The sequence below is a fragment of the Prosopis cineraria genome, unplaced genomic scaffold (genome assembly GCF_029017545.1).
Source record: "Prosopis cineraria cultivar Desert tree isolate PC_DT_omini unplaced genomic scaffold, ASM2901754v1 PC3, whole genome shotgun sequence".
NCBI lineage: Eukaryota > Viridiplantae > Streptophyta > Magnoliopsida > Fabales > Fabaceae > Prosopis > Prosopis cineraria.
The window spans coordinates 7,978,312-8,050,400 of record NW_026555334.1 but is presented as its reverse complement, the minus strand read 5'-3'; the positions used below and the strand labels follow the sequence as shown (position 1 = coordinate 8,050,400).

The window sequence follows — 72,089 nt, the reverse complement described above, 5'->3', positions numbered from 1 at the left end:
ATTGATCCTAATTATGTGGACCTCTGAACTTACATTTGTGAATTTGAAGAGCCAATGAAAGTATGACAAAGTAAGGTCATTTTCTCAACCTTGTCATCTTTGCAACTTGGTGCATATGATCCCATCTCCCACGCCGAAAATGAGAATGATTATTATATAAAAGTCAGTCTTCCTCGTTTATCTAGCGGCAAGGATAGGGCATGGGGGGACTGTTATTTATTTATTTATTTATTTTTTCTTGGGTATGCAGGGGGACCGTTAATTTGTTTTGGCATTTTATGGGCACTATGTATGGCCGTGATGACTTGCGAAGAAATTTACATTATTACCACCCCGTCTTTCACGCTATTAAAACTGTAAGAAAGCTATTAAAATTGAAAGAAATAAAATTAACAATCAATAAATATTTTGACTTGATATTTTACAAATAAAAATATTTTTTATTTTTGGAAGTTACTTTTACACCCTCCATCTAAAATTATAAGATATTTTGAAGGTATTTTATTGTTCCAAAATATGAAATAATCTCACAAAAATAAATTTTTATTAATGATGATTTTTCAATATTACTTTTCAAGTAGTTGGAAAACTGAAATGATTATAGTGTAATGATTAAATGTATAAATTTAAAGTTATATTTAAATGAAGGATATTTTTAAAAATTTTATAATTTTGTTTTGAAAAAATAAATTTGTAAAGTATTATTATTAAACTTTATTGATATGCATAATCTTATTTTAAGTTATCTTAACCCATGGGCTAGCCTGTTCTAGTTGTTGTTCGCTTTGACATTTGTTTTACAGGATTCTAAATTCAAATTGAACGTCCCAATATCCCATATCAATTCAATTTTTCAGGATCTATATAGAGACACCACTGTTGCTTCACTCATTTGGGGATCACTTAGTGTTAAGAAAATAACGAAGTAAAGATGGGACTGATAGTGGCACTACTGTTATGCTATGTTGCTATTACTAGCGCTTCTCCTGTCATGGTAGCTGAGGAGAAATGTGCCCTGCACCAGACCAACTGGTGGCATATCATCGACATATCCAACCCTCGTGAGTGAGATCAGTTTTCTTTGCAACGAGTTTGGAAGCATTCTTGAGATGGACACACATGAACATATGTCCTTTTCTGGAATTGGTTTGGTAGGTGTTATTCCAATTCAAATGAAAGTTCTTCAAAATCTCAATTAATTGCATTGACTTATAATAGACTTAATCATGAGTTATCTCCTACTCTTACTAAACTCATTGAATTAGAAAGGTTATATTTATTTAGAAACAACTTAAAACTTTTATAACTTTATAAAATATGGTTTGATATAAGTATCATTTCACCTCACATACGAGCTCTTTAAAATTTAATTTGTTTGGATTTATTTTATAACAATCACTACAAAAAAAAATAACTTTTGGCAGTTCAAAAGTCACCGCTAAAGGTTTTTAGCAGCAACTCTTCACCACCAAAGGGCTGGTATCTAAAGTCTTATTACTAATATTTTTTTACAGCGATAAAGTATACCTTTAGTGGTGACAATTATTGTTGCCAAAAGTTTTTTGGTGCTAAAAGTTTACCTTTTGTCGCCATTAAAAGTTTGCTTTTGGTTGTAATCATGTTTGTCGTCGTCAAAAACTATTAGGGATAAGGCTTTTGGTAGCGACCCTTTGGTGGTGAAAAGTCATTGCTAAAAACCTTTAGTCGTTGCCAAAAGTCAACTTTTTTAAAAAAAGTAAAAAAGCCATCTTATGTCACTTTAGCGCTTCCTTGTGCCACGTCATCTAACACATTATGCCACATCACCTGCCATGTCGCCTCATCATGTGTGCACCACATCATGCCATGTCACCTAACAACTTGTGCCATGTCACGCCACATTGCCACCACGTGCCATATCACATATTCACTGTGAATTGTGAAATATACCAAATTAAAATTTGAGCCCTTAACCTCCATCTTCCAAGCTTTAAGTCATCCTTTGTTGCCAATTGAGCTGAAATGCACCTGCAATTATTATATACGAAATTAAATACATATTATTTAACTACATATACATATATCAAATAATATATTATTAAAAATATATACATATATATTTTATTTTATTTTCATTTATTAATATGTTAAAATAATTTCTATGAGTGTGTATATATATTATATTTTTTAATAAAATATTATTTTTGTTAGGAAAATGAACTTAAAATGAAATAATTTTTAAATATTAAATAATTTTCTTATAAACATTTTTACCAATTTTTAAATTTTATTTTTATTTTTTAAATGAAAATAATTAAGTATATAATTTATCTATAAGTATGTATTATATTAGTTTATGTTAAATATCTTTTACATTTTTTTCCATACTTTTCTCAAAAATTATTAAGTAAATTATTAAACGTTCATCTTCTCCCAAGTTAAATGCTTCCCCTTCTTTTATCAAAAATAAATTTTATTTACAATTTTTCAATTAGCTTAAAAATATTTTAATAAAAAATTTATTTTACTCATATAATTTTTGTTGATAGTCATTTTGGACAATTATCCTTAGTAGATGCTAAACACAAAAAAATCCAAGTTAAAAATCTAAGTGGATATTTCATAATTAAAATAGAAGGAATTTTATCTTGACTCAATCTAAATTAGTTTAGACTTTCATTAAAGTCTTTTTAATAAAGTCAATCTAAAGTTAATAGAGAACACTTTCCAATAACTTTACAATTTACAATAAACAAACTTTAATAAGTTTATCACTACTGAAAAAATGCAAATTAGCGAGAGATCTTCTATTTCTCTTTAAAATACCGAATTAGTGAAGAAATTAGAGAGAGATAGTGATTTTGTAGCTTGACGTACTATCAACGAGGAAAATAGCGAGGGATTGTCAATCCCACTTTAAAATAAGAGAATTAGTAAGAAAAATAGCAAGGGACTGTCAATTCTTCTTTAAAATAAGATAATTAGCGAGAAAAATAGTGAGAGATTGCTAATACCTCCCTAAAATAAAATAATTAGTGAGGAAAATAGTGAGGGACTATCAATCCCTCTCTAAAATAAGACAATTAGTGAGAAAAATAATGAGGAACTGCCAATCTCTTTCTAAAATAAGATAATTAGTGAGGAATTTAGCGAGGGATTCTATCCCTAGCTAATTACTGTAAAAAAAAGTTAACTTTTAATAATGAATTTTAATTATATGTTTAATTATTTGTATTTAAAAATAAAAATTAAATTTAAAAATTAACTAAAATATTCATAATAAAATTATTTAATTTTTAATATATTCTTTATTTTAAGTTGATTTTTATTAATAAAATAACATTTTATTAAAAATATAATGTAAAGAATAATTTAAATAAAATATAAATATTTTTAACATATTAACAATTGAAAATAAAATTTAATATGTATATATGTGTGTATATAATATATTACTTGATATATTTATGTAGTTCAAGAATATATATTTAATTTATCATATAATAACTACAGGTACCTTTCAATTCAACTGGCAAAGAAGGAGAGCATAAGGCTTGAAATGTGTGAGATTAAGGGTTCAAGTTTTGAATTTGACATAAACATAATGAATATATAATATGGTAAGGAGCAAATAACATGACACAAGGTGGATAATGATATGTCATGAGTTGTCGCATATGCGGCGAGTAATGGGGCACAAGATGATAGGTGATGTGACGGTTGATGAGGCATGAAGTTGTTGGTGTTATGTTATAAGTTGATACACACATGGCAAATGATGTGATATTACTATTTTTAAATAAATGCATATTTAGCGAGAAATTAGTGAGAGATTAGTCCCTCGCTAAATTATCAAATTTTGAATAATATTAGCAAGGGATTAAATCCCTTGCTAAAATTAGTAGGGGATTAAATCCCTTGCTAATTAATAAGGGAAATACAATCCCTCGCTAAATTTAGCGTGCCTTTTTATAGTTACGAATTTAGCAAGGGACAAAATCCCTCGTTAAAACACAATTTAATTAGAGAAAATGGCATTTAGCGAGGGATTTGTTCCTCGTTAAATTCAATTTTTCTAATAGTGTATACATAATTTCATCTATAATTCAAAAAACTGTCAAGTATTCTTGACCTATTTTATTTATTGCTTATTTTAGATAACCATCAAATATGGAACATCTTATTTAGATAATCTTGTGATAGTGAAAAATAAAGCTCAACAAATGAAGTAGACACCATTTTTATACCAAGTCAAGTATCAAATGTTTAATTTGTTAAGTAGTCTGCAATGCCATTTGCATCTTACAATATCTATATAACTTTAACATTATAATGTTTATATATAACTTTAACATTCTAATATTATTTATTTCTCATTCTATATATAAATACCTTTAGTGGCAACAAATTTTGCCACTAAAAATATTTATAAAATATTTTTTAGTTTTTTAATTATTTTTTATAAAAATATTTTTGGTGGTGACAAATTGTAACCATGAAAAGCAATTACATAAATTATTTTTAATTTTTTAATTATTTTTTATAAAAATACTTTTCGCGATGACTGTTTGTCGCCACTTAAAGTAATAACATAAATTATTTTTTATTTTTAATTATTTTTTATGAAAATAATTTTGGTAATTTGATAAATTATTTTTTATTTTTTAATTATTTTTTTATGAAAATAATTTTGGTGGTGAAGATTTGTCGCCACTAAACATAATTACAAAAATTATTTTTAATTTTTTAGTTATTTTTTTATAAAAATACTTTTAAACACAAACCCTCAAAAAAATATTTTTTGGCCAACAACATAGACCCTCAATTTAAAGTCTTTCCTTTCTGCCCATAAAATTTATAACCTGACAGCGTAAGAGATTAAGAAAAAGTAAAATACAAAACTTACATCTTGCACTTTGCCGATGCATTTTGTTTTTAGGCATTAATTTTGTTTTATCATTCCCAGTTCTTTTAATTTGATCTGTATATAATAGTAGCTCTTAATTTGAAAGTGCACATAAGGACCATGATACGATATTGATGATGTTAATTTTATTGACATATACTCCATTTGTTAATTCTGTTAACTCCTTTGTTAATGTGTACTTAATCTCTTGCTTTTGTCAATTGCATTCTATTTAATCTAAATATACAATGAAGCATTTTTTTGGTTACCTTACATTTTATTTTTTATTATACCTAGCCAATTTATTTTTGTGCCATGTTTTTATTGTGTTAGCAAAAGAGTTATCGAGTTAATGTGGAATTAACTTCGTCAATGCCAGTTCATAACTGTTATATGTATTTTTAAAATTATAGAGATTAAAATTTTTAAACGAAATAATAAAATAAATATTGGAACTAAAAACGAAAAACAGTCAAAAGTACATAGATCTACAATTGTATTTCTTTTTATAAATAATAACCTTTGAAGTTTGGTCCTTGTAAATTAAAAAAAAAAGAGATTGTTTTAGGGGTATTTTTTTTAGTTTGTCACATTTTATTATATTATTCATTCATGTATTATTTTCGTTCTGTTGAATATGAAAGAATTGAATTTTTTTTCTATCTAATGCTAAAGTAGAAACATTTTTTTTAGGATTGAGATTTGTGAATAATGCAGTTTATTATTCACTTTTTTTTATATCGATAATAGATATTTCAATAAAAATTAATTAACAATCAACTGAGTGTTTTAAAGTATAGTAATTATGTGATTTAAGCAAAATTTAACAAATGTAAAAGAATAATAGTAATAATTAACATAATAAGAGAGTGCTATCCAAATGTGAGTAGATGTATATATCACACGTTATGTTTTATGGGCATTGCAGTGGATCATGACACCGACCAAGATTACTGTCATTGAAGTTAATTATTACTATCATTATACTTACAGTTGTTTTGACTTCCTTTAATTAATTTTTACAGCATGAAGATGATGATGAATGCAAAACATCTTTAAAGATGTCAACTTCTAATTTGCTATCAAATTAAAGGCACATAACACATGCTCATTATTATCAAATGCAGTGTCTTATCATATAATAACTTTAAAAATATTATTGACGAGGCCCACCAACAAAACAACGATTTTTTTGCCGCCTTTGATTTTTTTTTTTTTAACAATGTGGGAAAAACAAATTAGTATGATGCTTTTAATAGTTGTTTTCAAAATCCTGTTTTACAAGTTAGGTATTGAAAATTAAGAATACTAGTGGATGAAAATGTGTGCAGTAAGTGGTATAAATCTAGTTCCAGTGAACACGTCTGGGGAAGTCTTTAACTGGACATTGAATAGCATGCTTCAACTCTGCCCATGTCTCACGTTATTTCCCGTTGGACTTGTTCCACAACGACTTTGACTCACACGAACATGACTAGAGTGATTAATAAAGAGCCCAGAAACAAGCCTTGCATGATTATAAGTTAGCCTAGAAAAAGCCATACTTGCAAGGTGATAAGACACTGTCATTTGGGAATCACTTTGTGTTAAGAAAGTAAGCAGAGATGGGTGTGATAGTGGCTTTGCTATTATGCTACGCTTCTGTTACTAGTGCATCTGCTACCTTGATGAAAGCAGAGGAGAAACGTGCTCTGCTTCAAACCAAGTGGTGGAATACTAGTATTACTCCCTACAACGTCTCAGACCCATGTTACTGGTACGAGATATCTTGCAATGATTTTGGAAGCGTTACTCAGATATCTCCACTCCGAATCACTTCACAGCACCGTCGAATAGGAGATCTCAACTTGACAGCATTTTCTTATTTAGAAGAACTTGAACTTTCAAGAATGGGTTTGATAGGTACCATACCAATTCAAATTGAAACTCTTCAACATCTTAGACATTTGGGCTTGTCTCATAACAACCTTGCTGGTGAGTTATCTCATATTTATACCAAACTCGTTGAATTAGAAATATTGCATTTTTTTATAAACAAGCAAGAATCTTCTGCAACTTAATAAAATGTGATTTGATAGATACCATTCCAATTTAAATAGAGGCTCTTCAAAATCTCACTCATTTGAACTTGTCTAATAATCACCTTACTGGTGAGTTATTTTCTTTTCTTCCAAACTTATTTAATTACAATGTTTGTATTTTCCTAAAAACAACCCAAAACCTGTACAACTTAATAAAATGTGATTTAATAAGTACTATTTCAAATTGAATAAAAGCTCTTCCACATCTTAACTATCTAAACTTGTCTTATAACAATATTACAAGTAACTTGTCTCAACTATGGAAGTGTTGCTGAGATGTATCGACCTAGAATCACATCACAACATCCTTGGCTAGCAGATATCAACCTGGCTACATTTCCCGACCTACAAAATCTGATACTTTCTAGAATTTATAAAATTTTAAAAATGGTATAGTACTGAAGAAATGTTTTAAAAGATTAAAATATTTAGCACATGTTTAGTAAGGGGAAAAAACTTATAATATCGATCAAAGGCTTCTTTTTTGTGTTTTTTGTATAATGTTGTAATTCCTCTTGCTCTTACTTTTAATTTCAAAGTTTGAGTTTCATTCAAATTAATAACAGGACCATTTTCAAACAATATGATATAAACAAATAAAATATAATTATAAAAAACTTGACTCCATAGAAACTAACCACAATAATAAAGGGAAAAAAAAAACAAGCTTTTGGTTGTAATAGGAGAAACTCCTCCTGCCAAAGTTCCAAAGTGGTGGTAAACTCTTTCATTCAAAATAGTTATAATAGTGGCCAACCTTCCTACACCCATTTGATCACATGGTATTATAGCATATCCCTCTAAAAATATAAATTTAGATTCAATAACTGTACTTAGTATGGTCATTGAGTGTCTATATCATTTGAGCCATTGAAATCCATATCAATAGTTCAGATAAACTCACTCATTCATTAATTTTAAATGAAGTATCAATTTAAAACTATTAATTTAAATTTTAATGATTTAGATGATACAGACATTTAGTACAATCATCAAATTCAAATTCACATCCAACTTGGATATTTTTGTTTCGGCTAGTGAGGTTAAGGAGTAGGAAGTATTTTGGCTTAGGAGGACTTGGATGCCTTGATTGAGAGATTTTTCGGAGCTGTCACTGCTGTGTGATTGGTGGGCACATTTTGTGATCCTCAGTGCTATTAGTTCAAAGACAGAAAACTTGAACTTAGACCCTTAATTTAAAGTCTTTCCCTTTCGCTAGTAAAATTTATAATCTGTCAGTGTAAGAGATCATAAAACAGAAAAATATAAAAGTACCTCTTGTACTTTTATTCTGCATTTTGTTTTAGTATCTAAGTTTATTTTATTATTCTCATTCTTTTAGTTTGATCCATATTTAATAATAGCTCTTATTTTAAAAATACACAAAAGGACCATAATATTATATTGATGAAGTTAATTTTATTGACATGTATTTAATTCTGTTAACACCTTTGTTAACATATACTTAATCTCTTGCTTTCGTCCATCACATTGTATTTAATCTAAATGTACAATGAAGCTTTTTTTGGCCCTCTTGCCTTTTATTTTTAATTATACCTAGTAAATTTATTTTTGTGCTGACATATTTTTATCGTTTTAGCGAAGGAGTTATAGAGTTATAGTGAAATTAACTCCATCAATGCTAGCTCATAACAGTTATATGCATTTTTAAAATCATAGAGATTAAAAGTTTTAGATGGATCAAACTAAAGGGACTAAAAATAATAAAATACATATAGGGACTAAAAATCCATATGTGGGTCATTGTATATATCACTCATTTGTTATAAACTCATGATTATTATTCAATTTACGTTATGTTTATGGGCATTGCTGGGGAGCAAGACACCTACGAAGATCACTGACATTGAAGTTAATTATTATTATGGTCACACTTGTTTTACTTTTTATAATTAATTTTTACAGAGCATTAAGAGAAGAAGATGATGATGATGACAAAACATCTTTAAAGATGTCAACTAAAAAGTTACTTGGATAAAAAAGGTCACTATATGATATAAAAAAATTAAAGCAAATGTAAACTTATATGATATTTGGTTATTTGCCATCAAATTAAAGGCACAGAACACACAGGCTGACCATTGTCAAACGCAGTGTCTTATCGTATAATAACTTCAAAGAAATTATTATTGACGAGGCCCATCAACAAAAGGATGATCTTTTCCCTTCTTTGATTTTTAAAAATAAGGAGGGAAAAAACAAATTAGTATGATTCTTTTAATAGTTGTTTTAAAAATTAGATTTAGCAAGTTAGGTATTGACAATTAACGCTAATGGTCAAAGAAAGTGTCTGTATAGCACAAATCCAATTCCAGGAACATGTCTGGAAAAGTCTTTAATAGGGCATAGACCATAATAGCACACTTCAACTCTGCCCATCTCTCACGTTATTTCCTATTAGACTTGCTCCAACGACTTTGACGCTCATGAACCAGAGTGCTTAATAAAGAGCCCAGAAACAAGCCTTGCAAGGTTCTAAGTTATTCAATTTGGGGATCACTTAATGTTGAGAAAGTAAGTAAAGATGGGTGTGATAGTGGCTTAACATGTCTGGACAAGTCTCTAGTAGGACAAAGACCATAACAGTGAAAATGATATACCTTTAAATCCTGGTTTGAATCTTCAGAGGCATGAAATTATATTTAATGCCTGAATAAATTTTCGGTCATTAATCTATGGCCATGACTTCATTAACAAGAAATTACTACCTCATCTTTCACAGTATACTAATAACTACTTTTAGTTTATTCAAAATATTTTAACTAAACAGTGTTTTTATTATTAGAAATGTTTTAATCCTTCAAATTATGTCCTCAGTGCAGACTTTTGGTTGTTTTTAAGCAGTTTTTAAAGACTTTTATGGAATATAGTAAACATTTTGGTCAACGTCTAAATACGTGTGTCAAATTTTTTGATCAACTAAATATGTGTGTCAAATTAAATGACTTAATTTTTTGAATTAGAAACAGGGCAATGCCCAACTTATTTTATTCAACTAGAAATTAGAAACTTTAAATTTTATAATTTAAACACAATTGAGAAATAATTTGAAAAGTTGGTGGTCGGTGATGCACATGTTCGTCAACGTCAAAGTCATTGGAGCCAGTCCAAAGGTAAATAGAGGACATAATCATTGAGAAAGAACTTATTGAGGTATTAATGAAAATTACCCAGCTCTCAATGAAGTGTCACTATTATAAACTAGTACTATTCCATTCTACTGAAGTCTGAACGTGTCTGGACAAGTCTGCCGTAGGACATGGACCCTAATGATAGACCTTTGAATCTTTAGAGGCAGGTAATTTATTAATGCCTCAACAATTTCGTGGTCATTAACCTATGGTCGTGACTTGCGATGAAATTACCCCATTCTTGGTCATCTATGCTCCAACTGTCCACCGACTTTGATGCTGACCGGAGTGATTACAAAAAAGAGCGCATCGAGTAAACAATACTTGCAAGGTGACAATTAAGCTGTTGTTATTTGGGAATCACTTTGTGTTGAGAAAGTAAGTAGAGATCAGTGTGATGTTGGCTTTACTATTATGCTATGCTTCTATTACTAGTGCGTCTGCTATCTCAATGTAAGTGGAGGAGAAACTCGCTCTCAAGTAGCAGATCTCAACTTGATTGCATTTTCTTATCTAGAAAATCTTGTCCTCTTTGGAATGAATTTGACAAGTACCATAACAATTCAAATTGGAGCTCTTCAACATAGTTATTTAAGGTTGTATTATAACAACCTCACTAGTGAGTTATCTCCTACTCATACCAAACACATTAAATTAGAAATGTATTTTTCAAGAAACAAGCAAGAATCTTCTGCAACTTAATAACATGTTATTTGATAGGTACAATTCCAACTCAAATAGAAACTATTCAAAATCTAGCTTATTTGGACTTGTCAAATAACCACCTTATTGGTGGTCATCTCCTAAGCTTACCAAATGCATTAATTAGAAATATACTTTTCTAGAAACAACCTAGAATCTCTACAACTTGATAAAATGTGAATTAACAGGTACAATTCCATCTCAAATAGGAGCTCTTCAATATCTCGACTATTTGGACTTTTCTCATAACAACTTCATTGGTGAGTTATTTCCTACTCATACCAAACACATTGAATTAGAAATGTTGTATTTTTCAAGAAACAGGCAAGAATCTTCTACAACTTAATAACATGTTATTTGATAGGTACCATTCCAGCTCAAATAGAAGCTCTTGAAAATCTAGCTTCTTTGGACTTGTCTAATAACTACCTTACTGGTGAGTTATCTCCTAATCTTACCAAACACATTAATTAGAAAGATATTTTTCCAAAAACAACCTAGAATTTCCACAACTTGATAAAATGTGAATTAACAAGTACAATTCCATCTCAAATAGAAACTCTTCAATATCTCTACTATTTGGATTTTTCTCATAACAACCTCACTGGTGAGTTATCTCCTACTCATACCAAACACATTGAATTAGAAATGTTGTATTTTTCAAGAAACAAGCAAGAATCTTCTGCAACTTAATTACATGTTATTTGATAGGTACAATTCCAACTCAAATAGAAGCTCTTCAAAATTTAGCTTATTTGGACTTGTCTAATAACCACCTTACTGGTGAGTTATCTCCTAATCTTACCAAACACATTAATTAGAAAGATATTTTTCTACAAACAACCTAGAATCTCTATAATGTGATAAATGTGAATTAACAGGTACAATTTCATCTCAAATAGGAGCTATTCAATTTCTCAACCATTTGGACTTTTCTCATAACAACTTCATTGGTGAGTTATCTCCTACTCATACCAAACACATTGAATTAGAAAAGTTGTATTTTTCAAGAAACAGGCAAGAATCTTCTACAACTTAATAACATGGTATTTGATAGGTACCATTCCAGCTCAAATAGAAGCTCTTCAAAATCTAGCTTATTTGGACTTGTCTAATAACTATCTTACTGGTGAGTTATCTCCTAATCTTACCAAACACATTAATTAGAAAGATATTTTTCCAAAAACAACCTAGAATCTTTACATCTTAATAAAATGTGAATTAACAGGTGCAATTCCATCTCAATTAGGAGCTCTTCAATATCTCCATCATTTGGATTTTTCTCATAACAACCTCACTGGTGAGTTATCTCCTACTCATACCAAACACATTGAATTAGAAATGTTGTATTTTTCAAGAAACAAGCAAGAATCTTCTGCAACTTAATTACATGTTATTTGATAGGTACAATTCCAACTCAAATAGAAGCTCTTCAAAATTTAGCTTATTTGGACTTGTCTAATAACCACCTTACTGGTGAGTTATCTCCTAAGCTTACCAAACACATTAATTAGAAAGATATTTTTCTAGAAATAACCTAGAATCTCTACAACTTGATAAAATGTGAATTAACAGGTACAATTTTATCTCAAATAGGAGCTCTTCAATATCTCAATCATTTGGACTTTTCTCATAACAACCTCACTGGTGAGTTATCTCCTACTCATACCAAACATGTTGAATTAGAAAGGTTGTATTTTTCAAGAAACAAGCAAGAATCTTCTGCAACATAATTAAATAATAGAAATAATTAACATAATAAGAGAGTGCTATCCATATGTGCACATCACACACGTTATGTTTATGGGCATTGCTGGGGAGCATGACACCGACCAAGATCAATGACATTGAAATTAATTATTATTATTATTATTATTATTATTATTATTATAGTCACAGTTGTTTTACTGTTTTTAATGAATTTTTACAGCATGATGATGACGAAGAAACATCTTTAAATTAAAGATGTCAACTAAAAGGTTACTTGGACAAAAAAGTAACTATATCATATAAAAAAAGTAAAACAAAATGTAAACTTATAATTTGCTATCAAATCAAAGGCACAGAAAACATGCTCATTCTTGTCAAATGCAGTGTCTTATTATATAATAACGTTAAAGATATTATTATTGACGAAGCCCATTAGCAAAACAATGATCTTTTCCCATATTTGATTTTTAAAAACAATGAGGGAAAAACTAATATAGTGTCATGCTTTTAATAATTGTTTTCAAAATCCTGTTTTACAAGCATTGAAGTTAACGCTAAGGTCAATGAAAGTGTGTGTAGTATAATTCCAGTTCCAGTAAACACGTCTAGAAAAGTCTTTAAAAGGACATAGACCCATACAACAGTAACTTAATTCAACTCTGCCCATCTCTCACGTTATTTCCCATTGGACTTGCTCCAACGACTTTGACTCTCACGAACATGGCCAGAGTGATTAATAAAGAGCGCAGTTCATAAGCAATACTTGCAAGGTGATTAGGTATTGTCATTTGGGGATCACTTAGTCTTGTGTTGAGAAAGTAAGTAAAGATGGGTGCGATAGTGGCATTACTATTATGCTACGCTTCTATTACTAGTGCATCTGCTACCTTGATGAAAGCAGAGGAGAAACTTGCTCTGCTTCAAACCAAGTGGTGGATTATTGCTAGTACTACTCCCTACAACATCTTAGACCCTTGTGATTGGGAAGAGATATCTTGCAACAAGTTTGGAAGTGTTACTTCGACATCTCCACCCGAAATCAATTCACAGCACCCTTGACTAGCAGATCTCAACTCGACAACATTTTCTTATCTAGAAAAACTTAAGCTTTCCGGAATGGGTTTGACAAGTATCATATCAATTCAAATTGGAGCTCTTCAACATCTTTATTATTTGAACTTGTCTCATAATAACGTTACTGATGAGATACCTTCTACTCATATCAAACTCATTGAATTAGAAATGTTACATTTTTTTAGAAACAACATAAAACCTCTGCAACTTGATAAAATGTGAATTAACAGGTACAATTCCATCTCAAATAGGAGCTCTTCATAATCTCTATTATTTGGACTTTTCTTATAACAGCCTCACTGGTGAGTTATTTACTATTCATACCAAACTAATAAAATTATAAAGATTGTATTTGATGACAAATAAAATGGAACATTCATGACAACTCAATTCAATGAGTTTGACAGGTAGCATTTCAACTCAAGTGGAAGCTCTTGGCAATCTCTACGATCTACACTTGTCTTTTACCAATATTACAAGTGAGTTATTATCCATGCTTGCTTGTAAAACTCAAAAAAAAAAAAGGATTACTAAAATATTTAGCATAATTTTAATATGAAAAAAACTTATAATATTGATCAAAGTCTTGTTACCTTAAATTTTAATTTCAAAATTTGAGTTTCCTTCGAGTAAAGAATAGTCATTCTCAAACTTTATGATGTGAACAAATGAAATATAATTATTAAAAACTTGACGCCTTATAAAATAACCATAATAACAAAGAAAAAACATAAAAAAGTTGTTCGTTGTAATAGGAGAAACTCCTTCAGCGAAAGTTTCGAAGTGGTGAAAAGCTTTTGTCATTTAAATAGCTGTAATAGTGGCTAACCTTCCAACACTTACCGTTTCATCATTTCAATTAACTACATAACCTTGTTCACCAAATAATACTATTGCCGCAGCAAATGAGAAATATGCATTACATCAGAGCAAATGGTGGAACATCAGTGATAGTGGCTCCAACTACCCTTGTGATTGGGATGGCAAATATTGCGATCTCTTCGGAAGAGTTATTAGGATTAACAAACCAAGAATCCATTCACAGCAATCTCGGAGGCTAACAGATCTCAACTTCACTGCATTTTAAAATCTAACATATTTGAATCTTAATGGAATGGGGCTCACAGGTACTTCTCCATCTCAGTCTTCATTTATCACATGAATTTGGGCTTGCATATCCTACAATAATCTCACTTACCATAGATTTGCTCAATTTGAATAGAAATGATCTAGCTGATTGAAACCATTCATTCAGCTTTGGGTTTTAACTATGATAGTAGTTCTCAAAATCTTATATTTGTGCACAAATATATTCATTGCAGGTTATATCCCTTCTTCAATTTTTAAATTCTCTTCAAATTTAGAAGAGTTTAATGTTTCTCAAAATCAAATAAGTGGTAGCATGCAAAAAGAGCTTGGATTAAATTCTCTTTCTCGTCTAAATATCTCCCACAATAAACTAAGTGGAAACGTGCCTTACCTTAATACCCGTTTCTATTTTTAGGGTGATTTTAGTCACAATAAAATCAATGGAAAATTACCATCCGACATATGCAGTTTTCCATCAAAATGTAGCATTGATTTGAGCTACAGTAATATCTCTGGTATTATACAAAGAGAACTTGGTAAGTTGAGTTACACCAACTTATCATACAATATTTTGAGTGGCAATGTTCCCAAAGAAGTTTATATCATACCTTATCATAAAGACGGAAGACGCTTAAATATTGACAAAGATCATTAATAACATTGTGATCTCTTTATTCTTTGATTTTTCAATACAATAAGGAAAAAACTAAAATATCTATTACTGTCATTTTTAAAATCCTATTTCACAGATTAAATAAGCGAAAGGCTAAAAATAAATTTGATGATTTTCTTCGGAGAAGAATCACGTCCTTGAGAAACTAGTTACCATATTCTTCATCTTTTGATATATTTTCCCCTCAACTTTTTTCTTCCTTCATTTGAAGGCTTTCATCATTTCGATGTCCAATTCTGTTGGAAGTCATTGCGTTGTCTTTAGGGCAAGTGTTTGATTATAAGATCCTTGTTACTTCATTGAAGTTTTCGGATAGCATGCTGTGACATTTTAAATCTATACACTAAGCAAAACTTTAGTAAATGATTGAGATGATTTCATTGTTTCTAATATTAATTGGACCTCTTAACTTATCATGTGAATTTTAAGAGCCAATAAAAATACGACAAAATAACCATTTTCTCAAGCTTAGCACCTTTGCAACTTGTGCATATGATCCCGTCTCCCACGTCGAAGATGAGAATGACTATTATATAGGAGTCAGTCTTCCTCATTTATCTAGCGGCAAAGATAGGGCATAGAGGGACCGTAAATTTGTTTTGGCATTTTATGGGGTATTATGTATGGCCGTGATGACTCGCGAAGAAATTATGTTATTACTACCCCATCTTTCATGTTATTAAAATTGTATGAAAGCTATTAAAATGACAGAAATAAAATTAAAAAAATCAATAAATATTCTAACTAGATATTTTACAAATAAAAATATTTTTCATTTTTAGAAGTTAGTTTTACATGCTCTGTTTCAAATTATAAATAACTTTGAAGGTATATTTTTATTCAAAAATACAAGATAATTTGACAAAAATAAGAATTTATTAATAATAATTTTTCAATATTACGTTTCAAGTAGTTAAAGAATTGAAATGATTAAATGTGTAGATTCAAAATTATATTTAAATGAAAGGCATTTTTGAATGTTTACACTTTTATTTTGAAAAAATAAATTTGCAAAGTATTATCATTAAACTTTATTGATATGTATAATCTAGGCTAGCCTATTTTTTTTTTTAAAAAAATCCAGGTCCAGTTGCCGCTAGCTCTGCCATATTTTATGAGTTTCTAAATTCAAATTGAACGCCCCAATATCCCATGTCAATTCAGTCTTCCTGGATCTATGTGGAGACGCCGTTGCCTCATTCATTTAGGGATCACTTAGTGCTAAGAAAGTAATTATGGGATCATGGGAGTCATAATGGCACTATTGTTATGCTATGCTGCTATTATTGGTGAATCTGCTTCCATGGTAGCAGAGGAGAAACGTGCTCTGCGTCAGACCAACTGGTGGTATATCACGGACATGTCAAACCCTTGTGAGTGGGTTCAGTTTTCTTGCAATGAGCTTGGAAGCGTTCTTGAGATATGGAACCAATAATGATTTTCACTCCACACCGTAGTACCTTTGGCTAGCATGTCTCAACCTGACTGCATCTCCCCATCTAAAATATCAATTGCTTTCTGAAATTGGTTTGATAGGGTACCATTCCAATTCAAATAAAAACTCTTTCAAAATCTTATTCAATCGGATTTATTTTATAATAATCTGGCTGGTAAGTTATCTATTATTCTTACAAAATTCATGAATTAAAAAAGTTGTATTGGCCTAGAAACAACATAAAACCAAATAAACTTTATATATTGTGATTCAATAGGTATTATTCCATCTCAAATAGGAGCTCTTCAAAATCTCAAATATTTAGACTTCTCTTATAACAATCTTAGTGGTGAGTTATCTATTACTCTTATAAAACTCATTGAATTAGAAAGATTGTATTGGTGCAGAAACAACTTACAATTTAAAACTTAATAGAATATGATTTTACAGGTACCATTCCATTTCAAATAGGGGCTCTTCAAAATCTCATCCATTTGGACTTGTCTCATAACAACTTTACAGGTGAATTACCCAGTAACCTTACTTAATTTGCATTTGACCATGAATAACTTGCAACATTTCCAACTCAAAGCAATGGGTTTGACAAGTACCGTTCCAATTCAGTTAGAAGCTCTACAACATCTTAATTATCTAGACTTGTCTAATAACAATATTACATGTGAATTACTTTCCATCCTTGTCAAACTGTAAAATTGAAAAAAAAAACAGAGAGAGAATATATTGAATACATGTTTTAAAGGATTAAAATAGTTAACATACTTTTAGTTAAAAAAAAAGCTTATAAAATCAATCAAAGGCTTTATTTTCTATTTTACAATGCGTAATTCCTCTCGCTCTTACTTATAATTTCAAAGTTTGAATTTCATTCAAATAAAAAAAAAAGCTATGTCAAATTTGAGCTATTCATTATCTCATGCCTTTCAATTTGTATGTCTTACAATAATCTCACTTACCATCCCCCTTCCTACCATACATAGAATTGCTCAATTTGAATAGAAACAATCTAGTTGGTGCCATTCCTTCAGCTTCGGATTTTATGCCAAATCTCAAGTGTCAAAATCTTATATTTATGCACAAATTTATTCACTATGCAGGTTATATCCCTTCTACAATTTTCAATCTGACAAACTTAGAAGAGTTTGATGTTTCTCAAAATCAAATAATTGGTGGCATACCAAAAGTGTTTGGAAATTTACATTCTCTCACTCGTCTTAATCTCTCCCACAATAGGCTAACTGGAAAGGTTCCTTACCTTGAGAACCATTTCTATTTTCACGTTGATTTGAGTCACAACAAAATTAATGGAGAATTACCATCAGACATAAGCACTGTCCCGTCAAAATGTTGGATTGATTTGAGCTACATAATATCCATGGTATTATACCAAGAGAACTTGGCATGTTGGAACACATCAACTTATCATACAATATTTTGAGTGGATATGTTCCAAGAGAAGTTTATAGCTCTCTTCCTCCAGATATTTTCATTGGCAATAAAGGATTACTTGGTTTAGAAAATATCCATGATTCTTCCAAAGGCCGTCTAAAGATCATTATTCCTCTGACAGTATTTATTTCCATCATATTATTTGTGGGTTTGGTCGTCATTGTATCATTAAAAAAGAATAGGAAATCCAAGATTGAGAGGAGAGAAACAAAAAAAGGAGATTTGTTTTCCATATGGAATTTTGATGGTAAAATTGCATATGAAGATATTATTGAAGCAACAAAGGACTTTGACATTAGATATTGCATTGGAACCGGTGCCTATGGAACTGTTTATAGGACAGAACTTCCAAGTGGAAAAATTGTAGCTGTGAAAAAACTTCATAGGAGAGAATCTGAAAACCTATCTTTTTCAAAGAGTTTTCATAATGAAGTGAAAATGCTAACTGAAATTCGACATCGTAATATTGTAAAGCTTCATGGCTTTTGTTTGCATAGTCAATGCATGTTTCTTCTATGAATACATGGAAAGAGGAAGCCTTTTGTATGTTTTGAATCATGATGACGAAGCTAAAGAGTTGGATTGGAGCAAGAGAGTGAATGCCATAAAAGGGATAGCAAATGCCTTGTTCTATATGCATCATGATTGTGCTCCCCCAATTATCCATCGAGAAATAACAAGTAGTAATGTATGGTTGAACTCAAAGATGGAGGCTTTTATATCTGACTTTGGCACAGCAAGAATCATTGATCCAAATTCATCAAATCAAACTCTTTTAGTTGGTACTTATGGTTATATTGCTCCAGGTTAGCTTTACTTATTCTACGACTTCTCTTATTATGCTGTGTTTTATTTCCAAAATTACTTACCTTAGGAAGGAATATAATACACAATTTCTTTAATTTTGATCCATTGTAGAGCTTGCATACACCTTAATTGTGACCGATAAATGTGATGTGTATAGTTTTGGAGTGGTGACATTGGAAACAATCATGGGTAAACATCCTGGAGATTTAATATCATCTATGTCAAAGACTTGCACTGAAAGCATTTTGTTAAAAGATGTAGTAGACACGCGTCTCCCACTACTATCAAGACAAGATGCAAGAGATGTGATTCTTTTGGTCACAACAGCAATAGCATGCTTGAATCCATCTCCCAAATCTCGACTAACAATGCAAGAAGTGACTCAAAGGCTATTATTGTGCAAGCTACAGCCATTAGCTATGCCTTTCGATGAAATCTCAATCCAGCATTTAGTGAATCAAGATATAGAAATAATCTAGTCTGGTGAAATGCTAGGGTATTTGGCTCTCAATTTGCTTGGTATCTTCAATTAAACTTTCAAGGACTAGCCACAAAGTCTAGAATTGAAGTATGCCATATGTTTAATTTCTTGTAGTTGATATTTCTCTATAAACCAAAATCTCAACCGTTTTGAGGTTTCGCTAAACCACCCCTCGTGTATATATCCACATCCCTTAAAAAAAAAAAAACTTATGTGCAGTGGTTGTGTGTATATTTGTTGATAGGAAACTGAAATTACAAAGCCTATATGGTAATAAAAGAAAAATTATAAATGCATATATATATATATATATATAAAATAAAGCATAAATATTTCAGTATATTCATATGTAATTTTAAAGTTTTGCTTATTAATTTTTCATAGCATAAAATAATCAATTATCATACTTGTGGTAAACTTTTATTCAATTTTCTTCACAATATAAATTTTCATTAAATAAGTAAAAATTTTATATTCCACCTTGTTATGATCGGAGCGTACGTCTTTATATTTTTTTTATTTGAAAAAGTTATTAAAATTATTTACTATGTTTTTTTTTCAAATATTGTTTTATGCTTAAATTTTGTTACTACCAAATACACACAAATATATTTTGAGGGGATACAAATATATAACTACTTCATTTTTCTAAGAAAAAAAAACTCCCTTGATCCCTTCTCCCACGTCTTCGCCATTGTGCATATTGAGGTCTTCTTTAATTAAACTAATTGAAACCAATTATTATAAAATTGAGTATTTTCTTGCATATGAATTTACTTTTATTATTTAAATTTTGTTAAAAATGAGTACACATATAAGAATCTTAGTTACAAATCATTGTGTTCGGCAAAAATAAAAGGGGGTGTCGCGAGGCATGCCAGAGACGCAGGGTCTCAAAAAGATGGAAGAACCTGACTTCTAATCAAACATGAGGAACTCGAGCTCCCTTACCACAGTTTACCCAAATGTCAAGTGAAAAAAATTAATGTAGATGCTGGGAAGTAGAGATATATTAATTAAAAAAAGAGGTGGCGGGACTATACTGGCCGTACAACAAAAAATAAAGGCTAAAACTACATGATAAAAGAAAAAATAAAGTAAATGATGCAGAGTCTGAGACTGGTAATTTGTTGATGTTGATGATACTTGTTGAGAGAGAGAGCTCCTCTATTTATAGATGATCCTAGCTTGGTACTCAAGACCTATGATTGCTTGTTTCCTTAAATTTATGAACCACTTCCTTCATCATGGTTACTCATCATGGGTGGAGTATGGATGACTTAGTGGCTAAGGCTTCATAAATATTTTCTTATAATTATTTTAAAGTCAATTAAGTTGAGTTGAGCCTGAGCCTCTAAATTCACAATTTTAATGCAAACAATACCCCTCACATACAAATTGGAAGGAGTCTTTATAGGCTAATTTTGTTTGGATATTTCCATTGACCTAACTTCCAAGAGTTGTGCGAGTAGTATGTCTTAGAGGATCAGCTCATTTCCATTCTGATTGATGGTTGATTTGGTACTTTACTTGAAGGATACTCTTGTGATTAAGGATTAGGGACTATATGGTTTAGCTTAGAATCAAGTTTCTCAAGGTTTGGGACCTTAAAAGCTGGTTTTGAAATTAGCCTATCAAGTTTTTAGACTTTAAGGACTAGTTCCATAAAATCTAGTTGTTGTGGGGCTTGACATTATGACTTTCACCCTTGTGGAGAGAGTCCTTTGGGAGAGAACTCTTACGGAAAAGGCCCTTATAAAGTTTGCTTTTTTGACTTTGGCCCTTGTGGCTTCGACCCCTCTGGTGCTGGCCCCTATGGTTTTGGCCCCTTTGGTGCTAGCCTCTATGGTTGTGACCCTTATAGTTCCAGCCCTTGTGACTTCAACCCCTATGGCTGTGGCTCTTATGGCTTTAGCCCTTGTGGTTTCAACCCCTGTGGTTCTAACCCTTGTACTACTAACCTCAATGGCCTTGGCCATTGTGGCTTCGACCCCTTTGGTGTTGGTCCCAATAGCTTTGACACTTGTGATTTTGGCCCTTATGGTTCCAACCCTTACAATGCTAGCCCTAATAGCTCTAGCCCTTGTGGCTCTAGGCCTTTTAGTACTAGTCCTAATAACTCTAACCCTTATAGTTTTGGCCCTTGTGGTATTGGCCCTTATGGCTATGGCCCATGTGACTCCAACCCCTTTGGTGCTGGCCTTAATGGCTTTGGCTCTTGTGGTTTCAACTTTTGTGGCTGCGGCCCCTATGGTTCTGGCCCTTATGACTTCAACCGCTGTGACTGTGACTCTTATGGCTTTAGCCCTGTGGTTTCACTAGTTCTTGTAGCTTTGGCCCTTTTGGTGCTAGCCCCAGTGGCTCTAGCCCTTCTACTACTGGCCCTTGTGGTTGTTGCCTTATTGGCTCTGCTGGCCCTTGTGGCTCAAGCCCTTATAGTCGAGCGGGCCATCTATTGAATTAAACCCGCCATTTATCCTTTAAGAGATGTTATAGTGGTCCTCATTGTTGATCTTCTAGTCAAAGGGCACATTGAGAGATTGCGCCCCGAGTCCATCTATTCTTTGAAGGTGCGAGCTAATTGGAGCTTGCTCTTATGATAGTCTGGATAGAATAGCAGGGATGTTCCTTAGCCTATCCTTTAAAGTTTTCAATACAACTCTTTGCCTCTCTTTAGCTCGTACTTTATGTTCTGTGTATGTGGCCACGTTCTCTAAGTCATAAGACTTAGGTCTATTCTTTCAAATAATATATTGATCCTTATATATCCTAGGCACTTCGTTCACACGTGTCCCACTGGGCGTGCCAAAAATTGTTTGCCAAAAACAAAAAGGGGTGTCGTGAGGTGTGCCAGAGACACGGGGTCTCAAAAGGATGGAAGAACCTAACTTTTAATCAAACGTAGGGAACCCAAGTTCGCTTACCACAATTCACCCAGATGTAAAGTGAAGAAAATTAATGTAGATACAAGGAAGCAAAGATACATTAATTAAAGAAAGAGGTGGCGGGAATGCTGGCCATACAATGAAAAATAAAGACTAAAACTACATGATAAAAAGAAAAATAAAATAAAGTAGCAAACATGGAGTCTGACACTAGTAGTTTGTTGATGTTGATGATGCTTGTTGAGAGAGAGCTCTTCTATTTATAGATGATCCTAGCTTGATGCCTAAGTCCTATGATCGTCAGTTTTCTTGAATTTAGAAACCACTTCTTCTATCGTGGTTACTCATCATAGGTGGAATATGAATGACTTAGTGGCTAAGACTTCATAAATATTTTGTTTTAATTATTTTAAAGCCAAATAAGTTGAGTTGAGCTTAGGCCTCCAAATTCACAATTTAGATGCAAATGCATTATAAGTGACCTGAGACATGCATGTGTTATTTCCAACTTAAAAATATACAATTCATTTTTCACCAATATTTTTTGACATCTAAAAGATTGATCTCTTGGGACCTAAGTGTCCTCTCCCTCACTTTTCTTATAAAAATATCTAGTATCCAAAATTTGGATCCCTTGCACTTGCAACAAGTTTTGCATGTGGTGCTTTAGTACAATTATAAGGGTAAAAGAGCAAATTGATTCATAAAATATAAGTTGAGTAACATATCTAAATTTATTTTTTGGGAGAAATTCTTAAATGGACTAGGTAAATCATGTCATGTATAGTTCATCCAATAAAAACATGACATTTAGATGATATTAAATATAAATTGATTATGACATTAATGATAGTAGAGAGAAAAGATAAGAAATTAAATAGACATTCTATTATAAAAAAAAATTTATTAAAAATAATGACATACAAGATGATATTAAATAAAAACATGACATTAGATGATATTACATATAAATTGATTATGATACTAATGATAGTAAAAAAAACAAGAAATTAAATAGGTATTCTATTATAAAAATAAAATTATTAAAAATAATAACATATAAGATTATATTTGCTTAAATTGGTGCAATTTTATTGGATGAATCGTGGATGCTGTGGTACACTCAGTCTATATGAGAATTTCTCTTATTTTTGATAAAAACAATGTTCCCTTCTACTTTTAAAAAATAGTGCAATATGTTGAATCCTAATTTTCATGATTACAAAACAGAGAAGTGTTTATTGTGCAAAGATTTTAATTAAGGAAATTAAGAGTATATGCTTAATCTCTAACTCCATATTCTTTTCTATTATTTTACCCGTATCATAAGTTTCTTTGTTTCATTAAGGGATAAATATTTGATTTATCTAATTGTCTAAATAAATCTATATTGGGTTTTGAGAGTCTTCAGCTAGAATTTAAATTTCCATTCAATTTGTGTCAATGCTAAGGCTTTTATTGAAATTCTAAATTACTTGTATTAGTAGAATGTTGTTATACCAGTATAGTCATTCTATACCCAAATAAGTCTCTCCTTTGTTCATTCCCTTATATTGGTACAGCTTGTGTCACACCCTAATACTAAGGGTATGACTAGCATAGAGTATGAGATAAATTCTAATTCTATAAGCCTTAATTAACCAAATATTTAAGCTAAAATATCAATGAATAATTCAAATATAATTAATAAGTGTGTAAAGTCTTAAATATTTTATAGAAATTTTGGCAGACTCTCCTTGTAATTTAGACATCTAAAATTTTTATAATAGTGGAACTTGTCAGCTAATCTAACAAAGGAAACTAACTCCATACCAGCAAATTACATACCAACAAAATAAAACTATGACCTAATTATGGCATACATGGAGTACTAAATTACAATTACATAATTCCCTTGATATTTACATAAAAAATAACCAAAACATGCCTCCATTTTCCAAAAAGCAATATTGCCCTTTAATGATTAGCAAGAGGTGCATAGACAGCTATAATATTTGAGATCAAAAATATTTTCTAGTGAGTAGTGTTCCAATTGAAATTATAAGCAAAAATAAAGAACAATAATAGATAATAAGATGAGATAAAGAAAATCAATAAGATTTCAAACACAGAGAGATATATATATCTATATATATATATATATATATAATTAACTAACAAATTTGCTCAATAATAAATCGTTGAGTTAATTACTAAAACTGTAACTATGTGTGTGTGTGTGAAGGAAATAAATCCAAACAATGCTTTTAAAGAATTGAAAGAAAACAATAAGTTTTGAAATCTGGTCTAGGAGAGCTTTATCAAAACAATAACAAGCACAATTTAAGGCAATGAAAAGGATCACAGGTATGAAACCCACAAAAAAAGCACAAGCACAAAGCCTATTAAAATAAATGTGAGTACCGTGCTTACAAATAACTATCCTTCCATTGTGTGAATTGGCCTTTGCATAGGACTATCACCTCTTACAATCACCCTATTAGCTAATTAAGGGCTAATGAAACCGTTATTAGTATCCAGCATTCTAACTTAGTGCCCCCTAATAGAAAACGGGCATGCACACGCTGATACATACAATTTTTTCTTTGAAATGATTTTATTCAACTATAAACATTTTTATGCATTTTCTCCATGCATGAATCTCTATTTTAACATTTTCCATTGTAATTATAAAATTAACTAATAGAATTGTTTTGAATAAAATGAGTAATCTATCACATATCACCTTTCAAAACTTCTTTTCCAGCTTATATTTAAAACATAAACAAAGGATAAGATAGTTTCAATAATGCATCATTTATGATAAAAAAGAATAGGGATATGAAATGAGAATTTTATAAATTATAACAAAATTACAGTAAAATTTAAGCAAAGAAATTTATAAGCAAAATTTAATAACTACTTAATCGGAATGCTACATCACTTACCTGTTGAGTTTTCTAAAATTTTTATAGCCCGATTTTCTCAAGTTCCCACTTATATCTTAATGTTACTATTAATTCCTAACAAATAAATCACGGTTCTAAAATCACACATTCTTTATATTCTGAATGTAAATAAATAAGCATTTACCAACCTAGCTTCCAACACTAACCACATTCTATTTACCCCGATAAACACTCATTTCAATCTTCAATATTACTTACCAAGAATTTCAAAGCATCTAGTGGCATTCAAATTAATTCCAAACAACATCATAGCTAACAAGTTCATTATCAAATTAATAACTTAATAATAACCTAGCAAGAGCAAAAGAAGACCTTTCCATTCCTTTTATGCCTTATTAATGCTTGATGAATCACCACAAACAAAATTATAAGCAGCTTCATACTCTACAATATATCAATAGTTAAATTTTTAAGCAATAGTCATGATAACACTATGTATATTTAAGTTTTAAGTACACTTAAATCAATTAAATGATTTGACAATTCTTAATTCATTCTTATACTTCCTTATAACCCATCCTCAATCATACTTCATAATAGATCATATTAACAATTTTTATACTTTAAACTTACTAAGATACTATACAAGAATACTATGTAATCCTTTCTCCTATTTTGGTATTTTAAAATTTCAATCAATAGGTTAAGGCACTTCTCACATATATTCCTTCAAGCTATATTATACCAATTTAACAACAATATTCCCACCAATTTCTTCAATCAAGGATTTCCACAAATATCTTGAGGGCATTATCCATTAACTAAATCATGAGACAAGTTCATATAAGCTCTTCAAACAAAATATTCTACAATCAATATTCAATTTGGCATCCATGAATTAATATATAGCATAAATCACACATCAACTACAATAAAACATTCCCAAAAAAACACAACAGTACAGATAAGAGATCAGCAGAGAAGACCGGCTAGCAAAAGAAAATAAAAGAATCAACTTACATACACACGCATGCACATCAGCAGTTGAGGAGGAAGAGAAATTGAAAGTTGAATGTGGGCACACACACTGCCATAAAGTTATTGACCCAGAACAAAGAGACAATAGCAGGGGACATTGAACAATGGAATTCCAGTGACTCCACACTCCAAGTAGCAGAAACGCACAGTGAGGGAAGGCAAGGACTAAGGGTGAGAAAGAAACAGCTAGTAGTGAGGACCGAGGAGAAATTCGAAGAAGAGTAAGGGAAGGAAAAATCCGACATTTGCTTGCTCTCTCTTTCTCACACACAATTCTTTACCAGTCATCGAAGGAAGAAGAAGAAATTTCATAAAGCTCAATTGGGAAAAATTACAAAAAAATCCCACAAGATATTTTCTTAAATAACATAAGAGTCAAGGACACTTTGGTAATTTTATTTAACACTAGCAAAATAAAATTACCTTTAGTATACGTAAGATTCAAACACTTGATATCTAACTAGCAATCAACAATGATTTCCACAAGGCCACTACTCCCTATGTGCTATAAACTAAAATAATTAAATAAAATATCAATAGCGAAGAAAAAAATCATTAAATATAAATTTTAGGGTCATTACAGCTTGCTTATATTAGCATAGTATACTCAGTTTCACAAATTGTTTGTTATATCGATAAACATCTCTCTTGGGGTATAAAACCACTCCTGGGGTATAAATTCACTCTTGGGGTATAGATCCTCTCTTAGGGTATAACCATGTTATTTTGGTATAGCTCATAATCAAATATAGTCTTTTCCATAAAGGTTTCTAATACATCTTTATACTTATATAGTAGTCTGGCACTTCATTGAAATATTCTTGCTTATACCAATACAAGTAAGCTATACTGATATAGTGATGAAGATTCGTGCTCTATTTTTTGATTTCACTATTTGTGCAATTCAAAGCTAACTCATAATTTCATTCGTTCATAATCTAAGTGTTGTGCTTTCTTTTTCATCTATCTAGAAGTTTTCTAAATACTTTCTCAAGTCAAATTAAACATCCATTCATTCTTTGATTTTTCTTTATTCCCCTATATCATTTAGCTCTTTTGGTATAATCTTACCTACCTTATGTTAGAGCATTAAATGCATATGGCCACTGCTTTTCTTAAGTTGTTGAAAACACACAACTCTGCCATACCATGAGGCCTTGGTGTTTTGGTTTTTGACTATTAACATAGATTGGTTATCACCCTAGACTGGGCAGCATGACACCCTGTGAGCTTAAAATGGGGAAATCCATGGTCTTAGAGTGAGTACAGGGCTTTTCTGAGGTCACCCTCACAATTAGAGGGCAGGCCCGAATTTGATCACACAGGTTAGTCTTATATGATTTGGTTAATGATCATTGGTCTTATGATACATGTTACATATGGAAAGATTGTTATTAGTGATTCCCTGCCTGATGTATTTGTATCCACCACACTTTTATATACCTTGGTTATTGAGATCGTGTAATCTCACTAACATTTCAAAATTTTGAATATCAAGAGAATTCCCACTGCTTAATTGAGTACCTAAATATGTTGCATTTTAATTGTTAACTAATTAGTCCAAGCATAGTGTCATCGGATTAGATGATTATTTTAGGTGTGTAAATGTGTGCGTGTGCATGCACACTTCTAGATGGGAATTTTTAAGTTATAAAGTGCTAATTATATGAAGTACTGTGAAATCTAAAAGAATGCTCAAATGTGTATGAGATATTCGAGTTGAATGCATGAATTGTGTGGTTGTTTAGCTGTAAGTAAATGATTGTTCTATTGTTATTAATGGTTAGGAACTTAGACTTACAAAATTAGGCACTGGGTGGGTGTTACTAACACCTTTTGTGGCTTGATTGAGACAAGCATTGTATTATCACCTTTATCCCTTAGAAAAGGGGTCGTATTGTGACTATTGTTATTGTTGTTAAGGTTATATCACTAATGATGAAGATACATCTTAACCTTAATTAAATGCTAAGAAAAGGTTGGTTCCACAAGTTTGGAACGTATACAAGTTTAAAGCATGGTAACTTATCAAGAGTTTGGGGTTAGACAAATTCTTGGGATTGTTAATCATAAAGGGTGAGAAGAGGTTTCAAGTAGGGTGATTTACTTTGCAGGCGAGCACCTAGTTTTAGCAGAGAGTGCATTGTGCTTGGACTACCTTTATGGCTACAATGTGAGGAATGTGAGACTTAGTGGCATTATTGTTCATTGAAATGCCTGATTTTCAGGCCTAATAATAGGAAATAGGTGATCTTTTGAGAGGCTATAATGAGCAAATGCATCCCATTTTCCTGAGATAGGTTAATTTTATTCAAACAGAAGAGATTGATTAAGCAGATTAAGCTATTCAATAAAGAGAAATCATGAGAAACACTAGGTAAATTGATTGAGAACTACCTTTATTAGGGTGGCATAGCAAGATTATGGCAATAGAACTGTCAATGTTGGTTGAGACAGGTGAACCTGTTAATCTTATGAGAAGTACGATATGTTACGGATTTGGAAAGGGAAGGTTAATTCCATTGTGAACCAATCTCTAGTGATAATTGTTTATCTATTGAGGTGATATGATTTTTCATAAGACAAGGATGTCATAGTTAACCTTATCAAGTGTAATTTTAGGAAAAGCCTATTTCAGATAATGGAATGTGAGGTGAGAATGATACAAGAACCACAAAGTCTAAAGATGGAAAATGAATTTTAGCAAGGAAATTGGTGGTGAATTTTGAGGACAAAATTTCTTTTTAAGAAGGTAGAGTTGTAACATCCCAAAACCATATCCTTCGAATTAATTAGGTTAATAATATTTTAAGACATTTCAAGGGTATCTAAATAAAGTGGAAAATGATTTATTAATCAATTAGAACTTGGAAGAAGATAAGAAATGAGCTTTATTTTTTATTAAAGATTTTTTAAGGGAAAAAGATAATATTTTTGAGTAATTCTCTTTGTATTAAAAAGTAAACATCTCAAGCTTTTCATAGAGTCCAATTTGCAATTTTTGAAGATGTGTGGATTTAATTGTGAATTTTTAAATTTGGGTTAATGAAATGGAAAGAAAGTAAATAAGGTGAAAACGAGTATTTATTTTTCTAGAAATGTGTCTAAAGCTAGAAGGAAGGAGTTGTCTGATGTGTGTGGATTTCAGTGTAAGGAAGAGCTTGAAAGGTATCTTAGGGTTTTTATTACTAATGGTAGAGCTTCTGGAGATAAATTTTAGTATTTAAGCAACAATGTATAGAATAAATTGAGTGGGTGGAAGAAACAAAGCCTTTTCTTAGCAGGGAGGCTCATTCTTGTTTAGTTAGTTTCTTCTCACTTAGCTATGTTTTCAATGCAGCACACTCATGTTCCTATTGGGGTGTGTAATGAGATTGAAAAGCAGCAGCGTGAGTTCATTTGGGGATCAATGGTGGAAAGGAGGAGAGTACATACTGTGAGTTGGGATTTATTGTGTAAGCCTAAGGAGGTTGGTGGATATGGTCTTTGAGATATGAAGTTAACGAATGATGCTCCAATTGGAAAAATTAGGTGGAATATGTTGGCCAATCTAGAGAGTCTTTGCTCTCAAGTTCTTAAAGCAAAGTATGAGCGTAATGTTAATCTCCTTGTTGCTAGTTTGTCTAAAGATAGAGATTCTGGTTTGTGGAAGTTTTTTGCTTCTGTTTGGCCCAAGATTATTGGTATGGTAGCCTGGGAATGTAGAGATGGAAATAATGTCATTTTTGAACTAATTTGTGGTTAGGGGATCATGTGAATTTATTAGGGTGGTGTCATTTGAAACCTATTGGTAGATTGGTTAGATGTAAGGTGCAGCATATGGTGAATGAGCGTGAGGAGTGGGAGCTGCTATATCTGAAGGATGACGCATTGTTGAGGCTGCAAGCTATGCCTGGGCCTAAACCTGAGTTTGTAAGAGATAAGCTTAAGATGGCATGTTTTTAGTGGGGGTGTATATTATGTCTCGGACATGTATTAGAAGTTGGCTGGGTTAGATGGATTTAATGTCATCTTTGTCGAAGACTTACATTAAAAATATTTTGTTAAAAGATATTTCAGACACTCATCTCCTATTTCCATCACGAAAGGATGCATAAGATGTGATTCTTTTGATCACAGTGGCTTTATCATGCTTGTTACATCCATCACTAAAATATGGACCTTCAATTCAGCAATTGACTCAAAGGTTTTTATTTTCCAAGATGCCATTAACAATTCCTTTCAATAATATCTCAATTATGCATTTATTCAATCAAGATCTACAAATATTATAGTAAAAATCTAGGAATTTTGCTCTATATTTTCTTGGGACATTTGGGTGAAGCGTTCTAAAAACAACTATGTCAAGATTTGAAGTTTGCCATATGTTCAATTTCTTAAGGCCAATCGGGGCCAAAAATATATTTCTTATAGCTAATCTTTGTCCATCCAAAAATTTGAATGTGTATTATACAATATAACCTCTCCCCCCCTCCCTCTCTCTCACTCACACACACAAATCCAAAAGAAAATTCTTGCTCAGTACAAGAGGATAATTATTATAATGGTTTTCGCATGTTAAATTTTTACTCTTTGATCCAACAAAATATTTTATTTTTTTGGCCATAAAAAATATATCCATTAAAGTGAAATAAGTATTGTTACAAAAAAAAAGTATAAAAGCAACAAAGATTGTGGCTCAACATCAACTAATTAAGAGCTATGCTAGTTTAACCAGAAGATGAGAATCAAAAGGTGAGATTACAGCGGCTAACACCTAACAAGTTGTCGAAAAACTTGAGCATTTTGCATCCATTCTTCATTATTGCCTAACAAACCAACTTGACAAGTGGCTTCGATTAGGAAATTGAATTTCATCACAGCCTTCAATTGAGAAATCATTGCCAATGAACTTCAAATAAAGGATATCCTAATTAATGATGAAGAAGAAGAAGGAACGGCAAAATGGTACGCAATTTGGTAATTAAACAAAAAAAATTATTTACATTTAGAGAACGAGAGATTACAAAGTATATTTCAATCATTTCTTGGGATTTAAAAGTATTTACGATTACAATCCATCCATGGGACTTTAGAAAAGTTCCCCACTTCTCCTTATATTAATTTTGATGGTTTGTAATAAACCCACATAATTTCCAGGCTTTCATTTTCAAGGTTTAAACTGACATCCTTTATGTCTTATCTTTATATCTACTTTAATTGCCTTAATTTTTTAATTAGCTCAATTCACCCCCTTTTATACAGTTTTTACATTTTGTTCTTTTCACTTTTTTCCCTAAAAAAGACGTATTGTGTTCAAACGAATAACTGAAAAATTCAAAGATAAACAAAAAATCAACTTATACACTCAAATCTCAATGGCCAATTATGCATCTGTTAAACGTTGCAGTATTTCCTTTGTAAAATTTAAAATCTGTTAGTGTTAGAGATTATAAATGATAATATAACCTTTGAAGGTTTGTCCTTGATAGTTTCTTTCTATGTACGTTTGTTTAGGAATGAGATTTGTTTATTATAGATTTTGTTCTAGATCGATAATAGATATTTTGATGAAATTAATGAACAATAAAAGTATACTTCAAATCGGCCCATCTCACACGTTATTTCTCTTTGGATTTGCTCCAACGACTTTGATGCTAACCAGATTGATTAATAATAAAGAGCCCATAAGCAAAACTTGCTAGGTGATAAGCCTTCTTGTCATTCCAATCTTCCATTATATAAAGACTCCGTGGCTGCACTCGTTTGGGCATTATTGCTGTGAGAAGAAGTAAAGATGGTATTGATAATGGCTTTACTATGATGCTATGCTGCTATTACTTGTGCTTCTCCTGCCATGAACACAGAGGAGAAACGTGCTCTGCGTTAGAACAACTAGTGGAATCTTAGTATTAGCCCCTACAACATCTTAGACCCTTATGACTGGGAAGAGATATCTTGAGATGAGTTTGGAAGCATTACTTTGATGGATCCACCCCAGATCACTCCACAGCACCCCTGACTAGCAGATCTCAACTTGATCGCATTTCCCAATCTAGGAGCACTGGTGCTTTCTAACATGGATTTGAAAGGTACCGTTCTAAAATAAATAAGAGATCTTCAAAATCTTATTAAATTAAACTTGTCTTTTAAACAACCTTATAGTAAGTTATCTGATACTCTTATCAAATTTATTGAACTAGAAAGGTTGTATTTTCAAGAAACAACTTAAAACATTTACAAGTTAATAAAAGGTTTTTTGATTGGCACTATTTTATATCAAATAGGAGCTCTTCAAAATCTCTATTATTTAGACATATCCCATAATGATCTCACCAGTGAGTTATCTCCTAGTCGTATCAAACTCATTGAATTAGAAATCTTCTATTTGCCTATAAAAAAAACCTAGAACCTCTAATTAACTTAATAAACCGTATGTGGTTTTTACAATATGTATTTATGGCTCCCTTTGGATGTTCATGTGACAGGAGTGAATTTTTGTCCCATTTGAAAAAATTCATGGGACAGGACTGAATTTTCATTTTTGTTCCACGACCAGAATAGCATACTTTAACTCTGCCCATCTCTCACATGATATTTATTATAGATGAGTGTGATATTGGCATTCCTATTATGCTGCGCTGCTATTACTTGTGCTTTTGCTGTCATGAAAGTAGAGAAAAATGAAGCATAAATCACATTACAGTCATACACTTTTTTCTTAACCTCAGTTGATTCTAATCTCTTGGTTGCAGTTTTTTAATCTAAACATATACCTATAGTCATTGCAAGATATTTCTTGCTAATCACAAGGTTTTGAGAAGTTGCAGGGAGTAATACTAATATTCCACCAGTTGGTCTGATGCAGAGCATGTTTCTCCTCTGCTACCATTATGGAAGCAGATACACTAGCAATAGAAGCATAGTATAACAATAATGGCATTATCACTCCCATCTTTACTTACTTTCTCAACACAAAGTCATTCCCAAATTGAAAAACAAAAGCGTATAACCTTGCAAGTATTGCTTAAGAGCTGCATTCTTTATTAATCACTCTCATCAGTGATGTTGATACGTGTTGATCAGCATCAAAGTCATTGGAGCAAATGCCCGTTTGGATTTCAGTTGGGTATAACAGATTATGAAAATAATTAATTAAGTGGTAGATTTTAATCATAATTAATTATATTATAACGCAATGTGTTTGGATACCATTTTTTTTAAAACTAATTTTTAATAGAATTGAAGATGTTTGAATAATTTAATTAAAATTAATTTTTAACCATATAAATTACTATATAATTTAATTTTTAAATATTAAATATTAATTTTTTTGAAGATACAAAATTTAAATTTTATTAAGAAAGAAAAAGGGAAAAGAAGAGAGTTTGATTTTATTTTTATTAAATTATGTGCTTTTTTTGTAATTTTTTCTTGGGCCTATCTTTGTAATTTTCCCCAACGTTTTTGACAAACTTTTGGCAGAAAGCGGATGGAAGGAGCTTCCGGAAAAACACGTATCTTGTCTCATAATCGATTTTTGATCACTTTCGACTGTTTGGATAAATTGGCTGAAAAAATTAATTTTTTCCCTTATTCAAACAGGCACTAAGTCTAAAGAGAAATAATGAGAGATGGTAGAGTTGAAGTATGCTATTATTGGTTTATGTATGTGTGTCATATTAAAGACTTTTCCAGACGTGTTCTTCCTCAACCTGGATTTGTACTGCACATACTTTCATTGACAACTATAGCGCTAATTTTCAATGCCAAACTTATAAAATAGCATTTTGAAAACAACCATAATTAAAAGTATGATACTAATTTTTTTTTCCTAATTGTTTTGAGAACTCAAAGCAGGAGGGGAAAGATCATTGTTTCTATTTTGTTTTTAATAAAAAGATTAAATAATAAAAAAGAGAATTAATTATAGAACACAAGTTTGAGAGAAAGATAATGGAGAGGGGGAAGGAAAAAAGGACCTACCCTGATATACATTAAAAATCATTGCTCTAAATTAAATGATTCTAAAGTAATAGAACAATGCCTATAACAGTTCCCCTCTCTCTGTTTGGATTAAAAAATCTACAACTAAGATTATAAATTAACTGAAGTTAGCAAACTGAGATTAAGAAAAAAGACTGTAATAATAATGTGATTTATATGTTTAGATACCTTTTTTATTTTTTTTTTCAAAAATCAGCTAGACAAATTAAAATTTGTTTGCATGGTTTGATTCAAAAATCAGTTAAGATATATAATGAAAAAATTTGACATGAATTTTATTATATATATATATATATATATATTTTTAGGAAAAAATATTAAGCTTAAAATTACAATTTTCAAATAAGTAGATTACAAATATAAAAAGCATTAATTAGTCAAAAATCTTGATTTTTTAAAAAGGTAGAATTAAATTATAAAATTCAAAAAACTCATAAAAGCTAAAATAAATTCATAAATTACAAACTATTTGATTCATATTATCTGCAATTTGGTCTCACTTTGCAAACCTTTTTTCATTCTAACACTATTATATTTTCTCCCTCTATTTAATAGTTTACAAATAAAGTTATACTAAATGGAGTGTATTTTAATTAAATAATGAAACAAGATTTTATTTTTTTTTTCAAATTATAATTAAATATAAAATAATAAAACAAACACTCATCTTCTCTCCCATCCACGCCCACCCACTTTCGCATCCTCTCTCTGTTGAATTCAAGTCACACAAGTCATCTACCATTACTAACTTGTAGAGTCGGGAATAAGGGCAGGGCTTAAAAGATTAGATTTGAAAGCCCTGTTTAAATAAGAGTTCGAGCTTTAGAAATTAAATTTTTTTAATGTAACTGGGCTTGAAGTCCTAACCTTGAGAAGCCCTATAAAAAAAAGCTCGGGCTCGGGTGGCCCTTCAAGTCTTGTTATATTATTATTATTATTATTATTTTGGTGGAACACGCATTTGAAGCAAAGAAGGACCTGCTCACCTCAAGCCATAATCCTACATAGATTATATTATTATTAATTTAATTTATTTTAAAATTGATTTAATATAATTTAATAAATATCAGTGTGTAGTATAAAATTTTTAATATTTTTTATTTTTCTATAATTATTATGTTTGTGTATTTATAAAAAAAATGAACTTTTTTTCACCAAGATTTGAATTTTCTTACTAGACTTCTAAATGTATGTTGTTTAATTTCTAAAAGATTATGAAGATTTTTATTTTTAAAAAAATTTTAAAATATTTTAATTATTTATAGTGCTTAATTTTATTTTAATTTTTTAATTTTTTTTTAAAATAGGGCTTACGAGCATGGCTTTGAGCCCTTCAAATAAGGGTCAGGCCTCAAAAAAGGATGAAAAATGAGAAATCGACCTTAAGAGCTTAGGCCTTTATGAGCCGAGATCATGAAGGCTAGGCCCATAAGGACCGAGCCCACTCTTTTTTCCAACTCTAACTAATCTTCTTGACTTACACTCTCACACCCTTAGAACTCAAGGTGCCACATATACACATATAAAAACATACACAATGAGCACCTTCCTCCTCCTCTTCCTCTTTTCCTTCAAGCCCTTGCTTCTTCCTTAATTTGTGGAAGTCTCCATAAACCCTTTCAACATCATCTCCCCTCTATACCCCTTCCTTCCATCTTCTTCTCCCTCTCCCCACCACCAATGCATTTGTCATCTCCCTCTCTACCTCAATGAATGAAGGACAGCGACAAAGACAAAGCAGGCACGATGATCCTCAACCTCTATGGAAGGCAATGGTGGTGAGCAAAAATATGAGTAATGATGATGATGCTAGAGGTAATGACTAGTGCCTCTTGAAGTGAAGAATGCATAGGATAAGGACTAGAGAGAGGAATCTGACAATAAATGCCCCACCAACATTCATAACATGCGTAAAAAAAGCTTTTTTTACCAGCATTTTTGTATATTAATTCCTCTTGTTAGTTTAAATTTTAATTTCAAAATTTGAGTTCCATTCAAATAAGAAATAGTCATTTTCAAACTTTATGATATAAAAAATTTTAAATATAATGATTAAAAAAGGACATTATAAATTAACCTGAATAATAAAGAAATAACAAAAACATGGTTTTGGCTGTAAAGCTTTATGGTTTTTATTTGTACAATCGATGCATGTTTCTCCTCTAAGAATACATGAAAAGAGGAAGCCTTTTATATGCCTTGAATAATGATGAAGAAGCTAAAGAGTTGGATCGGAGCAAGAGAGTGAATGCTATAAAAGGAATAGCAAATGCCTGTGCATCATGATTGTGCTCCTCCAATCAACCATTTAGACATAATAAGTAGTAATATATTGTTCAACTCAAAGATGGAGGCTTGTATATCTAACTTTGGCACAAGTCTTTGATCCAAATTCATCGAACCAAACTCTTTTAGTTTGTACTTATGGTTATGTTGCTTTAGGTTAGCTTTTCCAACTCTACTACTTCTTTTGTTGTGTTGTGTTTAAGTTTTAACAATTTTTTTTTTATCTTGGAAGTAATTTACTACATGATTTCTTTAATTTTTGGTCCATCACAAAGCTTTCATACACCTTAGTTATGACCAAAAAATGTGATATTTATAGTTTTAAAGTAGTTATATTGAAAATAATCTTTGGAAAACATTCAGGAGTCTTAATATCATTTTTGTCAAAGAGATTCACTGAAAGCATCTTGTTAAAAGATGTGTTAGATCCACGCCTCCCATTACCATCGAGAGAAGGAGCAAGAGATGTGATTGCTTGTTTCACAATAACATCAACATGCTTGAATCCATCTCCCAAATAAAGACCATCAATGTAACAAGTGACTCAAAGGCTATTAATCTCAAACTGTAGCCATTAGCTATTCCTTTCAATAATATCTCAATAATCCTGCATTTAGTGAGTCAAGATATTCAAGTAATTTAGTCTTGTAAACTGCTAGGATGTATAGCAATATATATGTTTGCTTGGTACCATTTTGGAAGAAACTTTTAACACAGACTAACCGCAAAGTCTAGATATGATTTTTGAAGGTTTTCATCTGTTTAATTTCTTGTAGCTAATGTTTGTCTATAAAAAACCTCATTCTTTTGAGGTAACGCCAACACCCCCACCCCTGCGGGTATATCCACATCCCCTCAACACAGTCAAACAAACTACATATTTTTGTTCTTATATTTAGCCACCATTAACCAGTATGTGGCGTGTGCGATGCATGAAATTTGAAAAAAAAAATTATTTAAATAAATAGTAATAATTAAAAAAAATTAAAATTCAAAAATGTTATTATGTGAAAAAAAATTTTTTTACTAATGTTTAAATAACTTGAAGGAATCGATATAACGAACAATGTTTAAAGATGAATTTAAAAAGAGACAATAAAGTAAAACACATGTTTCTAATATAAAAAATTCATTTCTTTATTTTCATTTATGGCAAAATATGGAAAAAAAAATTATTTGTTTTTCTATCTTAATGACCAAAATACAAAGCTAACAATCACTTGAATAACATGTAAATCAACAAAATAAGCACATGAACAGAGTTTATAAGAATAATATGATCCAAGTCTAGATCTTCAAACTCGTAGTTGAACGGAAACAAAACCAAAGTCATAGAATAAGATAGATTCACGTTCATTTGGTACAGAGCTTGAGCACTTTCTCCATCATCTTTATCTCCACCTTTAATGCATCAATAACAACTGTAATTAGGAAATTTTCATATAGATTTCAAAGGAAAATGATAGAAATTCACAATAAAGCTTGAGAAATTATGACTTTGACATCTTTAGTTTAATCTTTATAGTAGAGGATGAGATCTCAGAACAAAATTTACTTGCAAAGGAAAACAAAGTCACTAAGTGTAAAAAACAAATCTTATTTGATGAAATGAGAGAGAATTTTGAGAAGTCAAATAGAAAAATTTACCTTTGAACATGTATAAGATGGCTGGTCTCCATTGATGGTCACAAAAAGGAAGGCATGTAGCCCGTAACCTTCAAAATGCAAGAGTTATAAAATAAAAATGGTAGTTATAAATTTATAATTTGTACAATAAGTGAAAATTAGTACAACCAATCCATGTTAGGAAAAACTGAACACCATTTAACACTTCATTCTGCAACCACCTTATCCCAACACTAGTGCAAAAGGAGTTTTTCACCACAGTTAAAAATTATTTTTTGCGACAGAACATAGTATGTGGTAGAAGAAAGTATGGTAGTAAATCACATTTTTTACCACAGTTCTACTGTGAACTGTGGCAAAAAAGGTCATTTATTACCACAAGTCCGAGCTAGACCTGTGGTCATAAATGGTGAAAAGAAGCATTTATGGCCTCAGGTCTATCTTGGACCTGTGGCCGTAAATGGAATTTTTTGCCACAGTTATAGTGAATAGTTGTGGCGATAAGTGCTTTGTTTTTTTTTTTTTCAAAGAATCACTCATAACTATATACATTTCTTACTAATTACAGAGTTTACATAAATATATAACATTAGCTCCAAAGACCAGTGCAAACATATCAATTAAATATATGTATCTCCAATACAAATATCTATAAACTATTTGCTCGAATCTTGTTAATTCCAAGAAGAAACTGGACCAAATTTTACATATATGTCTCATTTCTTATTTAGAATATGGCTTTGAACTTGTGAAATATTGCAAAGTCAATAACAATGTACACATGAATAACAATTTAAGTATAAAGTGACATTCAAAATATAAAGCATTAAAAACATATTATTACCTCATCAAATGAGTGAATAATAACTTGAGTAATGATTTCATTAATAAAAAACATCACATAATAATCACACTTTACACTTCCTGGTGTTGAGAGCACTACTAAGAAAATAAAATTAATTCAATACATAAAACCAATAATATAATCTTCATTTTAATTAGAAAATAAATTTGAAATACTTACTTGAATACGTACTCACTTGATTTCATTTTTCTTCTTGTCAACTTTATTTGCTAACCTTCAATAATGAAGTAAAGATCTATTTATCAAATATATACAGTTAGAAAATATTAAATATATGCTAATAATATTTCCACTTGAATTTATAGATACAAGCTCCTTTGTTTGCTCCAAAAAAAAAAAGAAAAAGGATACAAGCTCCTTTCTCTATATCAGTCACTAAACTTGTAGTTTCGTCCCTCTTCATCTATGGCAATCACCACTTCAGAACCATAATATCATTTTTTTCAAAAATAAAAAAGTGAATGAATATATAAATTGATTTGAGTATTTTTGCTCCTAGCTTTTTTGGAAGGAAGAATATGACATGCTTGTGAGGAATTGGACGATAGCGTTGAGGAATTATTAATTCTTCAAGGCAAAGATCCACTTGCATTTTTTCCTTTTGTTTCAAAATAAAAGTAGCTTGCAATTAAAGTGTTCTATAACCAGGAACTAGTCAATGTATCTTGGGGTATATATTTTTTCTCGGTTTCTGTCCTTTTTATTTTTTAGTTTTAGATTAGATGCTGAAGTACAACAAGACTAAGAGAGGACACAATTTTTCGTGTTATACTGGTCATACTCTTTTCTGTTTCTCTGTTGTCAAGCTCAAGAAAATTATTTCACTATAGAAAATCAAGTAAAAGACCTGGAATATTTATAGTTTGTTTGAGTAATTCTTAAGTATGTTCAAACTTAGCCAATACCTACAAAAATAAGTGAACAAACATCTTGGTCCTCAAATAAATCTGGTTTCATTTTAGTACTTCAAAGAGTATTTTATCTTCAATATTATTCTTATGTTAAACCCAATCCAATCAATAGAGATGGGCACCTTCACCTAAAGTGAAGCCAATGCAAATGGTAGGTGTTAAGTTGCCATTTAAACATGCCATGACAGAGCACCAACGTGAAGATCTACAAAATATCTAGAGAACTAAAATAGGACGGTAAAACTTTGATGAACTAAAATAATCCAGAGGACCAAAATATATAACTTTGAAGAGATCACAAAAACACAAACATAAGAGATATATGCCTCACTTAATACTTACAAATATTGGAGCGCGGTCACTCTACTAGAGTTTGGAATGGCACCCCACAGAGTATTGTTAGACAATATCCTAACAAACATAAATAAAACCAAAAGCCTTGATGAACAAATATGAAACTTCAGCTACCCATGCTAATAATACACATGAAATAAGCACAATTTGATTTGGCAAGATGTTTATTCATCTTACAGGTCTGTAACATCATGGAGGTTTGTCATGTTTTGAGGTACAGAGCCAGTAAAAAAATTATTTTCCAAGCAAATGTAGCCATAGAAGAATGTTATTGTGAGAATGCATCGAGAATATTTTTGTCAATGAATTAGTTTGAGTAGGTGATAGCAAGGAGACTTACACCACCTTCAAATTTTGAGCACATCCAAGTGTTTTGGAAATGTTACTAGTAAGTTTATTGTTATTCAAGATCCTGCCAAAAAAATGTTTCCTTAACTCAACAGGCTGACAAAAAGAAGATATCCTCATAAAAAATGCTAGAAAAAGATGTAATAAAATGCTGGAAAATTGCTGAAAAAATGGAAAACATGCTGGAAAAATGATGGAAAAAATTAAAAAAATACTGGAAAAAATGTAATAAAATGATGAAAAAAATGGGAAAAATGCTGGAAAAGATGTAAAAAAAAAAAAAAAAAGTACTAGTTGAGAGGCGGCAGAGAGCAAGAGGGAAAGGATGAATGTGGAGGTGGAAGCAAGCTGAGGGCAGTAGAGAGCTAGAGGTGCGTGGGTCACAAGATAGCACGAGCTGAGGGGTTGAGCTAAGAGAGCTGGGGGTGACACAAGCTAAGGGGTGAAGCTGTGAGAACTGAGGGGCGGAGCTAAGAAAGCTAGAGGCTACATGAGCTGAGGGGAGGAGTTGAGAGAGATGGTGGGCAGAGCTGAGGAGGTAGTCGAAACTAAAGAGCTAAGGGCAAGAGCTGTGGGAGAGTTACAAATGACGCGCAAGAGTTATAGGCAATTGTGATTTTAAGGAGCAGGAGCTAAATAGCAAGACTTTTGGCGATAGGTCCCCATTAAACCTATCGCTGTAAATCATCTATGGTGACAAGTTTAGCCAAAGGTCACTTTTAAAAAAAATTAAAAATAAAATTTTAACAAGTGAGTTGTAAGACATTTGGCGACAGGTCTCATTGAGAGCTGTCGCCATATGTCCTTTTTAAAAAAATTATTATAGTAAATTTTGATTAATAATTATTGTAGCTAAAAATTAATTAATTTCAATTATTAATTAATAATTAAAATATATTAAATTCTCTTAATTAGTTCATAATTTAATTTTACTAATTAATTTAATTTTTTAGTTAAATGTCATTTAATTAATTTTAGACTTTAATTTATAATTTTAATTAATTAAATTAATTTTCTTTATTAATAACTTAATTTTCCTAACTTTTTTAACTTAATGTCTCTAAATTTAGACACCTTAAGTTAATTAAATCACTTAATTAACTAAAATTATATATTATTAAATAAATTTTATCAATTGATTAATTAAGTTTCTTATAAACATGCAATTTAAATTAAATTCAATAATTAAATAATTAATTTTTATTATTAAATAAAGTAATTAGTTTCTTAAAAATGAACCTAAATGATCAACTATGGCGACAGGTTTTATGGGGACCTGTCGCCATAGGTCCATTTTCTAAAAAAAAAATTAAAAAAACTAGAAATAAGAGTTGTGGGAAAAGAGACATGGCGATAGGTTTCATTATGTCATTTTTTTACTTATTATAGTAATCATTAATTAATAATTATTGTAATTAATATTTAATTATTTTTAAAATTATGAGTAATTTCATGAAATTTTAAAATATAAATTAAAATTTCCCAAAAAAATTAAAAATCAAAATTTTTAAAATTAAAATTTAAAATTATGGGCAAGAAGTTGGTCTATTTGGATAATGGATGGATTTTTTTGGAGATGAGGAGGATATACATAATTTTGTTATTCTTTTATATTAGAAAGTAAAAATTTTAAAAAAAGAAACTAATGAGAAGTTGAGATAATATGGAGATATTAGAGAGGTGAGGTAGTTTTATTTATATTTAAGAATTAAAAATCAAATAAAGCAAAATTACATCAAAAACACATGTCATTAAGAGGATGTTGCTCGTGGTTCTACTAATATTTGTAAAATTTAAATATAAATCTAGCTGTAATTTTAACAAATGTTTAAAATTAAAATCTCAAATTTTCAATAATTTTTGAAATGGAAATTTTAAAATTAAAATTTATAATTATGAGTAAGAAGTTGTAAAGTTTGGATGATGGAAGGATTTTTTTGATATTATTTTAAAGTTAGAAATTTTGAGATTATAAATAAATTAATTAATGAGGAGTTGGGAAAATATAGAGATATTTGGGGAAGGTAGTTTTGCTTATGTTTAAAAGTTAACAAATAAATAAATCAAAATTACATAAGAGACATATGTCATCTCTAGAATGCTGCTTGCAGTTACACTTAAATATATACACACACAGAATAATGTAGAAATATTTGGAGGTGAGGTAATTTTATTTACTTTTTGAAATTTAAAGTTAATATAAATAACTTCACTTGAAGAAGGTGAGATAATGGGAAGCTATTTGAGGGTAAGTTTTATCTATTTTAAAAAATTAAAAATTAAAAAATAAATAAATAATATAATTAAGGACACATGTCATCATTAAATGTTACTTGTAATTCTACTTTTATATATATAGATTATATGTACTATAAGTTTATTGAAATACTTTTGCTAATGATTATTAATTTTCAATAATAAAAAGAGTAAAGCATTTGGCATCAATTATTATACAGTTGCGTATTTGCATTAATATGGATTCAGTTTTATTATTGAAATTAATATGATAGTAATTAACAGAAAATTGAATATTTCAAACATATTCTTTATAAAATATATATTATTTCTATAAATTGAGTGTGCATTTAAAATACACACACTATGACATATAAAATCCATTCTTTAACAATTGTATGCCATCAAATTTGAGATTAACAGAAGAGACCCATACAGTATTGCTAGTAAATGTTGCACATCTCAGCCTTCTCAATTGTAGTTGTTGGCTAATTTTATTCCTTCAATACCCGTCCATATATAGTTTTTGACTGATTGATATATCCAAAGATCGAAGTGTTTATTTCAAACCATCCCTTGAAATCCAAATTCCTAATTGAGCTGATTGTTATAAAACAAAAAAACGGTACACATTATACAGTTATTTCTAAAGAAATTATATAAATATATTATATCTTTTTCAAAACCTAAAATTGTTTAATTCTTTGGGATTCAGAAGTTATACATTTTTTAATGATTTTTATAATATTATATTTTTTTGTACAAGATTTTTTTTTTTGTTTTGAAAAGAGGAAGTTCATCATACCATTTAACGGTAGTCCCCCACTGTCCTGCCCAATTAATCGGACCCGGCTTCTTTCCATTTTTTCCCTTCATTTCCTCTCCCCTTCCCATTTCAACTATTGAATCCATTCTTCACTTCATACAATTATTATTAAAAAGTGAAATTTTATGAAAAATAAATATAATAATAATTTTACAAAATATTAAATCTCAAATATTCAAAAATGAATCAAATAATTGAGATGAGAAATAGAGAGGAAATGGAGAGAAAAGGAAATAGAGAGAAACCAAGTTTCAATTAATCGGCCAACTACACCCCCATAGCCATATTTTCTTTTTTCGGGCCCAGATTTAAACTCTTTTGTCTTTGTCACTATTACTGTTTCCGTTAACAGAATCCATTGTCGGTTAAAAATGTGATTTCCTTCATTCTTATGCAATAATAGACAATTGAACTGCTTTATTTGATAAGAAAACACACGTAGAAGGATAATTTAACAAAATAATAATAATTTTTTGCCAGTAAAAAATTAGCCGAAAGTGACCCAAGTATCTAAAATGAGAGTATACTGGAGGACATCCAGCTAAATTAATCAAGAATTTTTGCAAAATTTAATTATAATTTTTAGTGTGGCTACAAATAAAACTAAACATATTAACTCACTGCTTAAAACTATTGTTTGAACCAAAATTAGTGCACTGGGCCAAGTAAGAAAATTCAATCAGACCCAACCAATTGGAGAGCAGACGCGGCCCATTAGCGATCTAGCCTTATGCTCACAAGTGGAATGACACATTTAGGAGATTATTGATGAGGTCGCATCCATTTTGTCCACCTCCTGAGATTCTCAACACACTCGCACTTAGCACTCCACATTAGTAATATCATTGAGTTTTACACTCATCATGGTGCACTACCTGGCTCTCCAAAGGAATTGTGGTAAAGAAATTTGAAAACCCCTTGATCATCTAATTGCAACTCACACTCTTGAAAAACTGCTCCTCTGATGAGCTTGGCATACACAAAAGGTTACAATGCTCCAACCCCTTCCTCAAAAATCAAACCAACAACTGTGATGAAATATTTTCAAATATTCCAAGCATAAAATGAATGTCTAACAAGCCCGGACCGTTATCATTCATGTCACACCCACTTGGTTCTAGGCTTACTCTATTTTATTTGTTGGTTTATGTGGAGTAATTTTTATTAACTTGCTTTCAACTGTAAAATAAATGCTAAACTCCACTGTAGTTTTATTTGTAAAATTTTCTTGTCAACTATATTCTTCATTAATTTCGCAGGGATATTCTAATGCAAAAAATTAAAAATTAATCTAAACTAATTTTTTTATCCAATTTTGAAGATACATTAAAAATCTTAAAGACTTGGTGTTCGTCCTAAAAATTAAAAATAGTAGTAAATTCTTTTTTCAAGGTTTCATAGGACGAAAATGTTGAGGTGTTCATTATTTTCATTGTAAACTCCGAAGACGGAAGACACTTAAATTCTGACAAAGATCATTAATAACATTATGATCTCTTTATTCTTTGATTTTTCAATACCATTAGAAAAAATAAAATATCTATTACAGTCGTTTTTAAAATCCTATTTCACAAATTAAGCAAGTCAAAGGCCAAAAATAAATGAAAAAAAAAATTATGTATAGATCCCGTGATATAGACTTATTCACAAATAAGTCTCATAAAATTTGAAAATCACAACCAGATCCCTTAGGATCTAAATGTAATTTGAAATTAGACTGTAAAGATAATAGTATCCCTATTAAATAAATATTATATCAATCAAATAATTAATTTACAACCACTTCATTAACAATTTATAATTATAATTTTAACTTTTTACAACTATAATTTCACATATTTAGAAGTTAAATAATCATATGTTACTAACAAGGTTGAACATTAATTATTTACAACTAATTTATTAATAATTTACAATTATAACTTTAAGTTTTTACAGCTGTAACTTCACATATTCAATATTTAAATTGATCATTTTAACTATTGAATATGTGAAGTTAAACAATTATGCGTTACTAATAAAGTTTAATATTAATTATTTACAACTAATTCATTAATAATTTACAACTATAACTTGAACTTTTTATAACTGTAACTTTACATATTGAATAGTTAAACTGACAGTTGTAAAAATATGAAATTATAGTTGTAAATTACTGATAAAGTAGCTATAAATTATTTAACTGATATAATTTATATATATTTAATAAATACATTATTATCTTTTTATCCTAATTTTAAATTACACTCAAGTCTCAAGAAACTTAGTTATAATTTCTGAATTTCACAGGATTTATTTATTAATAAGTTTGCTCAATAAGATTTATGTGTAATTTTCCTAAAATAAATTTGATGATTTTCTTTGGATAAGAATCATCCTTGAGAAACTAATTTCCGTGTTCTCCACCTTTTAATATATATATATTCCTCAACTTTTTTCTTCCTTGATTTGAAGGCTTTCATCATTTTCAACATTCAATTCCGTCAAGTCATTGCCTTATCTTAAGCGCAAGTGTTTGATTATAAGAACATCGTTACTTCATTGAAGTTTCCGCAAAGCGCCATGACGTTTTAGATACATTAAGAAAGACTTTAGTGCAAACGATTGAGACAATTGAACCTAATTATGTGGACCTCTGAACTTACATTTGTGAATTTGAAGTGCCAATGAAAATATGACAAAGTAACGTCATTTTCTCAACCTTGTCATCTTTGCAACTTGTGCATGTGATCCCATCTCCCACGTCGAAAATGAGAATGACTATTATATAAAAGTCAGTCTTCCTCGTTTATCTAGCGGCAAAGGTAGGGCATGGGGGGACTGTTATTTATTTATTTTTGGTATGCAGGGGGGACCGTTAATTTGTTTTGGCATTTTATGGGTACTATGTATGGCCGTGATGACTTGCGAAGAAATTTACATTATTACCACCCCGTCTTTCACGCTATTAAAATTGTAAGAAAGCTATTAAAATTATAGAAATAAAATTAAAAATCAATAAATATTTTGACTGGATATTTTACAAATAATTTTTTTTATTTTTGGAAATTACTTTTACACCCTCCATCTAAAATTATAAGATATTTTGAAGGTATTTTATTGTTGCAAAATATAAAATAATCTCACAAAAATAAAGTTTTACTAATGATGATTTTTCAATATTACTTTTCAAGTAGTTAGAAAACTGAAATGATTATAGTGTAATGATTAAATGTATAGATTTAAAGTTATATTTAAATAAAGGGTATTTTTAAAAATTTTATAATTTTGTTTTGAAAAAATAAATTTGTAAAGTATTTTTATTAAACTTTATTGATATGCATAATTTTATTTTAAGTTATCTTAACCCATAGGCTAGCCTGTTCTAGTTGTTGTTCACTCTGACATTTGTTTTTACAAGATTCTAAATTCAAATTGAACGTCCCAATATCCCATATCAATTCAATTTTTCAGAATCTATATAGAGACACCACTGTTGCTTCACTCAATTGGGGATCACTTAGTGTTATGCTATGTTGCTATTACTGGTGCTTCTCCTGTCATGGTAGCAGAGGAGAAATGTGCCCTGCCTGATGGATCCCATGGCACAGATGACATAGCATTAATGGCAATGAAGCTCGAGGATTGTAATCATGAGCATGGTGACATAGAAGGAGCCCAAGGCAAGGAGCAAGGAGCCCAATACTTCCAATCCAACGTACCTAAAGACTCATTACGATATATTGGAGGTCCGATGACAAGAGTTCGAACTAAAACCATGAAGCAAGCCTTGGTTAGTCTTGTGCAATAAGTTCAAGAGCTTGGAGAGTATTGGGGCACTCCTCTCAACCCCAAAGGAGAGCATCTATACGTGTATAATGAAGAGTCAAGCCCAAGAGATGCAAACCTTAGCCCAATGCAAAAAGGACTACAAGTTGAGCCTCTTGCAAGAAAGGAGGCAAGAAACCCTAGCGAAGAAGTTAAGAGTGGCATGATTTTAAATCCTTTATGATCCCTTGATTGTCTCCTAAATTATTTCCTATTTTAATGGTCCTTTGATTTGACTCCATTTCTTAAGGAGCAAGATTAGTCTTAGTTTTTTATTTTGAATCTAGTCAAAGACTAGAATTAATTATATTCTAAGTTTTGTAATCCCATAATTTTAGGATCACATCTCCTAAATTATGTGGTGAATATTTTATCATTATTTTATATTATTTCTCCTTTTTAGTATTAGGAAATTAGGGTTTTAATTTTAAAAAATAGTCTTCTCTATGAGCCTATATAAATTAGGCATGCTCCCTCTTGTAAGAAGAACATAAGTTGAATGAAATTATTCATTTTAGAGTTTATAACTCTTGTGAGCCTTAGTGCTTTGTGGTGGTATCCCGTGTGAGAAACAGACGTGATCAAGAGCATGATCAACTTTTATGGTGTCTTCAAAGGTTGAGGTTTCTAGAAGCAGGTGCTCTAGAGGATCTTCTCTTTGATCATTATCCTATTGTTTATTTCATATCTTTCTTTATTTTTGTCATAAATTTTGTCTCTTTTTTTTTGTTCTTGTGTTTTTGTTATGTTAGAGTTCTATCTCTAAACTAGTACGATTCTGCTTTCGCGTCCCCTATCACTGCCCCAGACCAACTGATGGCATATCATCGACATATCCAACCCTCGTGAGTGAGATCAGTTTTCTTTGCAATGAGTTTCGAAGCATTCTTGAGATGGACACACATGAACATATGTCCTTTTCTGAAATTTGTTTAATAGGTGTTATTCCAATTCAAATGAAAGTTCTTCAAAATCTCAATTAATTTCACTTGACTTATAATAGACTTAATCATGAGTTATCTCCTATTCTTACTAAATTCATTGAATTAGAAAGATTATATTTATTTAGAAAAAACGTATAACTTTTATAACTTTATAAAATATAGTTTGATATAGGTACCATTCCACCTCACATAAGAGCTCTTTAAAATCTTATTTGTTTGGATTTATTTTATAACAATCACTATAAAAAAATGACTTTTGGCGGTCTAAAAGTCACCGCTAAAGGTTTTTAGCAGCGACTTTTCACCGCCAAAGGGTTGATATCAAAAGTCTTGTCGCTAATAGTTTTTGACAACGATAAAATAGATCTTTAGCGGTGACAATTATCGTCGCCAAAAGTTTTTTGGTGCTAAAAGTTTACCTTTTGTCGCCGCTAAATGTCTACTTTTAATTGCGATTATATTTGTCGTCATCAAAAATTATTAGAGACAAGACTTTTGGTGGCGACTCTTTGATAGTGAAAAGTCATTGCTTAAAACCTTTAGTTGCTACTAAAATTTAACTTTTTTAAAAAAAGTAAAAAGACATCTCATGTCACGTTAGCACGTCCTTGTGCAACGCCATCTAACACCTTATGCCACATCACCTGTCATGTCATCCCACCATGTGTGCGCTACATCATGCCACGTCACTTGACAACTTGTGCCATGTCATGCCACATCACCACCATGTGCCATATCACATATTCATTATGAATTGTGAAATTGTGAAATATACCTAAGCTAAGATTTGAGCCCTTGACCTCCATCTCCTAAGCTTTAAGTCGTCCTTTGTTGCCAGTTGAGCTGAAATGCACCTGCAATTATTATATATGAAATTAAATACATATTATTTAACTACATATACATATATCAAATAATATATTATAAAAAATATATACATATATATTTTATTTTATTTTCATTTATTAATATATTAAAATAATTTCTATGAGTGTATATATGTATATTATATTTTTTAATAAAATATTATTTTTGTTAGGAAAATGAACTTAAAATGAAATAATTTTTAAATATTAAATAATTTTATTATAAACATTTTTACCAATTTTTAAATTTTATTTTTATTTTTAAATGAAAAAATTAAGTATATAATTTATCTATAAGTATGTATTATATTACTTTATGTTAAATATCTTTTACATTTTTTTCATATTTTTCTCAAAAATTAATAAGTAAATTATTAAACTTTCATCTTCTCCCAAGTTAAATGCTTCCCCATCTTTTATGAAAAATAAATTTTATCTATAATTTTTCAATTATCTTAAAAATATTTTAATAAAACATTTATTTTACTCATATAATTTTTGTTGATAGTCATTTTGGACAATTATTCTTAGTAGATGCTAAACACAAAAAACTCTAAGTTAAAAATCTAAGCGGATATTTCATAATTAAAATAGAAGGATTCTTATCTTGACTCAATCTAAATTAATTTAGACTTCCATTAAAGTCTCTCTAACAAATTCAATCTAAAGTTAATAGAGAACACTTTTCAATAACTATACAATTTACAATAAACAAACTTTAATAAGTTTAGCACTACTGAAAAAATGTAAATTAGCGAGGGATCTTCTATTCCTCTCTAAAATACTGAATTAGCGAGGAAATTAGTGAGAGATATTAATTTTGTAGCTTGACTTACTATCAGCGAGGAAAATAGTGAGGGACTGTCAATCTCTCTTTAAAATAAGAGAGCTAGCAAGGAAAATAGTGAGTGACTGTCAATCCCTCTCTAAAACAAGATAATTAGCGAGAAAAATAGTGATGGACTACTAATCTCTCTCTAAAATAAGAGAATTAGTGAGGAAAATAGCAAGGGATTATCAATCCCTCTCTAAAATAAGACAATTAGTGAGGAAAATAGTGAGGGAGTACCAATCCTCTCTAAAATAAGATAATTAGCGAGGGATTTAGCAAGGAATTTTATCCCTAGCTAATTACTATAAAAAAATAACTTTTAACAATGACTTTTAATTATATTTTTAATTATTTTTATTTAAAAATAAAAATTAAATTTAAAAATTAACTAAAATATTCATAATAAAATTATTTAAATTTTAATATATTCTTTATTTTAAGTTAATTTTCATTAATAAAATAATATTTTATTAACAATATAATGTAAAGAATAATGTAAATAAAACATAAATATTTTTAACATATTAATAATTAAAAATAAAATTTAATATGTATATATGTTTGTATTTTTATAATATATTATTTGATATATTTATGTAGTTCAATAATATATATTTAATTTCTCATATAATAACTACAAGTGTCTTTCAATTCAACTGGCAAAGAAGGATAGTATGAGGCTTGAAAGGTATGAGATTAAGGGTTCAAGTCTTAGATTTGACATAAACATAATGAATATATAATATGGTAAGGAGCAAGTGACATGGCACAAGGTGAACAATGACATGTTATGAGTTGTCGCACATGTAATGGGTAATGGGGTACAAGGTGATGGGTAATGGGGCGGTTGATGAGGCACGAGGTTGTTGGTGATATGTTACAAGTTAACGCACACATGGCAAGTGATGAGATATCACTATTTTTAAATAAAGGCATATTTAATGAGGAATTAGTGAGAGTTTAGTCCCTCACTAAATTATCAAATTTTAAATAATATTAGCAAGGAATTTAGCGAGGAATTCAATCCCTTGCTAAAATTAGCAGGGGATTAAATCTCTCGCTAATTAGCAAGGGAAATACAATCCCTCGCTAAATTTAGTGAGCCTTTTTATAGCTATGAATTTAGCGAGGGACAAAATCCCTCATTAAAACACAATTTAATTAGAGAAAATGGCATTTAATGAGAGATTTGTCTCTCGCTAAATTTAATTTTTTATAATTCAAAAAACTGTCAACTATTCTCTACCTATTTTATTTATTGCTTATTTTAGATAACCATCAAATATGGAACATCTTATTTAGATGATCTTGGGATAGTGAAAAGTAAAGCTCAACAAATAAAGTAAACACCATTTATATATCAAGTCAAGTATCAAGTGTTTAATTTGTTAAGTAGTCTGCAATGCCATTTGCATCTTACAACATCTATATAACTTTAACATTCTAATGTTTATATATAACTTTAACATTCCAATGTTATTTATTTTTCATTCTATATATAAATACCTTTAGTGACAACAAATTTTTCCACTAAAATTATTTATAAAACATTTTTTAGTTTTTTAATTATTTTTTATAAAAATATTTTTGGTGGTGACAAATTGTAGCCATGAAAAGCAATTACATAAATTATTTTTAATTTTTTAATTATTTTTCATGAAAATATTTTTGGCGACGACCGTTTGTCGCCATTTAAAGTAATAACATAAAATATTTTTTATGAAAATAATTTTGGTAATTGGATAAATTATTTTAAATTTTTTAATTATTTTTTTATGAAAATACTTTTGGTATTGACATTTTTTCGCTGTTAAAAAATAATTACATAAATTAATTTAAATTTTTAATTATTTTTTATGAAAATACTTTTGATGGCGAAGGTTTGTTGCCACTAAACATTATTACAAAAATTATTTTTAATTTTTTAGTTATTTTTTTTATAAAAATACTTTTAAACACAAACCCTAAAAAAAAAATATTTTTTGACCAACAACATAGACCCTCAATTTAAAGTCTTTCCTTTTTGCCCGTAAAATTTATAATCTGACAGCATAAGAGCGTAAGAAAAAGTAAAATACAAAACTACATCTTGCACTTTGCCGATGCATTTTGATTTTAGGCATTAATTTTGTTTTATCATTCCCAACTCTTTTAATTTGATCTGCATTTAATAGTAGCTCTTAATTTGAAAGTGCACATAAGGACCATGGTATGATACTGATGATGTTAATTTTATTGACATTCTGTTAACTCCTTTGTTAATATGTACTTAATCTCTTGCTTTTATCAATTGCATTCTATTTAATCTAAATATACCATGAAGCATTTTTTTGGCTACCTTACCTTTTATTTTTAATTATACCTAGGCAATTTATTTATATGCCATGTTTTTATTGTGTTAGCAACAGAGTTATCGAGTTAATGTGGAATTAACTTCGTCAATGCCAGTTCATAACTGTTATATGTATTTTTAAAATTATAGAGATTAAAAGTTTTAAACGGAAATAATAAAATAAATATTGGAACTAAAAACGAAAAACAGTCAAAAGTACATAGATCTACAATTGTATTTCTTTTTATAAATAATAACCTTTGAAGTTTGGTCTTTGCAAATTAAAAAAAAAAGATTGTTTTAGGGGTATTTTTTTTTAGTATGTCACATTTTATTATATTATTCATTCATGTATTTTTTTTCGTTCTGTTGAATATCAAAGTATAGAATTTTTTTTTCTATCTAATGCTAAAGTAGAAACATGTGTTTTAGGAATGAGATTTGTGAATAATGCAGTTTATTATTCACTTTTTTTTATATCGATAATAGATATTTCAATAAAAATTAATTAACAATAAACTGAGTGTTTTAAAGTATAGTAATTATATGATTTAAGCAAAATTTAACAAATGTAAAAAAATAATAGTAATAATTAACATAATAAGAGAGTGCTATCCAAATGTGAGTAGATGTATAGATCACACGTTATGTTTTATGGGCATTGCTGTGGATCATGACACCGACCAAGATTACTGTCATTGAAGTTAATTATTACTACCATTATACCCACAGTTGTTTTAACTTTCTTTAATTAATTTTTACAGCATGAAGATGATGATGATCGCAAAACATCTTTAAAGATGTCAACTTATAATTTGCTATCAAATTAAAGGCACATAAAACATGCTAATTATTATCAAATGCAGTGTCTTATTACATAATAACTTTAAAAATATTATTGACGAGGCCCACCAACAAAACAACGATCTTTTTTGCCGCCTTTGATTTTTTTTTTTTAAAACAATGAGGGAAAAACAAATTAGTATGATGCTTTTAATAGTTGTTTTCAAAATCCTGTTTTACAAGTTAGGTATTGAAAATTAACAATACTAGTGAATGAAAATGTGTGCAGTAACTGATATAAATCTAGTTCCAGTGGACACGTCTGGAGAAATCTTTAACTGGACATTGACCAACAATAGCATGCTTCAACTCTGCCATGTCTCACGTTATTTCCCGTTGGACTTGTTCCACAACGACTTTGACTCACACGAACATGACCAGGGTGATTAATAAAGAGCCCAGAAACAAGCCTTGCATGATTATAAGTTAGCCCAGAAACAAGCCATACTTGCAAGGTGATAAGACATTGTCGTTTGGGGATCACTTTGTGTTAAGAAAGTAAGTAGAGATGTGTGTGATAGTGGCTTTGCTATTATGCTACGCTTCTATTACTAGTCAATCTGCTACCTTAATGAAAGCAGAGGAGAAACGTGCTCTGCTTCAAACCAAGTGGTGGAATACTAGTATTACTCCCTACAACGTCTCAGACCCTTGTTACTGGCATGACGAGATATCTTGCAATGATTTTGGAAGCGTTACTCAGATGTCTCCACTCCAAATCACTTCACAGCACCCTCGACTAGGAGATCTCAACTTGACAGCATTTTCTTATTTAGAAGAACTTGAGCTTTCAGGAATGGGTTTGACAGGTACCATATCAACTCAAATTGAAGCTCTTCAACATCTTAGACATTTGGGCTTGTCTTATAACAATCTTGCTGGTGAGTTATTTCGTATTCATACCAAACTCATTGAATTAGAAATATTGTATTTTTCTAGATATAAGCAAGAATCTTCTGCAACTTAATAAAATGTGATTTGATAGGTACCATTCCAATTCAAATAGAAGCTCTTCAAAATCTCACTCATTTGGACTTGTCTAATAATTGCCTTACTGGTGAGTTATTTTCTACTCTTCCAAACTTATCCAATTACAAAATTTGTATTTTCCTAGAAACAACCTAGAACCTGTACAACTTAATAAAATGTGATTTAATAAGTACTATTTCAATTCAAATAAAAGCTCTTCCACATCTGAACTATCTAAACTTGTCTTACAACAATATTACAAGTAACTTGTCTTAACTATGGAAGTGTTGTTAAGATGTATCGACCTAGAATCACATCACAACACCCTCGGCTAGCAGATCTCAACCTGGCTGCATTTCCTGACCTACAAAATCTGATACTTTCTAGAATTTTATAAAATTTTAAAAAAGGTATAGTACTGAAGAATTGTTTTAAAAGATTAAAATATTTAGCACATGTTTAGTAAGGGAAAAAAAACTTATAATATCGATCAAAGGCTTCTTTTTTGTGTTTTTTGTATAATGTTGTAATTCCTCTTGCTCTTACTTTTAATTTCAAAGTTTGAGTTTCATTCAAATTAATAGTAGGACCATTTTCAAACTATATGATATAAACAAATAAAATATAATTATAAAAAATTGACGCCATAGAAACTAACCACAATAACAAAGGGGGAAAAAAAAACATAAACAAGCTTTTGGTTGTAATAGGAGAAACTCCTTCTGCCAAAGTTCTGGTAAACTCCTTCATTCAAATAGTTATAATAGTGGCCAACTTTCTACACTCATTTGATCACATGGTATCTAAGCATATCCCTCTAAAAATATAGATTTAGATTCAGTAACTGTATTTAGTATGATCATTGAGTGTCTATACTATTTGAGCCATTAAAATCCATATCAATAGTTCAGATAAACTCAATTATTCATTAATTTTAAATGAAGTATGAATTTAAAACTATTAATTTAAATTTTAATGATTTAGATGACACAAACATTTAGTACAATCATCAAATTTAAATTCAAATCTAACTTGGATATTTTTGGATATTTTTGTTTCGGCTAGTGAGGTTAAGGAGTAGGAAGTGTTTTGGCTTAGGAGGACTTGGATGCCTTGATTGAGAGATTTTTCGGAGCTCTCACTGCCGTGTGATTGGTGGGCACATTTTGTGATCCTCAGTGCTATTAGTTCAAAGACAGAAAACTTGAACTTAGACTCTTAATTTAAAGTCTTTCCCTTTCGCTAGTAAAATTTATAATCTGTCAGTGTAAGAGATCATAAAACAGAAAAATATAAAAGTACCTCTTGTACTTTTATTCTGCATTTTGTTTTAGTATCTAAGTTTATTTTATTATTCTCATTCTTTTAGTTTGATCCATATTTGATAATAACTCTTATTTTAAAAATGCATAAAAGGACCATAATATTATATTGATGAAGTTAATTTTATTGACATGTATTTAATTCTGTTAACACCTTTGTTGACATATACTTAATCTCTTGCTTTCGTCCATCACATCGTATTTAATCTAAATGTACAATGAAGCTTTTTTTGGCCCCCTTGCCTTTTATTTTTAATTATACCTAGTCAATTTATTTCTATGCTGACATATTTTTATCGTTTTAGCGAAGGAGTTAGAGTTATAGTGAAATTAACTCCATCAATGCTAGCTCATAACAGTTATATGCATTTTTAAAATTGTAGAAATTAAAAGTTTTAGATGGATCAAACTAAAGGGATTAAAAATAATAAAATACTTATAGGGACTAAAAATCCATATGTGTGGGTCATTGTATATATCACTCATTTGTTATAAACTCATGATTATTATTCAATTTACGTTATGTTTATGGGCATTGCTGGGGAGCAAGACACCTACGAAGATCACTGACATTGAAGTTAATTACTATTATGGTCACACTTGTTTTACTTTTTATAATTAATTTTTACATAGCATTAAGAGAAGAAGATGATGATGATGACAAAACGTCTTTAAAGATGTCAACTAAAAAGTTACTTGGATAAAAAAGGTCACTATATCATATAAAAAAATTAAAGCAAATGTAAACTTATATGATATTTGGTTATTTGCCATCAAATTAAAGGCACAGAACACACAAACTGACCATTGTCAAACGCAGTGTCTTATCATATAATAACTTCAAAGAAATTATTATTGACGAGGCCCATCAACAAAAGGATGATCTTTTCCCTTTTTTGATTTTTAAAAACAAGGAGGGAAAAAACAAATTAGTATGATTCTTTTAACAGCTGTTTTTAAAATCAGATTTAACAAGTTAGGTATTGACAGTTAACGCTAATGGTCAAAGAAAGTGTCTGTATAGCACAAATCCAATTCCAGGAACATGTCTGGAAAAGTCTTTAATAGGGCATAGACCATAATAGCACACTTCAACTCTGCCCATCTCTCACGTTATTTCCTATTAGACTTGCTCCCAACGACTTTGACGCTCATGAACCAGAGTGCTTAATAAAGAGCCCAGAAACAAGCCTTGCGAGGTTATAAGTTACTTAATTTGGGGATCACTTTGTGTCGAGAAAGTAAGTAAAGATGGGTTTGATAGTGGCTTAACATGTCTGGACAAGTCTCTAGTAGGACAGAGACCATAACAGTGAAAATGATATACCTTTGAATCTTGGTTTGAATCTTCAGAGGCATGAAATTATATTTAATGCCTGAATAAATTTTTGGTCATTAATCTATGGCCATGACTTCATTAACAAGAAATTACTACCTCATCTTTCACAGTATACTAATAACTACTTTTAGTTTATTCAAAATATTTTAATTAAACAGTGTTTTTATTATTAGAAATGTTTTAATCCTTCGAATTATGTCCTCAGTGCAGAATTTTGGTGGTTTTTAAGCAGTTTTTAAAGACTTTTATGGAATATGGTAAACATTTTGGTCAACGTCTAAATACGTGTGTCAAATTTTTTGATCAACTAAATACCTGTGTCAAATTAAATGACTTCATTTTTTGAATCAGAAACAGGGCAATGCCCAACTTATTTTATTCAACTAGAAATTAGAAACTTTAAATTTTATAATTTAAACACAATTGAGAAATAATTTGAAAAGTTGATGGTCGGTGATGCACATGTTCGTCAACGTCAAAGTCATTGGAGCCAGTCCAAAGGTAAATAGAGGACATAATCATTGAGAAAGAACTTATTGAGGTATTAATGAAAATTACCCAGCTCTCAATGAAGTGTCACTATTATAAACTAGTACTATTCCATTCCACTGGAGTCTGAACATGTCTGGACAAGTCTGTCGTAGGACATGGACCCTAATGATAGACCTTTGAATCTTTAGAGGCAGGTAATTTATTAATGCCTCAACAATTTCGTGGTCATTAACCTATGGTCGTGACTTGCGATGAAATTACCCCATTCTTGGTCATCTATGCTCCAACCGTCCACCGACTTTGATGCTGACCGGAGTGATTACAAAAAGAGCGCACCGAGTAAACAATACTTGCAAGGTGATAATTAAGCTGTTGTCATTTGGGAATCACTTTGTGTTGAGAAAGTAAGTAGAGATCGATATGACATTGGCTTTACTATTATGCTATGCTTCTATTACTAGTGCATCTGCTATCTCAATGTAAGTGGAGGAGAAACTCGCTCTCAAGTAGCAGATCTCAACTTAACTGCATTTTCTTATCTAGAAAATCTTGTCCTTTTTAGAATGAGTTTGACAAGTATCATAACAATTTAAATTGGAGCTCTTCAACATCTTAGTTATTTAAGGTTGTCTTATAATAACATTACTAGTGAGTTATCTCCTACTTACACTAAACATATTGAATTAAAAATGTTGTATTTTTTAAGAAACAAGCAAAAATCTTCTGCAACTTAAAAACATGTTATTTGATATATACCATTCCAATTCAAATAAGAGCTCTTTAAAATCTCACTTATTTGGACTTGTCTAATATAACCACTTTACTGGTGAGTTATCTCCTAATATTACCAAACACATTAATTAGAAAGATATTTTTCTAGAAACAACCTAAAATCTCTACAACTTGACAAAATGTGAATTAACAGGTACAATTCCATCTTGAATAGGAACTCTTCAATATCTCGACTATTTGGACTTTTCTCACAACAACCTCACTGGTGAGTTATCTCCTACTCATACCAAACACATTGAATTAGAAATGTTGTATTTTTTAAGAAACAAGCAAGAATCTTCTGCAACTTAATTAAGTAATAGAAATAATTAACATAATAAGAGAGTGATATCCATATGTGCACATCACATACGTTATGTTTATGGGCATTGCTAGGGAGCATGACACCGACCAAGATCAATGACATTGAAATTAATTATTATTATTATTATTATAGTCACAGTTGTTTTACCGTTTTTAATGAATTTTTACAGCATGATGATGACGACGAAACATCTTTAAATTAAAGATGTCAACTAAAAGGTTAATTGGACAAAAAAAAAGTAACTATATCATATAAAAAAAGTAAAGCAAAATGTAAACTTATAATTTGCTATCAAATTAAAGGCACAGAAAACATGCTCATTCTTGTCAAATGCAGTGTCTTATTATATAATAACGTTAAAGATATTATTATTGACGAAGCCCATTAACAAAACAATGATCTTTTCCCACATTTGATTTTTAAAAACAATGAGGGAAAAACTAAAATAGTGTCATGCTTTTAATAATTGTTTTCAAAATCCTGTTTTACAAGTATTGAAGTTAACGCTAAGGTCAATGAAAGTGTGTGTAGTATAATTCCAGTTCCAGTAAACACGTTTGAAAAAGTCTTTAAAAGGACATAGACCAATAACAACAGTATACTTAATTCAACTCTGCCCATCTCTCACGTTATTTCCCATTGGACTTGCTCCAACGACTTTGACTCTCACGAACATGGCCAGAGTGATTAATAAAGAGCGCAGTTCATAAGCAATACTTGCAAGGTGATTAGGTGTTGTCATTTGGGGATCACTTAGTTTTGTGCTGAGAAAGTAAGTAAAGATAGGTGTGATAGTGGCATTACTATTATGCTACGCTTCTATTACTAGTGCATCTGCTACCTTGATGAAAGCAGAGGAGAAACTTGCTCTGCTACAAACCAAGTGGTGGATTACTACTAGTATTACTCCCTACATCTTAGACCCTTGTGATTGGGAAGAGATATCTAGTAACAAGTTTGGAAGTGTTACTTCGACATCTCCACCCCAAATCAATTCACAGCACCCTCGACTAGCAAATCTCAACTTGACAACATTTTTTTATCCAGAAAAACTTAAGCTTTTAGGAATGGGTTTGACAGGTATCATACCAATTCAAATTGGAGCTCTTCAACATCTTTATTATTTGAACTTGTCTCATAATAATCTTACTGATGAGTTACCTTCTACTCATACCAAACTCATTGAATTGGAAATGTTATAATTTTTTAGAAATAATATAAAACCTTTGCAACTTAATAAAATGTGAATTAACAGGTACAATTCCATTTCAAATAGGAGCTCTTCATAATCTCTACTATTTGGATTTTTCTTATAATAACCTCACTGGTGAGTTATTTACTATTCATACCAAAACTCATTAAATTATAAAGGTTGTATTTGATGACAAATAATATAGAACATTTGCGGCAACTCAATTCAATGGGTTTGACAGGTAGCATTCCAACTCAAATGGAAGCTCTTGAGTATCTCAGCTATGTAAACTTGTCTTTTACCAATATTACAAGTGAGTTATTATCCATCCTTGCTTGTAAAACTCAAAAAAATATTATTAAAATATTTAGCATACTTTTAGTATGAAAAAGAACTTAAAATATTGATCAAAGTCTTGTTACTTTAAATTTTAATTTTAAAATTTGAGTTTCCTTCGAATAAAGAATAGTCATTCTCAAACTTTATGATATGAACAAATGAAATATAATTATTAAAAACTTGACGCCTTATAAAATAACCACAATATTTTTTTAAAAAAAAAAGTTGTTGGTTGTAATAGGAGAAACTCCTTCAGCTAAAGTTTCAAAGTGATGAAAAGCTTTTGTTCTTTGAATAGCTGTAATAATGGCTAACCTTCCTACGCTTACCATTTGATCATTTCAATTAACTATTACCTGGTTCACCAAATAATACTATTGCCACAGCAAATGAGAAAAATGCACTACTTCATAGCAAATGGTGGAACATCAGTGATAGTGGCTCCAATTACCATTGTGATTGGGATGGCATATATTGCGATCCCTTCGGAAGAGTTATCAGGATAATTAACAAACAAAGAATCCATTCACAGCAATCTCGGAGGCTAACAGATCTCAACTTCACTGCATTTCAAAGTCTAACATATTTGAATCTTAATGGAATGGGGCTCACAGGTACTTCTCCATCTCAGTCTTCATTTATCTCATGAATTTGGACTTGCAAGTCCTACAATAATCTCACTTACCATAGATTTTCTCAATTTGAATAGAAATGATCTAGCTGGTTGAAACCATTCATTCAGCTTTGGGTTTTAAATATGACAGTAGTTCTCAAAATCTTATGCCTAATGCACAATTATATTCATTGCAGGTTATATCCCTTCTTCAATTTTTAATTTTCCAAATTTAGAAGAGTTTGATGTTTCTCAAAATCAAATAACTGGTGGCATACCAAAAGAGCTTGGATTAAATTCTCTTTCTCGTCTAAATATCTCCCACAATAAACCAAGTGGAAACGTGCCTTACCTTAATAACCGTTTCCATTTTCAAGGTGATTTTAGTCACAATAAAATCAGTGAAAAATTACCATCTGATACATGCAGTTTCCCATCAATATGTAGCATTGATTTGTGTTATAATAATATCTCTAGTATTGTACCAAGAGAACTTGGTATAAGTTGAGTTGCACCAACTTATCATACAATATTCTGAGTGGCTATGTTCCCAAAGAAGTTTATATCATAACTTATCAAAAAGACGGAAGACGCTTAAATATTGACAAAGATCATTAATAACATTGTGATCTCTTTATTCTTTGATTTTTCAATACAATAAGGAAAAAACTAAAATATCTATTACTGTCATTTTTAAAATCCTATTTCACAAATCTAACAAGTGAAAGGCTCAAAATAAACTTGATGATTTTCTTCGTGGAAGAATCATCCTTGAGAAACTAGTTACCATATTCTTTATCTTCTAATGTATTTTTCCCTCAACTTTTTTCTTCCTTGTTTTGAAGGCTTTCATCATTTTCGACATTCAATTTTGTCAGAAGTCACTGCCTTATATTGATTATAAGATCACTGTTACTTCATTGAAGTTTCTGGATAGCATACCATGACATTTTAGATCTATACTTTAAGAAAGACTTTAGTAAATGATTGAGATAATTTTATTGTTTCTAATATTGGACCTCTAAACTTATATATGTGAATTTTAAGAGCCAATAAAAATATGACAAAATAACCATTTTGTCTACCTTATCATCTTTGCAACTTGTGCATATGATCCCATCTCCCACGTCAAAAAATGAGAATGACTATTATATAAAAGTCAGTCTTCCTCGTTTATCTAGCGTCAAAGATAGGGCATCGATGGACCGTTAATTTGTTTTGGCATTTTATGGGTATTATGTATGGCCGTGATGATTTGGAAGAAATTATATCATTTGCCACCCATCTTTAACGTTATTAAAATTGTAAGAAAGCTACTAAAATTATAGAAATAAAATTAAAAAAAATCAATAAATATTCTGAGTAGATATTTTACAAATAAAAATATTTTTTATTTTTGGAAGTTACCTTTACACCCTCCGTCCCAAATATTTTATTATTTTAAAATGTAAGATAATTTGATATAAATAAAGTTTTATTAATGATGATTTTTCAATATTATGTTTTAAATAGTTGGAGAATTGAAATGATTGTAGTATAATAATTAAATGTATAGATTTAAAGTTATATTTAAATGAAGACATTTTTAAAAATTTATATTTTTATTTTAAAAAAAAGTTTATAAAGTATTATTATTAAACTTTATTGATGTGCATATCCATAGTTTAAAACATCTTAACCCAAGGGCTAGCCTTTTTTTTAAAAAAAAAAATCCAGGTCCAGTTGTTGCTCGCTCTGACTTATATTTTACAAGATTCTAAATTCAAATTGAACGTCCCAATATCCCATATCAATTCAATCTACTTGTATCTATTTAGAGATGTCGTTGCTTCACTCATTTAGGGATCACTTAGTGTTAAGAAAGTAATTAAGTAAAGATGGGATCATGGGAGTGATAGTGGCACTACTGTTATGCTATGCTGCTATTACTGGTGCTTCTTCTGTCATGGTAGCAGAGGAGAAACGTGCTCTGCATCAGACCAACTGGTTGCATATCACCGACCTGTCAAGCCTTTGTGAGTGGGATCAGTTTTCTTGCAACAAGTTTGGAAGCGTTCTTGAGATGGAACCAATGATGATTTTTAGTCCACAACACAATACTTTTTGCTAGCATATCTCAACCTAACTGCATCTCCCCATCTAGAATATCAGTTGTTCTCTAGAATTGGTTTGATAGGTATCATCCCAATTCAAATAGAAACTCTTTAAAATCTTATTCATTTGGATTTATTTTATGATAATCTTACTGGTAAGTTATCTACTATTCTTATAAAACTCATTGAATTAAAAAGGTTGTATTGGCCTAGAAACAACATAAAACCAATTAAAGTTTTTGATACAAAAACCAATTAAACTTTATATATTGTGATTTGACAGGTATTATTCCATCTCAAATAGAAACTCTTCAAAATCTCATTTGTTTGGACTTGTCTCATAACAATCTTAACGGTGAGTTATCTACTGCTCTTATAAAACTCATTGAATTAGAAAGATTGTAGTGATCTAGAAACAAGTTAGAGTTTGAAACTTAATATAATATGGTTTGACAGTACTATTCTATCTCAAATAGGAGCTCTTCAAAATCTTATTTATTTAGACTTGTCTCATAATAGCTTTGTGGGTGAATTACCTTGTAACCTCACCTAATTTGTATTTGATCTGAATAACTTGGAAGATTTCAAACTAAAAACAATGGGTTTTACAGGTACTGTTCCAATTCAGTTGGGAGATTATCTTCAACATCTTAATTATCTCAACTTGTCTGGTAACAAAATTACATGTGAGTTACTTTCCATCCTTATCAAACTATAAAATTAAATAAAAAAAGAATATATTGAATACATGTTTTAAAGGATTAAAATAGTTAACATACTTTTAGTTAAAAAAACGTATAAAATCAATCAAAGGCTTTTTTTTATATATATTTTATAATGCGCAATTCCTCGCACTCTTACTTCTAATTTCAATGTTTGTGTTTAATTCAAATAAAAAATACTCCCTTTAGACCATAATATAAACCATTGTTAACTAATTTGTGTTTTTTTTTTCAAAAAAGTTAGTTAAAATCTTGACTTTCTAAAAATTTTCACATTTTTTCAATTATACCCTTAAGTGTAATAAATATAAAATTTGACTAATTCAAAATATTCTCATTAATTACTCAATAAATAAGGCAGTAATTGAATATATAGATATATAACACCTATTCAACACATTATACTTTGGACCAAACGAGACTTTTAGAAAACATCTTATATTTTGATCTAGAGGGAGTAGTCATTTTCAAACTTTGATGATATGAACAAATCAAATATAAAAATAAATAATAGACCGCCCAATAAAATAACCACGAGAAAACATCAACAAGCTTTTGGTTGTAATGGGAGAAACTCCTTCAGCGAAAGTTTCGAAGTGATCATATGGTACGCTTTTGTAATTTAAATAATATAATAATGGCCAACTTTCCAATATAAAAAAGACTATACACTCGTTTAATAATCACTTCAACTAACTATTATAATGTGATGCCATTAATTATTTTGTTCACCAATGCTGATGCTACAGGGGAGACAGTAGAGAATCAAAAGCGCGCACTACTTCAGAGCAAATGGTGGAATATTAGCGATAGTGGATCCAACTACCACTACTGTGACTGGGATGGCATATCCTGTGACAACTTTGAAAATGTTGTTAAAATTAACCAACCAAGAATCCATTTAGAGCGGCCTCGGCTGACAGATCTCAACTTCACTGCATTTCAAGAACTAGAATATTTGATTCTTCGTGGAATGGGGCTAAAAGGTACAATCAACACCTCAAATAGAATCACATTTCAACTGTCTGAATTTTTCTTACAACAACCATACTGTATGTTACCTTGATTCTTGCAACTCTTTAAAGTAAGGTTATACTTACATAGACACAATTTAGATCTTTTAATGTGCACTTTACCTAATAAAATAGACTTGACAGGTATTGTTCCGTCTCAAATAGAAGTTCTTCAAAATCTCATCTATTTGGACTTATCTCATAACAACCTTACTGGTGAGTTACCTAGCTCTCTCACTAATTTGATTTGTATTTGATTTGCAACTCAAAGTAATTGATCGGTTTCACAAGTAGCTTTCCAACTCAGATAAATAGGTACTATTCAAAAATCTCACTCAAATTGATTTGTCTTATCACAACTTCACCAGTGACTTACCTTTCAGTTTTACTAACCTCGCTTAATTTGTATTTGGTCATCAATATAGCCTAGAATGTTTACAACTTAAATCAATGGGTTGCAGGTAACATTTCAACTCAGATAGAAGCTCTTCAACATCTTCGCTATCTAAACTTGTCTGATAACAATATTAAAAGTGAGTTACTTTCTATCATTACCAAACGATAAATTAAAGGAAAAAGGTATATTGAAGACATGTTTTAAAGGATTAAAATATTTTGCATATTTTTAGCATGTGATGTCATATTTGAATCTTCATGGAATGGGGTCAACAGTTACTTCTCCATCTCAAATTTGAGCTATTCGTTATCTCATGCATTTGAACTTGTATGTCTTACAATAATTTCACTTACCATCCCCCTCCAACCTTACATAGAATTGCTCAATTTGAATAGAAACAATCTAGTTGGAGCCATTCCTTCAGCTTTGGATTTTATGTCAAATCTCAAGTCTCAAAATCTTATATTTATGCACACATTTATTCACTATGCAGGTTATCTCCCTTCTTCAATTTTCAATCTGACAAACTTAGAAGAGCTTGATGTTTCTCAAAATCAAATAATTGGTGGTATACCAAAAGAGTTTGGAAATTTCCATTCTCTTACTGTTAATCTCTCCCACAATAAGCTAACAGGAAACGTTCCTTACCTTAGGAACTATCTCGATTTTCAAGTTGATTTGAGTCACAACAAAATTAATGGAGAATTACCATCAAACATATGCACTTCCCCATCAAAATGTAGCATTGATTTGAGCTACAATAATGTCCATGGTATTATACCAATAGAACTTCGTATGTTGAAATACATCAACTTATCATACAATATTTTGAGTGGATATGTTCCGAGAGAAGTTTATAGCTCTTTTCCTCCAGATGTTTTTATTGGCAATAAAGAATTACTTGGTTTAGAAAAGATCCATGATTCTTCCAAATTTCTGAAGATCATTATTCCTTTGACAATATTTATTTCCATCATATTATTTGTGGGTTTGGTCTTCATTATATCATTAAAAAAGAATGGGGAATCCAAGATTGAGAGGAGAGAAACAAAAAAAGGAGATTTGTTTTCCATATGGAATTTTGATGGTAAAATTGCATATGAAGATATCATTGAAGCAACAAAGGACTTTGACATTAGATATTGTATTGGAACTGGTGCCTATGGAAGTGTTTACAGGACAGAACTTCCAAGTGGCAAGATTGTAGCTGTGAAAAAACTTCATGGGAGAGAATATGAAAACCCAACATTTTCAAAGAGTTTTCACAATGAAGTGAAAATGCTAATTGAAATTCGACATCGCAGTATTGTAAAGCTTCATGGCTTTTGTTTGCATAATCAATGCATGTTTCTCATCTATGAATACATGGAAAGTGGAAGCCTTTTGTATGTTTTGAACCATGATGATGAAGCTAAAGAGTTGGATTGGAGCAAGAGAGTGAATGCCATAAAGCGGATAGCAAATGCCTTGTTTTACATGCATCATGATTGTGCTCCCCCAATTATCCATCGAGACATAACAAGTAGTAATATACTGTTGAACTCAAAGATGGAGGCTTTTATATCTGACTTTGGCACAGCAAGAATCATTGATCCAAATTCATCAAATCAAACTCTTTTAGTTGGTACATATGGTTATGTTGCTCCAGGTTAGCTTTTCTTATTCCACTACTTCTCTTATTATGCTGTGTTTTATTTTTAAAATTACTTACCCTGAGAAGGAAAATAATACATAATTTCTTTAATTTTGATCCATTACAGAGCTTGCGTACACCTTAGTTGTGACCGAAAAATGTGATGTGTATAGTTTTGGAGTGGTGACATTGGAAACAATCATCGGTAAACATCCTGGAGATTTAATATCATCTATGTCAAAGGCCTGCACTAAAAGCATTTTGTTAAAAGATGTTGTGGACACACGTCTCCCACTACCATTAAGACAAGATGCAAGAGATGTGATTCTTTTGGTCACAATAGCAATAGCATGCTTGAATCCATCTCCCAAATCTCGACCAACAATGCAGCAAGTGACTCAAAGGCTATTGTTGCCCAAGCTGGAGTCATTCACTATTCCTTTCAATGATATCTCAATTCAACATATAGTGAATCAAGATATACAAATTATCTAGTCTTGTGAAAGGCTAGGGCATTTGGCTCTCTATTTGCTTGGTACCTTCAATTAAACTTTTACGGACTAGCCTTGAAGTCTAGAATTGAAGTATGCTTGTGTTTAATTTCTTGTAGCTGATATTTCTCTATAAACCAAAAACTCAACCCTTTTGAGGTTTCGCCAAACCATCCCTCGTGTACATGTCCACATTCCCTCATCCCCAAAAAAACTTATGTGTAGTGCTTTTGTGTATATTTGTTGATAGGAAACTGAGATTACAAAGCATATATGGTAATTAAAGAAATATTATAAATACACACACACATAACAAAACATAAATATTTCAATATATTCATATGTAATTGTAAAGTTTTGCTGATCGATTTTTCATGGCATAAAATAATCAATTATTGCTTGTGGTAAACTTTTATTCAATTTTCTTCACAATATAAATTTTCATTAAATAAGTAAAAAATTCATATTCCACCTTGTTGTGATCGGAGCGTATGTCTTTATAATTTTTATAGTTGAAAAAGTTATTAAAAATATTTACTGTGTTTTTTTTTCAAATATCATTTTATGCTTAAATTTTGTTACTACCAAAATACAAACAAATATATTTTGAGGGGCTAAAAATATATAATTACTTCATTTTTCAGAAATAAAATAAAATAAAATAAAAGCTCCCCTGATCCCTTCTCCCCCCGTATTCGCCATTGTGCCCATTGGGGTCATCTTTAATTAAATTAATTGAAATCAGTTATTATAAAATTGAGTATTTTCTTGCATAGGAATTTACTTTTTTTATTTAAATTTTGTTATACACATATAATAATCTTAGTTACAAATCATTGTAAATGACCTGAGACATGCATGTGTTATTTCCAATTTAAAAATTTACAAATCATTTTTCACCAATATTTTTTGAGATCTAAAAGATTGATGTCCTCTCCCTCACTTTTTTCTTATAAAAATATCTAGCATCCAAAATTTGGATCCCCTGCACCTGCAATAAGTTTTGCATGTGGTGCTTTGGTGCAATTATAAGGGTAAAAGAGCAACTTGATCCATAAAATATAAATCAAGTAACGCATCCTAAATTTATTTTTTTGGGAGAATTTCTTAAATGGACAAGGTGCATCATGTCATCTATAGTTCATCTAATAAAAACATAACATTTAGATGATATTAAATATAAATTGATTATGATATTAATGCTAGTAGAAAGAAAAGATAAGAAATTAAATAGGTATTCTATTATAAAAATAAATTTATTAAAAATAATGACATACAAGATGATATTAAATAAAATCATGACATTAGATAATATTAAATATAAATTGATTATGACACTAACAATAGTAAAGAGAAAAGACAAGAAATTAAATAGGTATTCAATTATAAAAATAAAATTATTAAAAACAATGACTACAAGATTATATTTGATTGAATTGGTGCAATTTTATTGGATGGACTATGGATGATGTGGTATATTCAGTCCACATGAGAATTTCTCTTATTTTTGGTAAAAATAATGTTCCCCTTTACTTTTAAAAATAGTGCAATATGTTGAATCTTGATTTTGATGATTACAACATAGAGAAGTGTTTATTGTGCAAAGATTTTAATTACAAAAATTAAGAGTATATACTTAATCTCTAGCTCCCTATTCTTTTCTGTTATTTTACTCGTGTCCTGAGTTTCTTTGTTTCATTAAGGGATAAATATTTGATTTATATCTTATTGTCTAATTAAATGTATCTTGGGTCTTGGGAGTCTTCAGCTAGAATTTAAATTTCTATTCAATTTGTGTCAATGCTGAGTCTTATGTTGAAATTCCAAATTACTTATATCAATACAATGTTGTTATACCGGTACAGTCATTCTGTACCCAAATAAGTCTCTCCTTTGTTCATCCCCTTATATCGGTACAACTTGTGTCACACCCTAGTATTAAGAGTATGATCAACATAGAATATGAGACAAATTCTAATTCTATAAGCCTTAATTAACTAGAGATTTAAGCTAAAATATTAATAAATAATTCAAGTATAATTAATAAGTTTGTAAAGTCTTCAATATTTTATAGAAATTTTGGCAGATTTTTCCCTAAAATTTGGACATCCAAAATTTTTACAATAGTGGAACTTGTCAACCATTCTAGCAAAGGAAACTAACTCTATATTAGCAAATTATATATCAACAAAATAAAATTAGAACCTAACTACGGTATATATGGAGCCTAAATTACAATTACATAATACCATTGATATTTACATAAAAAATAACCAAAACATGCCTCCATTGTCCAAAAAGCAATATTACCCTTCAATGATCAGCAAGAGGCATAGGGTCAGCTATAATATTTAAGATAAAAAATATTTTCTGGTGAGTAGTATTCCAATTGAGATTATAAGCAAAAATAAAGAACAATAATAGATAATAAGATTAGATAAAGAAAATCAATAACATTTCAAACACACACACACACAATTTTATGTCACCTTTAAAAACTTCTTTACCAGCTTACATTTAAAACATAAATAAAGAATAAGACAGTTTCAATAATGCATCATTTATAGAAAAAAGAATAGGAACAGGAAATGAAAATTTGATAAATTATAACGAAATAACAGTACAATTTAAGCAAAGGAATTTATAAAAAAAAAATTAATAAGTACTTAATTGGAACGCTACATCACCCACCTGTTGAGCTTTCCAAAATTTTATAGCTCAATTTCCTCAAGTTCCCACTTATATCTCAATGTTACCATTAATTCCTAATAAATAAATTACAGTTCTAAAATCACACATTCGTTATATTCTGAATGTAAATAAATAAGCATTTTACAACCTAGCTTCCAACACTAGCTAACAACATTCTATTTACCCCGTTAAGCACTCATTACATTCTTCAATATTACTTACCAAGAATTTCCTAGCGTCTAGTGGCATTCAAATTAATTCCAAACAACGTCACAGCCAACAAGTTCATTATCAAATTAATAACTTAATAATAACCCCGCAAGAGCAAAAGAAGACCTTTCCAATCTTTTTATGCCTTATTAATGCTTGATGAATCACCACAAACCAAATTATAAGCAGCTTCATACTCTATAATATATCAACAGTTAAATTTTTAAGCAATACTCATGATAACACTATGTATATTTAAGTTTCAAGTACACTTAAGTCAATTAAATGATTTGACAATTCTTAATTCATTCTTATACTTCCTTATAACCCTTCCTCAATCATACTTCATAATATATTATATTAACAATTGTTATACTTCCTTTAAACTTATTAAGATACTATACAAGAATACTATGTAATCCTTTCTCCTATTTTGGTATTTTAAAATTTCAATCAATGGCTCAAGCCACTTCTCACACATATTATTTCAAGCTATATTATAACAATTTAACAAAATTATTTCCACCAATTTCTTCAATCCAGGATTTCCACAAATATCTTGAGGGCATTCTCCATTAACTAAATCATGAGATAAGTTCATCCAAGCTCTTCAAACATAATATTCTACAATCAAGATTCAATTTGGCATCCATGAATTAATATATAGCATCAGTCACACATCAACTACAATAAAACATTCCCAAAATAAAACACAACAGTACAGGTAAGAGAGGAGCAGAGAAGATCAGCTAGCACAAGGAAAAAAAAAGAACCAAATTACATACACACGCATGCACATCCAGCAGTTGAGGAGGAAGAAAATTTGAAAGCTGAATGTGGGCACACACACTACCGTCAAGTCGTCAACCTAGAATAGAGAGCCAGAAGTAGGGGACAATGAACAAAGGAATTCCAGTGACTCTACACTCCAAGTAGTAGAAACGCATAGTGAGGGAAGGCAAAGACTAACAGCGAGAAAGAAACAGCCATTGGTGAGGACCAAGGAGCAATCAGACGAAGAAGAGTAAAGGAAGAATCTAACAATCGCTCGCTCTCTCTTTCTCACACACAATTCTTTGCCAGTCATTGAAGGAACAAGAAGAAATTTCATAAAGCTCACTTGGAGACAATTACAAAAAAGCCCACAAGATATTTTCTTATATAACATAAGAGTCAAGGACACTTTGGTAATTTTGTTTAACACCATCAAAATAAAATCACCTTTGGTATAGGTAAGATTCAAACTCTTGACATCTAAATAGCAACCAACAATGATTTCCATTAGGCCACTACTCCCCATCTGCTATAAACTAAAATAATTAAATAAAATATCAATAGGGAAGGAAAAATCATTAAATATAAATTTTAGAGTCATTACAGCTTGCTTATATTAGTATAGTATACTCAATTTCACAAATTGTTTGTTATACCGACATACTTCTCTCTTGGGGTATAAAACCACTCTTATAGACCCTCTCTTGGGGTATAACCACGTTATTTTGGTATAGCTCATAATCAAATATAGTCTTTTACATAAAGGTATCCCGATGCATCTTCTTTGTACTTGTATAGTAGTCTGGCACTTCTTCATTGAAATATTCTTGCTTATACCGATATAAGTAAGCTATACTAATGCAGTGATGAAGATTCGTGCTCTATTTTTTTGATTTTACTATTTATGCAATTCAAAGGTCACTCATAATTTCATTCTTTCATAATCTAAGCTTTGCGCGATGACTTTCTATATTTTTATATATTTTGAAGAGTTTTATTGATCTTTTAGGGAGACATCTAGTTTTTTTTAAAAAAAAATTTGCCTTGTGTTTAGCATTTATTTTGGTATTAGTTAGCTTGTTTTATGAATATTGTGCTTTGATTTTGTTTTATAGTATTTTCTTTTATTAATTTGAGTCATTTTGGATTTAGGAAACTCTACAAGAGCTTGGAAGAGGTGAAAAAAGAAAATATAATAAATTTAATAAAAAAATTGAATTGTTATGATCACCCGCTATAGCAGCCACTATAGTGGGTTAGTATTATAAGGCAAAT

The 72,089-nt window shown here is 30.3% G+C and overlaps 2 protein-coding genes and 1 long non-coding RNA gene across 3 annotated transcripts; 2 read left to right on the top strand and 1 right to left on the bottom strand.

Moving 5' to 3' along the window:
- Nucleotides 1-6,489: 6,489 nt before the first annotated feature.
- LOC129305350 (probable leucine-rich repeat receptor-like protein kinase At1g35710) lies at nucleotides 6,490-12,755 on the top strand. Its single transcript, XM_054945402.1, has 10 exons — nucleotides 6,490-6,859; nucleotides 11,009-11,080; nucleotides 11,185-11,256; nucleotides 11,532-11,603; nucleotides 11,702-11,773; nucleotides 11,878-11,949; nucleotides 12,049-12,120; nucleotides 12,225-12,296; nucleotides 12,396-12,467; nucleotides 12,751-12,755. Exons 1-10 carry the CDS (start codon nucleotides 6,490-6,492, stop codon nucleotides 12,753-12,755), a joined length of 951 nt encoding a protein of 316 aa, XP_054801377.1.
- Nucleotides 12,756-38,000: 25,245 nt separating this feature from the next.
- On the bottom strand, nucleotides 38,001-40,446 carry LOC129307101 (uncharacterized). The gene is made up of 4 exons (XR_008592300.1): nucleotides 40,384-40,446; nucleotides 39,290-39,344; nucleotides 38,287-38,354; nucleotides 38,001-38,040 (listed from the first exon to the last, which is right to left on the bottom strand). It is a non-coding gene; the product is annotated as an uncharacterized LOC129307101 (long non-coding RNA).
- Nucleotides 40,447-53,936: 13,490 nt separating this feature from the next.
- LOC129305349 (MDIS1-interacting receptor like kinase 2-like) lies at nucleotides 53,937-67,143 on the top strand. The gene is made up of 6 exons (XM_054945401.1): nucleotides 53,937-54,309; nucleotides 54,414-54,485; nucleotides 64,355-64,591; nucleotides 65,080-65,151; nucleotides 65,509-66,663; nucleotides 66,776-67,143. The coding sequence occupies exons 1-6, from the start codon at nucleotides 53,937-53,939 to the stop codon at nucleotides 67,141-67,143; spliced, it is 2,277 nt and encodes a 758-aa protein (XP_054801376.1).
- Nucleotides 67,144-72,089: the final 4,946 nt, after the last annotated feature.

Excerpts from the sequence above, each read along its gene's own strand:
- LOC129305349 (XM_054945401.1), top strand. The coding sequence starts at position 53,937 with ATGTGTGTGATAGTGGCTTTGCTATTATGCTACGCTTCTATTACTAGT. Across the intron at positions 54,486-64,354 it reads GTCTAATAATTGCCTTACTG|GGGAGACAGTAGAGAATCAA; the intron begins GTGAGTTATTTT and ends CTGATGCTACAG. Across the intron at positions 64,592-65,079 it reads TCGTGGAATGGGGCTAAAAG|GTAACATTTCAACTCAGATA; the intron begins GTACAATCAACA and ends AATGGGTTGCAG.
- LOC129305350 (XM_054945402.1), top strand. The coding sequence starts at position 6,490 with ATGGGTGTGATAGTGGCTTTGCTATTATGCTACGCTTCTGTTACTAGT. Across the intron at positions 11,774-11,877 it reads TTCTCATAACAACTTCATTG|GTACCATTCCAGCTCAAATA; the intron begins GTGAGTTATCTC and ends GGTATTTGATAG. Across the intron at positions 12,297-12,395 it reads GTCTAATAACCACCTTACTG|GTACAATTTTATCTCAAATA; the intron begins GTGAGTTATCTC and ends GTGAATTAACAG.